Source organism: Sus scrofa, chromosome 13 (genome assembly GCF_000003025.6).
Source record: "Sus scrofa isolate TJ Tabasco breed Duroc chromosome 13, Sscrofa11.1, whole genome shotgun sequence".
Taxonomy (NCBI): domain Eukaryota; kingdom Metazoa; phylum Chordata; class Mammalia; order Artiodactyla; family Suidae; genus Sus; species Sus scrofa.
Genome location: NC_010455.5, coordinates 92,099,825 through 92,171,913, shown reverse-complemented (window position 1 = coordinate 92,171,913; position 72,089 = coordinate 92,099,825). Strand labels below are relative to the sequence as shown.

At 36.5% G+C, this 72,089-nt stretch overlaps 1 protein-coding gene across 1 annotated transcript; it reads right to left on the bottom strand.

Moving 5' to 3' along the window:
- SUCNR1 (succinate receptor 1) lies at nucleotides 41,231-55,104 on the bottom strand. Its single transcript, XM_013982123.2, has 2 exons — nucleotides 49,355-55,104; nucleotides 41,231-44,618 (listed from the first exon to the last, which is right to left on the bottom strand). Exons 1-2 carry the CDS (start codon nucleotides 49,355-49,357, stop codon nucleotides 43,665-43,667), a joined length of 957 nt encoding a protein of 318 aa, XP_013837577.2. The 5' UTR covers nucleotides 49,358-55,104; the 3' UTR covers nucleotides 41,231-43,664.

The following is a 72,089-nucleotide window of genomic DNA, read 5'->3' as shown; positions in this document are numbered from 1 at the left end:
ACTGGGTCTCCATGCTGTACAGTAGAAAAAAAATGTATTGGGGAAATAATGATTGATTACAATTTTAAAAATTAAAAAAATAAAAGTTAAATTAAAAAAAAGAATTTTCCCATTCTTTTTTATGTTTTATGGTAGGGAAATCAAAGAATTTGGGAGTTTAAAGGATGATTGTATGGTATTTATGAAGCTGAAAAAACTTCTGTGTACTCAGATCACCTGCATTTGAACACTCTGGACTACTTTAACGGACTTCATTCATTTAAACTAAAAATCACATAATAGCATGAAAATGATGACAAATGCTTCCCAAAAAGCCAAAAATGAGTATTTATGGGTACTTGTTCTTCTTATAAACCACCGATTACAAACAGAAAGAAAGCATCACGGAGCTCTGATATAACCTTTTTACGTACATTTTCCACCTATTAAAATTTTAGAATTTGATAAATTTGGAAGATAAATAGGAAAATAAAATACCATGTAAAAGGAATAGATACTAAAATGTACATTTTCCAAATGTTCAATAATAATACAGTTAAAAGACTCACGGACACCCAGTGTTATTTATCAGACTGTATACAAGCATGGTGTAAGAAAAAAGTATTTATGCTGCATGTAAGCCAGTCTTTGACTAGCTTTGGCACCTAAACAGGAGTCAGATTTTTTTGGAGCCACAAATGTCTTCTTCACAGATAGAGTTCTATTTAATACCAGGGGAATGTCTTTTTCTACTTACATTTCCTGGAAAATAAGTACATAATTTGCAACCAGTCTATGAATAATGAAAAACCTTCCCATGAATGGTGGACTTCAGAAAACTCAGGATTTCAACCTTGGTAAACAAGGATATATTTGTAGGTCTGTCTAGGTTTATGTGTACCTATGCTGCATTCCATAGACCATTTCACAAAAAGGTTTCTGAAGCCCTCTCCTGACTCCTACCTTCCTACATTTCATGAAGGGATGTGTGTGTGCAAGGGGGTGGCTCTTCACAGGATTCTACTCAAGTGTTTCTGTCTTGAAACAAACCACAGGCTACTTTAGAGAACAGAGCATGTATTCTTTCAAGACACTCCCCAAATTGGTAACATTTTATAAGAAGATAAAAGAGAATTAAGTACTCTTAATTCATCAGAGAGATTCTAGAGGCTTCTTACCAGTGGAAGAGTCAAAGAAGACTGATGATTATGAACCAGGATAAGAAAGAAGACTTCTATGTTCTAACAAAGGAGGAAGTAGAGGTGGAAACCAGGTGTGTGTGTGCGTGTGTGTGTGTGTGTGTGTGTGTGTGTGTGTGTATGATGTGTGGTGTGTTATAGTAGGGCAAGGGGTCTGACCTGTAGATATCTATGCCTCTTGTTTCATTCAGCATCTAATTATCTAATTTTTTTTATTCCTTCAGTCGTGTGCTCAGTGAAATGTTCAAACCACCCCCACTACATCCCCCCTCCTATACCTACCCCTCCCCTATACACATTCATAATTCAGGTGGATAAAGATCCTTCAGGGTGCCTTTCTTGAAGGCAGAAGGTACAGTCAGTCAGCAGATGGCCAGTGAGATGACCCTGGCATCTTTCAATTTTAGACTCAATGACTTTTTGGCTTCTCAGAGATTGAATGAGATGGAAACTACAGAGAAATAATAGAACTAAAGACTCAGTAAACATTTAAATTCCATTTTTTGTTTAAAGAAAATTACACAAAAGTAATCATAATTCTTATGTTGCTTCATATCTAGAAATTTAGATAGATTTCTGCAATATTGACTGTCTGCTTGATTTTTTTATTTTCCAAGCAGATTTTGGATTTTATTTTTCTTTCAGGTAATTCACTAATAATTTGATAGATCAGTAACTGACAGTGGTGCTTGATAAAGGCATTCTTACCTGAACAGAGTGTAAACCATGCAACTAAAAATACTGACTCAAAGATAAGAGGTTATTTTCTATTCAAATATACAACTATTCAAAAGGCAAATAGAATTTTTCCTGAGAAAATGTAGCATGGTGCCTTTTACGTGTGTTTGACTTGTGTCAATTTTCACTATTATAAAATAATGCAAATTTTTATTTATTCATAAATTTTTAAATATTAGTCTCTTTGTGTCCCCAGTAATATTTTTAAAATGGCAGTGGATGATAAATTGTGTTTGTACTAAGAGTGGAACCACTGTAGGTGTTAAATAGAAATAATTGCTTTGTTGAAATGAGTTTTGAATTTTATAAGTATTTGTTATGCAAGAGTTTCAGAGATGCAGCCACTGTGTAAAATATGACCCCCTTCTAATTACGCGATCATTGAGAAATATTCAATCAAAAAATCATCCATGAGCTTAACATTAAGAAATATAATTATGCTCTTTAAAATATGTATATAACTGCTGAAATTGTTAAGCCAAATATATTTTCCTTATGATACAAACTTAGAGTCAGGTTAGAAGAAACACTAACACCAGTTACATACCTCAATTATTTAAATACTAACGGTCTATAATTACTGCTCACTTGGCTTTATCTTCACCCCCATTATTACTATTAGATTTGAAGAGAACACAACTCTTGAATGCCTTTAGCCACATGATAGTGCTCCTTGCTCTCTTCATCCTTTTAAACACCAAGTTCCTTGACTCTACTTCCAAAATATACCTCAAATTCTCTCACATTCCTTCATCTTTGCTGTCACTGTCCTTGTCTAACTCTCCATCATCTTGTACCTGAACCAACACCAAAATCCCCTGACTAGTCTCTGTGCCCCCACTTCCGGCCCTTTAAAACTGCCTCTCCATTCAACAGCCAAAAATGTCTATTAATAAATGACTGGATTATTTAATCAGTCATGGCCTTGAACCTACTTTGTTTTTGAGCCTGGTACTTTTCTAGGCACTGGGGATAAATTAATGAATAAAACGAAGTTCCTCTTCTCACGTAACAACTTGTAGGTTCTAGAATTCCTATGCTTTCTCAGGCTCCATGTTCTTGCTCAGGCACTCATTCTGCCCAGAATACCTTTTCCCTCACATCTTCACTTGTTCTACTTGCGCTAGTTCTTCAAGGTTCAGCAAAATGGTCACCTCTTCGAAGAGGACTTCTGTGTCCCCCAGGTGGGTTAGTGCACATATTTTGTGCTTTCAAGGTTTTCTGTGCATTCCTGTCTCTCAGCATTTACCTGCACGGTATAATTATAGTTAATTACCTTTCTGTCTTCCTGCATTAGACTGTGAAATCCTCCTAAGAAGGGACTCTGTGTTTCCACTCTTGTTTATTAGATCATATCATGACCCCATGACCTTACTATCAGTTATTGGAAGACTGTTGAGACAAAAGGTTCAAAGGACTTAATTTCAGCATCATACAGAAGTGAAGCAGTAACTTAAAAAATCTAGTAAAGGCTCTCAGTTTCTGAAGTCAATTCTGGGCTTTTTCTTTTATAACTTCTGGACAAGTTTTAGGATCTGGTTGCTTGGGAATGCCCTAATTAAGGTAGAGATGGCATAAGCAAAACAAGTTTGAAGCAAACACTGCCATTATCAAACCCATTTTTAACCTTTCTGATGGGGTGATTCTCTGACATTAAGTGTGAGATTTCCTTTTCTCATTTACATCCCACTAACTGATATCTAGGTCATGAAATATCTCACTGGTTTTCCTCTAGACAAATGAAAATGTGTCTTGATGCTAACAGTGAGATACATCCATGCATTGCGAGTTTTTATTTATTTTAATCACTGGTGATTTTTCTGACTGCCCTCCTTGAAGTTTGGACCTATCTTTTAAGCCCATCTATTTCCATCTCTCTTATTTTTCCAGGCATAGGAATGCAGTAGGGTGTGTTAGACAGTGGTTTACAGTCAAACATAATTGGTCAGATCTCTCAGAGAATATGTTTTTCTGAGATTCTGTCTGCTGAAAGAACATTGAATCCACATGTGTTGTTTTCTCTTGTTGCCATTGACATCCAGCAGTCAACATCTGGTCTGTTTTTAGCTTTTAAAAAACTTTTCTTTCTTTGTGTTTTAATGTGGCTTTCCTATTTTTCTAAACTCACCACAGATGCCAAGATTGTCTAAATTCTAACCTTTTCTCTAGTGCTTTATTTTGTATGGATAATGGGTCCATGAATGATTATTATCACTTTACTCTGTAAAATAAAGGATGATAATCCTTATTTATATTCTCTTAGACTTTTCTAAAGATGGATTGGCTGTTGAAAAACAAAGTGTTTTAGAGTTGAATTTTATGCTTTCCTAATTAAAGGAGTATTTCTAAAATAATTGAAAAAAGCTGGCTTAATATAGCAGAACAAAAATATATTCTTAGGTCAGGATGAATTGGCTTGATTTTGCAAAGGCCAAAGGATTCATTTTGTTATTGCTGCATTTATTCACCTTCTTAATCTTGGTTTAGAATATATGATATTGTGTGAAGAATGAAGATTGGGAAACTAAAGACACCCTTTTGAGTTTTAATAGGAAGGAGTAAAGACTCATATTAAAACCTGCCTTATAGTCAATAATGATTATTCTCTAGAATAACATGACCCAATGTTTAGAGGAGAAAAAAATGATTAGAGGCTCTGACTAGCCCAAGTTTCAGTTCTAAAAGAACCAAATTCTTCATTTAACCTTAAACCATGCGAATTTCTTGAATAACTGCCGATTTATTTTACAACTGGAAAGTACCAGGACCACCCTGAAAAAAGATGACAATTTTGCCTTTAAAAATAAATCATTAAATAAATATTGATTCCTCAGGAGAAAAGCTCAAGCCACAGATGTCCACACCCAATAATTAGCTAATCTACTCTAAATGCCAAGGATGAATAGAAAAACAATTTTTTTTAAAGAAACTACTGCCTTTATCCGTAGTTTATCAGGTATATGAAATACTAAAACCAGTTTCCCTGGCCTAGAATTGGATTGTCAAATACATCTTTGATTCAAATGTTTAATGGACTTTTAAATTAAATGTTTTAATATAAACTGCTGTTTAAGTAATTCTCCTTGTGTTCTTATTCCTATGACTAAAGAGTGAGAAAGCAGAGTCACCTTTACTCAAAAATTGTTTGAAGCAATTTCTTTACCTCAAAAATTAGCATAAATATTGCTGACCACTCACACTTATTGCTTTCTATTAAGATCATTTAAGCACCTGCTGTGATGCAGTGGGTTAAGAATCTGACTGTAGCAGCTCAGGTTGCTGCTGAGATGTGTGTTCAGTCCCAAGACTGGGAACTTTCATATGCTGGATGTTCGGCCATAAAAAAATAAATTAATTAATTAATTTAAAAAAGAGATCCTTTACTATGAGAAGGTATAAAAGGAAATATGAGGTGGTCCATAGTGTACATACTTCAAGTTGATATGTTATCTTTTCAAATGTTTTAATGTTTAATACATCTATTAACTACTCTCTGCATACATTTTCTACTTTATCCCACCATATTTCAAGATTTTCTTCTAGGAAGCTTATTTATATAAGCAGAATTATGAAACTGATTACTAGTACATGATTTTGGGCACATCACAAGAGTGTGTATTGACTGATTGCTCCAATTGGTGAATTCCACATTTGGGGAAAATAGAGTCATAGCGAGTTATACTTTGTTGATGCTAGTTTTTCTCAGAAAATTAAAAGTAGAACACTGTGCAAAGGTTGTTTAAAAGCATAATTGTCCGGAAATCCCCTTGCTTCCTAATTATGAAAGACCTCACAGTAACTTCGAGGTTGGTTATCTTTCTACAGGATTGAGTGTCAAGAATTGTCACTACAGTTTCTCTATTCTACCCACGGTAATTTTCCTTTTAAAGAAAATTCTACTCAGGATTTCAGAATGTGGGCAGAGATGAAATTAGAGTCTAGTCTTCCAAGTCATGTTCTTTCCATAAAAATATAGTCATATAATTCTTATCCCTATGTTCTCTTGAGAGTCACAGGATTCATATTGTAAACAATGGAAGATGAATAGAGGTAAGACTGGAAAAAGATAAAAAGACTCCCTTCAACCTTATGTCCTAACCAGGTTTCTGTTATACGTTATTAATTACTCTGAAAGTAAATTCTAGATATTTAATTCTTTTCCAAGAAATTTTAACTTGCCTCATCTTCAGAGTTTAAGATTTAAAAATAGAAGAAGGGAAAAAAAAAAACCTCAGGTTATAGAAAGTAGCTAGCAAGTTGGTCAATAAGAATCAAAGCCTTGTCAGTTGATGACAATGATAAACATTAAAATTTACAACACTGAAAATGATGATACTGGTTATGCAGAAACAAATACTTGGTCTACCAAGTGCTTTTATATCCTTTTTGCTTTACCAGAACAAATTCTCACCAACAAATCCAAATCAGCTATTTCAATTGCCTTTCCATCATATGATTTTCTGCTTCCTACCTGGTAATAGAAATATTTTACCCCTTGAGGAAAATTTTTAAAATCTTTCTTTATTTGAATCAAAGCACTAGTGATGAATTAAAAAAAAATTAACCTTAGATTTCTTTCTTGTCTGTCCACACAAACCTGCTTTCAACTTCATGATTGTTCCTTCCAATGGGGTCTGCTTTACCAGGCCATTACCCTAAGCCACTCACTCTCTTTTGATACTCTCAGGTTTGAGTTAGAGACTGTCACAGCGAGAAGAGACCTTAAGATCACTTTGTCCAACTCCTTTATTCATAAGAAAATGAAACAGAACCAGAGAGGTGAAGGGACCTTTCAAAATCATGCAACTAGGTAGTGGTATACTTGGTTCAGATTTTGGAGCGGGAAGGATTCTTTGTTATACATCTGTTGGGTTTGGCAGCTCCTCTTCTTTATCATTTTTATTGTTCATTATGTAGATGTTGTTGAAAATTGGCATTTCCCCCTCGTATAAATAATATGAACATGATTTGTTCTGGCTATCTATCAAGCTGCTGTCACTAGTGGTGCTGACTTCCTGTTATGTGTGCCCTTTTCCTCTTGGGCAAGGAATAGGGTAAGGAATTACCTACTATTCTTGATGTCCACAAAAGTGAAAAAAAAAAAAAAAGGCAGGTGCTTGCTTTAACAGCTTTTGTAGCAGCCAGGATAAAGACATATAACTGTAACACTGACAGACACTCTTGCCAATAATCCTAAGGCAAGGGATGCAAATATGCAGGGACAAAGGAGGTTTTGTCCTGGTGCAGGTAGCAGAGAAAACAGCTCCAGGGTGAGCATTGGCAGGGATGTCAGTGGCAGGCAATGTCCAAGATTGGCAGGGGCAACATCTGGCATCCTGCAGGTGTGGCAATTATGTTCACCCTGATGTTTCCTGAGGAGTAATTTTAGCTGTATTCCTGGTGCTCAGGCTTTCTTGGTTTCTGTTTGTTTTTTGTGCCTAACATTCCAGCTTTTCTGGAAATTTTGTGAATATCCAATAACCTTTTTGAGAAATTCCTTTTGGATTTAGCTCATCCAGAGTTATTTCTGGTTACTTTCAAGAGGAGATCTGATAGTTACATGGCTTGAGTAGAGAAGTTAGTTTTGCCTGCTGGATCTTGCACCCAATGAATATGCTTTCTTTGTTGTCAATTTCACTAGCAGAGAGATACATCAAGGCTGGATTTAATTTCTCAACTGCCAATAAGTGAGAGCTGTCCATTCTAAGCCTCTCCAGAATATGCCTATATAATTAGCAAAAATATTTCAAGTAAAATATATTTCTCTTTTTTTTCTGGAGCTGGTCTCAGTTCTTTTTTCTTTATGTAAGCTTTCCAAAGGCTTTGCTAAAAATTGCATACATCATCACAAATCAAAAGAAATTTACTAAATTGTGTGTTATGGTCATAAAAGTCTCCTTCCCATTGCTAACCTAAGTGGCAAGAAAACTGGAGCAGCAGTCTAGAGAATATAGATCCTAATTCTTATCATTTTCTCAATTGATTTGTCACCTTTGTAAATGACTCCATCTTTCTGCGGATCAATTTCTCCTGTGTAAAATGTGGGAAAGGAAAACCTGAGGGAGGTGGCTGTATCACATCTTATATTACTTCTTGCTTCACAAAATCTGATTCTAAAAGAAAAAGTTGGAACAGGAAATTTTGTCCTGTTCTTTTCTCCCTAACCCTCCAAAATAAGCAGCAGCAGAAAAAAAAAAAAAAAAAAAAACTACCTTGTTTTCTTTTGATAGAAGCTCATGAAATACAGCAACTCAGTTTCAATTTTCTGGAGCTTTGCACAGTAATTTATCTTAATTATTGCCTAGAGTAACCAAACACAGATAATTCTGAGTTTTTAAAGAATTCCATTCATTGAAACAAAGGAACCAGGCTTAGGTAGAGTGATATTTTTACAAAGCACTAGATTTGTAATTTTCCAACATCTGTAGGGAGTTAAAAAACAATTACTACAATCATTTCAGTTACTCTGAAGCCAGTAATATATGAGTAATCCTTAGGCACTTTATGGGTCCTACAAAATCATCAAATAGATTTTCAAAAGTGTTTGCAGTAAGAACCACACCTCTTTTTTTTCTAGGCATGGAAAAACCATGTAAAAGAGACTCTCAATGAAGCCAGTATTCTAAGTAACAGACATGGAGTTTATTTTTAGACACTGGGTTGTTAACAGTACTTGGTTGGGCACTTTTTAGTCTGATTTAAACACACAAGAAGTACCTTTCTGAGAATTTATAGAGCAAGGTCTTGTTTCCACCCTACACAGAATATAAAATGTAAAGGTTCTAATAATAGGGACACAGTTTAATTCATTGATGGGTGCTTCTCTTTCAACACAATTAATTTGCCCTAAGCAGTATCTAGTTTATGAGGCCTTAAATTGTCAGGAATAAATAGGGGTGCTCTGCCCTAGCTTCAACACGAGGCAATGGCAGACACTGCTCTTGTCAGCTATTAAACTTTATTTTGGATCCTTTCCCTATCTCTTCAGTGTCCCTTTAATAAGAATGGTCATGGACTTTTAGCTGCTCCTCTTCTCCCTGAAAGACCGCCTTCTCTCCTCTTAGTGAAAGCTGACACTGTACTAATAAAGAACTGCTGGCAAAAAGTTGTCATTAGGAAATTTAAACTTGTGAGTATTAGGAAAAGGCAGCTTAGTTCTGCATTACCCTTGAGCATTTTTAGAAGGTGTGAGGTACTTTTTGCTTCTAATTAAAACCAGAGGAAGTAGTGAATGAAGGCCAGCTTTACATGTAATGAAGAAGGTGTGTATTTGGACAGGCTTTCTCCCTGCTCTTTACTTCATTGAAAAGCTGACTTCTCAAATTTCTTTAGTAGGGAAAAGCCACTTTCATTCAAACTTTTCAAACTAAGAAGGAGGATGACCATGTTCCTAGGTAGGAGAGGCAGTGCAATGATTTATTCATATTAAAATACACATGGCTGACATTACATTACTTTCTGAAAGCTGGTTAGGATACAGAGGCAAGGGATAAGAAGAAAAGAACATTGGAATACTATGAGTCTAAAAAAAAATCTTGGAAATTGAGCAAGAAGCATAATTCATGCATAGAGAAACATAGGACAAGCAGACGTTTAGGAGGAAGTTATGAGCCAGCTTGGTGTTTACTCATTAGGCTCACTGAGAGGCTGCTAGGAAACATATCTTAATGAGGGCTCCTTGGTCAGGTGTGGCTTGATGTCCAAAGAACACATCAAACAAATGTTGGCAACAGAAATCCCAGTAGGACTTTTTGTTTCTTGCCTGTCTTTCCCTCTGGTATGTGAAATTCTTGGAGTAAAAGAGTATTACTGTTTTATTCACCATTAGATCTCCAGGACCTGAAAAGTGCCTGGTACATGATAAGGACTCGATAAATATTTGATGTAGGAAGAAAGGAAGAAAGAAATGAAGGAAGGAAGAGGGGGAGGGAGGAAGGAAGGAAGAATGAAAGGAGGTCCGTTGAGACCACCTTGTGGCAGAAAATCTGGGGCATGTGGTTTTCAGTAATCCAGCTATCTCTAAGAAGTCTTATCTGTGATATGTGCAGATAAATTCCTAACACTCTCAAGCATGTGTGGTTATAAGACAGCTGACACAATATCCTCTTGACCAAGTTGGTCCTGCTGTGTTCATTCTCCCCAAAGTTCCCTCTAGCTTTTGACTTACCCCCCACTACTTAGTTCCTTTCTCTTGGAGCAAGGAACTTTGCTGCCCTTTGACTTATATTTGACTGCTGATTCTCAACTGAGGCCTTACCTTTTTCTTGGAATTCACCACAGGGTCTGAGATGGGCTTTTAGACACCAAGTCTGCAGAAAACATGTGAGGTGTTTTAAACTGAGTAGCAACTTCCTTTTTTTTTTTTTTTAACTTAGTTCCTTCCTTTTTTTCTTAATAAATTTTATTGTAGTTGACTTATAAAATTGTGTTAGTTTCAGGCATACAGCAAAGTAAATCGGTTATGCATACACATATATCCATTCCTTTTCAAATTCTTTTCCCACATAGGTTATTACACAGTATTGGGTAGATTACCCTGTACTACACAGTAGGTCCCTGTTACCTATCTATTTTATAGGGGTGGGCCTAGAAATTATCACACTAAGTGAAGTAAATCAGACAGAGAAAGATAAATATCATATGAGATCACTGATGTGGGGAATCTAGTAAAAAAAAAAAATGATACAAAAGAGCAGCAAATTTCATTCTCAAGTGTGACCCCAATCTGCCCATTGCCCAACATGTTGAGTCCCATGTTCCCAAAGTGGTCTAAATCTGAGAGTGAGTCTTAACTAAAAGGTCAACTTCAGAGGAACTAGCAGCAGCAGAAACTGAGAGAAGGGTAAGAGAGAAGAAACAAAGGAGTGCCAAGGGATTGGGGAGCACAGAAAGGGGGACGGGAGTGAAGAAAAGCTATATGCTTTAAAGTCTGGCCCTGCATTTGTCCTGTCCCAAATGCTGACTGTACCAGCCTGTAAAACATTGAGAGAGATGCACAACTGTGCAAACAAAGCAAATTGCAAACCAGTTTTAGTAATTTCTCAATGAAGGGATTACCCTGTAATTCCCTGTGAACCTTCTATTTTGCAAGCCCAGAGGGAAAATAGTTTGTTCTAGACACTGTTTTTGCTTGTCTCACCCTCAGCTAGTTGGAAGGGAAGCTTCCCTCTCCTTCAAGTGCTTGCTGAGCTCGCACAACCAAGCTCATCCATAAAATACAGTCAAAAGAGTGTCTGCCTCCCGAGTGGTTATTGGGATTAAATGAATCATGTCTAGAGTGTTTAGGAGATTGTCTAGCACACAGTAAGTATCCATTAAATGTTCAAAATGGTATTGACTGTGATGATTAAGAGATGATGGTGATGATGATTATGATGTTAACACATCACTGGCTGTGACTGATTGGACAAGACATGCTCTTAGCACAAAGCTACCAATCCAGAAGTTTCATATTGCTTTATGATTCCTGTGGTTGGTTTCAAGAGATGAGCTAGGCCAATTAGAGCCCCTTGTCAGAGAACAAACCAATGGAGACTGATACAGACCATGGGCTGCTGTGGCCACAGTGTGGTATTGTGAAGTTTAAGATTGGGAGGGGAAACTAATTGAAAGAAGGATAAGTGGGTGAAAAAGAGGCATTATAAGAAATGCGCTTTGAAGCAGGGACACTTTGCAAGAGAATGAGAGAAAGAGTCCAGAGTGCTCAGTACTCAGCTGATGCTCTCACTACCAGTTTCTTAAATGTCTCCTAGATTCCAACCCTTACTGTTGGCTTTTCATTTTAAACACATTTGGGTTTCAGTGTTTATGAGTCCAAAGAATCCTGAATGGATATTAAATATACTTTTTATAGTGTAATTAATTTTGCTACAAAAAATGAATCAGATATTATCTGGCTGCAAGACTTCCTTTCAACTGTGGTTTACAAATTTTAGAGCATACCAATGATTACAAACTCAGATGAACCAATTCAGCTGTTTATGAAAACTGGAATATCTATGTCTAGATTCTTCTATGTAATTCCATCCTCATGCCCACTGTAAAGAAATTGCTAGAGATTAGTGATCTCACCAGGGACTGACATGGCAGAGGAAAGTATCAGGGGTGAAAACTGTAATGCCTACAGGGACATTAATGCATAGACTGGGTGTAATATAGTAGAGAATGGTAGGATGCTGCCAACTGAAGAGGCATGTCCTCCCGTGCCTTCTAGGCCCCCTACCCAAGAAGGGTCTTTCTCCTCACATCAGTTTTCTGTTAATTGAGGGAAATATGATCCCAATAGAAAACTAGAAATTCAAAAATTTTAAATTTCAGTCATTTGTTTGCTAAATACAAGAAACATTTATTTTTTATTTTTGTCTTTTTAGGACTGTACCTGAGGCATATAGAAGTTCCCAGGCTAGGGGTCAAATCAGAATTACAGCTGCTGGCCTGTGCCACAGAAACCAGCAATGCATGATCCATATTTGTTACCTATACCACAGCTCACAGCAATGCTGGATCCTTAACCCACTGAGCAAGGCCAGGGATTGAACCTGTGTCCTCATGGATACTAGTTGGGTTTGTTGCTGCGCACCACCATGGGAACTCCTGGAAACATTTAATTTTTAGAGGGAAAAAAAAAAAGGTATGGCCCAAGGAAAATGTGTTTGCAGATCAAATTTTATCTGAGGCTGACAGTTTGCACCCTCTGATAGAATATAATAGGATGTGAAACAAACTCTGATAAAGAAATGGATGCCTCAGGAGTTCCCTGGTGGCCTAGCAGTTAAGGATTCGGCATTGTCACCACCGTGGTGAAGCTCCAATATCTGGCCCAGGAACGTCGCATGCTGCAGGAGTGGCCAAACTAAGCAAAACAAGAAACAGGTGCCTTACAATTTATCGTATTTTCTAGGTCTTCAGCAAACTATGTGGTTATACTTAAAAAAAAAAAAAAAAAAAAAAAGAGAAGGAAGGTTTTAAGACTTTTTGCCAGAGGGAAAAGAAAAATGTGTATCAACACTTCCCAAAAAACTCAAAGAAGAGTTAACATAATTACTATCAAATTATAGATCCTGGTGATTAATAGTGCATACATAATAATGCAATAATGCCTTTCCTATTGCAATGAAATCATGTTAAGTCCTTTAGCACACCTGCACACCTGCATATCATTTTGTAATTGTCTTCTCCAGGTATATTTCAGCAACATCCCAGTATGTGAGTAATTTCCAAACCATTATCCCTATTTCTAACAGATTAGTATTAAACCCTTGGCTTTTAAGGTTGTATTTAAACATACTCTTTGATTATGATGATAAAGTAGTTCAAGTGATATCTACACATTTTTAATTTCCCTATAATAATGTGCTCTAGGGTTTAAATTTTTCCAAATTAATCCAATTAATTGGAGTAGAATATACATTTTGGCTGAAGTGTGAAGCATGTAAAAGATAATACAAGGCATGGCTTTCATATTATGTCAATGTGTCTTCTTCATGTCTGCTTCAGTTGTCCTCTCATTTTCAAAAGGCTACCTCTGACTTCTGTGAAACATAAATCTTTTATATTCTGTCTTTTGCTCTAAATTCCTCAAATTTAAACCAAAATCTTTAAAATGGAGAGATTAACTTCTTTTCATATCCTTCCTCTTAAAACTTGTGTGTCTACGCTAGAGACAAAAGAAGTAAGAGACTGAGTTACTGCTATGTAAGATCTCTAGATCTAGTATGAAAAAGCACTCACTGTTTCTGGTGTTAGCCCTGATAATGTAAAGAGCTTAGAAGTCATCACTCCTGTCCAGCTAAAATAAGAGAAAGCTGAACAACAACAAAAAAGCAGCAACTATTTTTAAACATATTAGAGAACTGAGGTTGTAGGGCAAACTGCTGCTGAAATCTGGAAACAAGTGGTTGTAGGCAAATAACAGCTGCCTAAAGAAGTTCACTTTACACAGCAAAGGGAAATTACAGTAGCAGATGGAATTAGGGTTGCTAATCAACTAATAGTAAAACAGAGAGATCACAGATTGGGCTGAAAATAACCACAAGGGGAATTAAAAGACGAGGGAGGCAGAAGAGAATCAGGAGTGGCAGTGTAAAAAGTACTCTGCCCTGAATTAATGTTTGTAAGACGGAGGACTGGATTTACTACTATCCAGGAATGCAGTGGGTTCTAGAAGGTGGAAAAAATAAGGGAAAAGATTCTCCCATAGAGCATCCAGAAGAAATGCAGCCCTATCAACTAATTGATTTTAGCCCAGTGAGACCCATACAAATTTTCAACTTCCAGAACTATAAATTTGTGTTGTTTTTAAGACGTCAGGTTTGCGGCAACTTGTTACAGTAACAATAGGAAAATAACACATAAGTGAATGGAGAGAGTCACAGCTGGGCAGGTTACCTAAAGCAAAAGCCAGTAGAGCCATCAGCTGGTAAGAAAAACAAAACCCTAATTTTCACAAATTGCTGGCAGCTGAATGTGGACTAGCTAATGGTGAGAAAGTCCTGGGGGTGGCGGGGTGGGGGCTCAGACCTCTCAGAGACCTCAACACTTTCATGACTTTTACCACCAGGTTTTCACGATGAAGATCTACGAAAGATCTCCTGTGGCTCTAGTTAGGATTGGGGAGAGAGTGGGTGGGAAGACCAGGCAACATAAAATACACCCTGAACCTTCTCCGCAGCAAAGGCTTACCCCTTATGTTGACCCCTGTGAAGTATACACTTTATTGGTTCTTACTTGTACCTTAATGTGAACAATTGGAGAAGTACTAGTTTAAGTCAGCAGTTCATAAAGGATGGTCCTGTGATCAGCAGCATCAGCATCACCTGAGAACCTGTTAGAAATGTAAGTCTTTGGAATCCACCCCAGGACTACTGAATCAAAAGCTCTGAGACTGGGCCCAGACCTCAGTGTTTTTAACAAGTCCTCCAGGAGATCCTGGTGGAGCTAACATTTGATGAATAGGAGGTTACAGACAAAAGAGGAACCAAGACATCTCTGTTGCATTGACACAGGGTCTCCTGTGATGTGAGGGAACCTAGACATTTTTTTGTGGGAATGTGAAGAAGAAGCCTACTGAAAAACAGCAGACTTAGAATAGCCTTCCCATGGTTGAGAATAGATGCCCAGGGAGCATAAGCTGCAAGCAACCTCATTAAACTAGTGTTTTCAAGGTGTTGTCAGCATATGAAAGAGCCAAGGAAAAGCCAAGGCAGCAACACCGTGACCCAAACAGCCAGTTCTGCACAGACCCAGCACCCAGGTGGGTACAGTGAGCTTCCTATAAGGTAGAAAGGGAAGGAAACAAACAGCGCTTAGAAGACATCAAAGCATAAACTCTCTGAGAATATTTGTATTAAATGAGACTATCTGCATGTTTAATTTGGAGATAACCATTATCCCCAAACCCTTCCCTTCCCTTAACACCAACCAGTTAACTTAGCGCTCATGAAGCAATTACAGACTAATTTTAAATGAAGGCAAAACCAACAATTTTGCAAATCTGCGACGTGGACACACTTCAACACAACTACACAAAGATACTTAATCTATTTGATTATCTGGAAAATATTTGAAAATTGAAAATCTTAGTTCCAGATTTCCTGTGTCAAATAGTTTCTAAGATGTGAATTTGATGGAAACAGTCACTTGAAATAGAGACGTTGCAGTGATAAAGTAAAACCACTTGAGGGCAGTAAAAGCACATTTCTTTCTTGCATCTATATTGCCGATACTTTAATTAAAACTTTAAACACTACCAAAACGCCTTTTCTTGTACTTCTATCTTGGTCTAGAGTCATCCCCCACCTTCCTGGTACAGATTCTGAGAGAATTTCTCTCATGTAGGTGGAACAACAAAAAATATTTTAAATGCACACATTTTTGTGGTTGTTTTTCAGCTCCATTTTTGCTGTGGCTTGTAACTGATATAATTCTGAGACATTGCTCAATTCAGTCCCAAGTTCAATTTCTTTGCCTCAAATAATCTGTTAGGTTCATGTAAGTTTATCCCAAAGTCCATCTATGTATATGGTCACCCATGTTTGTGTACGTGTAGTACGTGTGTGTGTGTCTGTGTTTACTCAGAAAGGGTTGAGTAAATAAATAAAAATATTTGTAACCATTACAGTGAACAAGTAGAAGTCTTTGGAGACATGTTCATAAAGTACCTTTACTTTTTCCCATTACTGCCCTGTAAACCCACTATGTTTTATGTCTGCCTCTTTTTCATGTCACCTTGGATAAATCTTGGAGAAGTTCCATAACTTCTCAGATAAAGTTGTCAAGTTACTTTTGTTTCCCTTCAAATTATCTCATCAGTAATTTTAACATAAATTTTGTGTAATACTTAAAATTCCAAACTTCATCTAAAGTTAGGCTTCTCCTTTCATTTTGTCTGCTTCTGCAGTGGGGAGAAGTAGTGGGGTGGTGACAAACATTCAGGTTGATTTCTGTACCTGGTTTCTATTCATCTTCTTGCCTACTAGGCTGCCTCGGGTCCCTGGAGGGTTGAAAGAGGAAGAGGAAAGAGAGGTAAAGACATGTCTTTCATTGAAATTTCACTGTAATTCACATTGATTTTCCCTGGCTGTTGCAGAAGTTTATGCCCAACTCCGTGAGTCAACTTTTGGGAATTTTGTGAGTTGTGTGATCTCACTCCTGGGTCCAGGGCCGGCTTCACTGCTGTGAGCCCTATGGAAATGCTCAAGACCACATGCTTACAGGGGTCTCAGGCTTGGTTTTATGCTTTGTTATCGCCATCTTGAAATTTTTAATAAATTTTGAACAAGAGACCCCTACATTTTCATTTTTCACTGGGCCCCACAATTTACAAAGCTTATCCTGACTGAGCCCCTTCAACTTCAGCTCTGTTGCAGGGCAGTGCCTCATCTTGAGCTGACAATTTATAATCTTCCCCCTCAGCTTCTTTCTGGTCAGATTATATTTCTGGTGGAAACTCCTTTGGGCAGGATTCCGTGAAGTGAGAACACAAGCCAATATCTCCACTTAGGTTCTTTGCTCCAGAAAGCCAGGCCTTTGTGCTAGTGCCACAAGTCATCACGGCTAACCTCTCCCCAGAGATTTTTTTTTTTCTCAAAACTGAGCTAGACAATTCTAATGTGTTCCTAAATGATAAAGATCCCCCTGAGGCCCTCGATGTATTCCCCGAAATCCCTCCTCTTCCAGATAATTGTCGACAACTCAATCCTTCCTGTAGCTCCTTGACTTCTTCACCTCAATTCTTTTATACTCTCAAGATGGGGAGAAGATTAGGGTCAAAACTTCAGTTTTCAGCCCCTCCTCTTTGGGGTCTGAGGAATGGGCTCAGCTTCTCTTTGGCAGTTTCAAGACTCTGTTCCCTAATGTTTTATTCTCAGCCTTTAGGAAATTCTGCAGTTCAGGAACAGAGACAAAAAGAGTCCTAGTATAATGCTTAGCCGCATCATTCATCTCAACAAAATTTTACTTAAAAAATAGAGCTTCTGAAACAAATATTTGAGAAATATCTTAAATAGCCCAATTATATGAAGATGTTAATATTTTCATCAATGGGAAAGATAAATTCCATTTTCATCAAAAGAGAAGATAAATTCCATTCAACAAATATTTTGAACACCTCCTTTGTGTGGGAACCAGTAATAAGTTCTACTGATATGCAATTCAATGAGACAGCCCTACAGTCTTGAGGATCTCACAGTTAGAAACTGGGGGAACACAAACAGACAATTTTCTGAAGTAAGATGGGTGATGCTAAACTTCTGTCATGCATTTTGTGTGTTTCCTGAGCTTGTGGGTAGGAGTGGGGGTTGTGGAACTTCTTCCTGAAGCTTCCTGATTGATAGATTGTTGTGAGAATCTAACAGAACGACCTATCTCTGAGTTTTTGGCTCCACCATATATATGGGATGAAATCCCAACACATATACTTTCAGACATAGGGTTCTATTCTACCCACAAACTATTTTATGCATATTCAAAACTAAATTTCATAGTAAAGCTTTACACAGGGCATCTTGAATTTCTTCTATCTCCTTGCAATGTTGAATCAATACTAGAGTCAACAAATATTTTTAGCTTCTCCTCTGGTGTATGAGAAACAGTCTACAAAGCAAAGTGGATGAGTATCAGACTCTGATTGGTCCATTAATGAACAGAGAGGGAACTCTAGCAGCAGTATTAGTGACATTAGCTATCTTAATTTGGAATTTTTGCCCCCATTTTATTTTCTCCCATTGGAGAGTTCCTAGTATGATTGATAAAACCCTATTAAATCTTTTTAGTTTTCAGTTCCTTTGGGAATGATATTTTGATTTCCACCAAGTTTTTTAAAAAAAATTCTCATGTAAATTGACTCCAAAAATACCTACCTACTACCATATGATTGGGCAATCCCACACTTTGGCATATATCCAGAGAAAAACATAATTTGAAAAGCTACATGCTCCCCAGTGTTCACTACAGCACTATTTACAATAGCCAAGACATGGAAGCAACCTTTATGTCCATTGAAAGAGGAATGGATAAAGAAGATGGAGTACATATAGACAATGGAATACTACTCAGCAATAAAAAGAATGAAATAATGCCATTTGCAGAAACATGGATGGGCCTAGAGATTATCATACTAAGTAAGTTAGACAGAGAAAGACAAATATCACATGATATCACTTATATGTGGAATTTTTAAAAATGATACAAATGAACTTATTTACAAAATGGAAACAGATTCATGGACTTTGAAAACAAACCTATGGCTGCCAAAAAGGAAAGGTGGGGAGAGGGATGGATTGGGAGTTTGGGACTGGCAAATCACACTTTTCCATATGGAATGGATGATCAAAGGAGACCTGCTGTATAAGCACAGAGAAATCCACTTAATATGCTGTGATAACCTATATGGGAATGGATATGTATATCCATATATCTATATATATTGCTATGGACATGTATGTGTCTATGGAGACATATATATCCATATATATTGATATCCATATGTGTGTGTGTGTGTGTATACCCATGAGTACATATGGCTGAATTACTTCGCTGGATAGCAAAAATTAACACAACAGTGTAAATCACCTTTGTATCAACAAATTTTTTAAAAAATATACCCCCTTGGTTGGAAAGGAAACAAGGGGACAGAGGTGGATTTCAGATTGGAATTTTGGGGACACAGCAATTATAAAGTGATTCACAACTTAGAAAATTTTCCCAGATTTTATCTTTCTGGTACTAAAGAAAGAAAACTAATACATATTGATTATAGAGTTTGATGGCTTGATCATTTTGATAGGCTCACTTACTGGGTGAAGGGAGTCATATTTTGTGTAAACATCCTCTTCCATAATGGAGTCAAGCTGTGCCTTTAGATAGGCTCTGGCATGTTTCCTCCCCAGAACACTGACATCATCATGCATCACTCTCAGCACAAGGCAGTGGTATTTCTGAAATCATCCAGCTGCTTCCATAGCCCAGTCATTGGGTGTAAGTACTCCCTATATCATTCTTTAATGATAATTTCTCCCATTCTCAGAATACAGTCCTCACAGTTTTAGGAAAGATATCGGTAGTGCTCACATTTCTCACTCCACTCTCATCTGTACCTGCATATCTTCCCAAAGGATCTATTCTTCAGTTCTTCCTTTCTACCTAGAGGGATACCAGATTTAAAGTTGTATAATCTTCAGCTGCTGTTGGTACAATCTCTGGTGGAAGCCCCAGATTATTATGTCTCTGACCACCCCAGCTTTGAGAGACTCCACTAATTTGTACCCCAGTGGAAGCTGTCAATGGTCTGAGGGTAAAAACTGTGTTACAAGGAATTTGCTTTTCCTGGCTGAACCCTGGCCAGTAGGAAGTGATTAAGTCTTACTCTTATGGCTAGCTAATTTTGTAGTATTATGTCACCCATTTTAGGCAAGGAAAGATATAATTGAGAAGTGAGAGTGTTGTTGCCAATCTACTCTTGAAAAGACTCTCCAAAGATATAAACCTTAAATATAACAATGTAGCCCACTTCAGTGCTAAAAAGTCTAGATTAAAAATGAGGGATTGCCTGAAAATTTCCTCTGCCCAACATACCAGGACACTGGAGCTTTCCATACATCTGTTTATGGAAAGGTGGGTGGGAAGAACAAAGACAGGTGGCAGAACCAGGGGAACAACAGAGGCCTGGTGCTGGAAATTCTGATTTTCTGCCACAGCATCTAAGCCTACAGCCCAAGAGAACCCAGTAACAACAAGGGAAGTGGTGCATCAGACTCCAGCCTCCTGGCTATAGCAGCAACCACAGCCACAGGGAACTGGCTGCAGCAGCAGTGGGGCCTGTGACTCTGTCCTTCCAACTACAGTGAAACCAACAACTCTGGCACTCCCACCTGCAGTGGGGGCATCTGTGAATGCAGCAATCCCAGATATGACAAAGGGACCCATCACCCCAGTTCCTGCTTACCTTCCCCCTTTCCCAATGGAGGCAGCGCTCTCAACCCAGGCAATCCTGAAAATGCGGAAGTGCATGCCCTTCCAATGCCCCCAGCAGAAACACCAATGACAACAATGAAACTGGCAATATCAAGGCACCAGCAACCCTGCAGGCACAAGCAGTGACAATGAGGCACCAGGTGACATCAGAAAATGAAGTTCAGGTTCTCAAATACAGCCAGTGGCAGCACAGGTAAAAGAACCAAAACACTTGTGCTATAGTGCCACCTACTGAAAAAGAAAAGAAAGACTTCTAATTACCAATCTACTGAATTGTTAAAATCAAGTTTAAAAAAAAAAAGAAGAAGAAGAAAAGTATTCATTACTTCAAATAATAAAGTATTAGTAGCAGAAAAACTTATCAAATACCATGAAGAACCATGGTAATACTGTACTTCAGAAAGAAAAATTCTCCAGAAACCAAACTTAAAGGAATGGAATATTATGATCTGATTGAAAATTTAAAATAGTTTTCATGAAGAAGCTCAATGAGCCACAAGAAAACTCAGAAAGGTAATTCAGTGAGACCATGAATAAAATTAACAAACAAAAGGACAGAAACTCTAAAAAAAAGAATCATACAGAAATTCTAGAGAGTAGTAACTCAAAAAATAGATTTCTAAGAATGCATTAGAAAGCATTGGAAATAGAGCAAACTATATGGAGGAGATAATTATCAAGATCAAAGATAAAAATCTACAAATAATTCATGTAGAAAAGGAAAGATAACTAAGACATAAAAAGGGGGCGGGGGGGAATTCTACAAGAACTATCTGACTTCATTAGGAAAGACAACATAAGGATAATGGTCATCCCAGGAAAAGAAGAGAGGAAAGAAGGAATAGAAAGTTTAAAGAAATAATAGCTGAGTGAAATGGTCTTCTCTGAGACACATTATATTAAAACTATCAAAAGTCAATGACAAAAAAACATTTAAGGCCACTAGAGAAAACAAGGCAATAACCCATAAAAGAATCCCCATTGGTTTATCAGCAAATTCTGAGCTGAAACTCTACAGGCAGGCAGAGAATGAAATTACACAAAATATGGAAAGCTAAAAGCTATTAGCAAAGAATACATTATCCAGCAAAGTCACCATTCAGATATGAAGGAGAAACAGATTTTCCCAGATAAACAAAAGCTGAGGGAGTTCATCACCACTAAACCTGCTTTGCAAGAAATGTTGCAAGGAGTTCTACTACCTGAAACAAAAAATCAAAAGAACATAAAAATTTTGAGTAAGGTGATAAATAGACAGAATCAGAAAATTGCAACTCCATATCAAAATAGGTTGTTAAACAATTATACCATAAAAGTTAAAGATAAAAAGCAGTAAAAATAACTATAGCTACCCCAATTTGGTAACAAACCCACAACATAAAAAGGGGTTATTTGAGACAACACAAACATAAGAGGGGAAGAGGAAATGGATGAAACACATATAGGCAAATGAAGATAAGATAAAGCACTATTTTACCAACAGATAAAGGACTATTTTACCTTTGAGACATTTTATATAAATCTATGGTAACGACAAAACATAAATCTAGAGCAGAGATACACAATATCTTTTTTAAAAGATGAAACTGAGAAAAACATCAAAGAAAACTATCAGATTAAAATAGCAGACATAAACAACAGAAAAATGAAACAATGGAGATATAAAGAAACTAAAAAACAAAAGATACAATGACTGTACTAAACTATCATTTATCAGTAGCCCTCCTAAGTGTAAGTGATTAAATTTACCGATCAAAACAGGGTGGCTAAATGGATTAAAAATAAGATCTAAGTATATGCTGCCTCTAGGAAACTCATCCGGCTGTAAAGCAGGTATAACCATACTCATCTGACAAAACAGACTTTAAGCCAAAAAGGGTAATGATACAAAGATGGACATTAAAGAGGACAATTCATCAAGAAGACATAACAGTTACTAGTAAATATGCAGCTACCATAGGAGCACCAGAATATACAAAGCAGCTATTAGCAGATACAAAGCAACATAATTATAATAGAGAACTTTCACACCCACTTACATCAAGGTAGAGTCCTGAACTACCATATGATCCAGCTATTTCATTTCTGGGTATTTATCTGAACAATACAAAAACACTAATTTAAAAGATGTATGAATAATATATGGTGTTATTTACAATAGCCAAGATATGGAATCTAAGTGCCCATAAAGGGGTAAATGAATAAAGAAGATGTGCCATGTATACACAATGGAATACTGCTCAGTCATAAAAAGACGAAATCTTGCCATCTGCAACAACCTTGGATGTTGGACCTGGATGGACCTTGATGGTATTATGCTAAGCAAAATAAGCCAAATTCCATATGATTTCATGCATATGTGGAATTTTTTTTTTTCTGTTACAATAGAAAACAAAATAAAGGAACAAACCAAACTAAAGAAAAACCGGCACACAGATACAGGGAACAAACTAGTGATTACCAGAGGGAAGGGGATGGGAAAGGGTGAAATGGGTAAAAGGGATCAACCATAAGGTGACAGATGGAAATCAGACTTACAGTGGGGGACATGTTGTGGTCCAGTATATAGAGGTCGAAATATAACATTACATACATGAAAAATACAGTATTATAAACCAGTGTTACCTCAATAAAACAAAACGAGCAGTAGTTCTCACTTGCAAAGTATTTAATTCACCTGGGGAGCTTTTAAAATGAGAGATTACATGAATCAGAATATCTGAATTTTTAAAACTCTCCCCAGGAGGTTCTCATAAATCAGCCAAGGTTGAAAACTATGGGTCTCAGGTTTAGAACACCTGCTCCTGGGGGTGGTAAAGTCAGCCCTTTCTCTCCACAGCTGCCATTGGCATAGCTTACAGATAGGATGGAGGTTAGTGCTAACAAATGCTCACAAGTCAAATCAGTGAGAGATGCAGGATCCAGGTGGCATCTTTGATTGACAGCCCTAAACTGAACTTCCAAAGCATCTTCACTTCTCTCAATCTACTGGGAAAAGGCCAATAGATAAGGACAAAATTTCCCCTGATGAGAAACTATGTCTGCTATATAATTAACAGTCATGGGCAACATTTTCTATTGCACTGCCTTGAGATAACTAACACGCTAAGGACTCAGTTTTTTCCTCCTTAGGTCATTCTAAATACAATCATACCATCTAAATATTCTAATACCTTCAAATGCCATCCCACACCAGGTACTGTAGATGGTATCTAGAGAAATCTTTTTTTTTTTTTTTTTTTTTTTTTTTGCTTTTTAGGGCTGCATCTGTGGCATATAGAAGTTCCCAGGCTAGGCGTCAAATCAGATCTGTAGCCACTGGCCTACATCACAGCCACAGCCATCCAGATCCGAACTGGTCTGCAACCTACACCACAGCTCACAGCAATGCAGATCCCCAATCCCACTGAGTGAAGCCAGGGATTCAACCTGCATCCTCACGGGTACTAGTCAAATTCATTTCCACTGAGCTAAGACGGGAACTCCCAGGTATCTGGAGAAAATTTCCTCTGGACAAATAAATACCAAATTCCTCTCATCTCCTTTAGCCTCATAATAGCCATTCTTTTAATCTAACATTGAGAACCACTTGTCTCTGCCAGAAAATATACCAGAGAATCAAGTGTGAGTAGGACATAGGGGAAAGAGATAATTTCATGTCTAGCATCCTCCAAAGTCTAATTTTTTTTTTTTTTTTTTTTTTTTTTTTTTTGTCTTTTCCAGGGCTGCCCTTGCCGCATATGGAGATTCCCAGGCTAGGGGTCTAATCAGAGCTGTAGCTACCAGCCTACACAGCTCACCACAAGCCACTGAGCAAGGCCACAACCTCATGGTTCCTAGTCAAATTTGTTAACCACTGAGCACAAACTCCCAAAGTCTAATTCGCAAGGTATAAACATCAAAGATAGGACACAAGAACTCTGAAACTGGGATATATAAAACAGAGTAGATCTTTAATAATTGCACCTTGGTTTCTGTAAATCCTTTGCTGGCCTGACTTGCTCATCTGATAAAATAAGCAAAATTAGCAGAAGCACACTGATTAGAATTGTAAAAGAGATAAAAAAGAAAATGAGAAATGAAAGTTTATAGTAGCTAACATTTGCATAGCCAGTTACAAAAATTAGCCTGCTACTAAGTGAAAGATTTTATTTCAGATTTTTTTTCAGATTTTAACAATCAGTATGATACAGTGGAAGAAACAGGTAAAACATACTATCTCCACATTGTAAAGATAAACACTTGATTTCCTCATACTGAACTCAGTGAAAGCTGATGAAACCAGTCCTCTCCCAGCCTTTATGGATAAAGCACCAGACAGGTTTCTCACAGAATCTGAATGTTTTTCCTCTGGGGTCCATGAAATAATTGTACACCTTCTTCAGAAGTTTCTCAGTTTTGCCTAAGGTAATTTATGTGAATCTGTTATTTGCAACCAAATGACCTCAGACTAAAATATGAAGTACTGTGGTCTGAGGAGAACAGCAGACAACCACACTTTTTCCCTAGTCTAGTCATCACCTAATGGAAGTGGGAATCACCTGGGGAAACGAGACCAGCCTCTGGAAGGCTATAGAAGGACTTTTTTTTCCTTCTTCTTGCTTTTTTAGGGCCACATCTGCAGCATATGGAGGTTCCTAGGCTAGGGGTCAAATTGGAGCTGTACTCGCTGGCCTACACCACAGCTATAGCAGTGCCAGATCTGAGCGGAGTCTGTGACCACAGCTCTTGGCAACTCGGATCCTTAACCCACTGAGCGAGGCCAGGAATCAAACCTGTGTCTTCATGGATGCTAGTCAGAGTCGTTTCCGCTACGCCAGGACGGGTACTCCCTAGAAGGACTTCTTTAGGTCAAAGTGTGGGGGCAAAACACAAGGTTCAAGTCATAACTCAGTCATTCCGACAGCAAATAAAAATTGTCAACGCGGCTACACAGGAGAGCAGGCACAGTCTGAACACCTCCGTGATATGAGTGGCACATCTCACATCTGTCACCAGCAGAGCCCATTAACAATACCCAGGAAGTAAAAATAGAATTTGGGTAATAAAATAAAGTCTAACCTTTTCTTTCTTCTCCTTTGTGCCACGTCTAGTTTCACTTGCTCATACAGTGCTGCGTGCAGAGGCCTTGCTCAGAAACCTCAGGCCAGAGGTTACTAGTGCGAAACAGCCAGGCTGACACGTCAGGCTGCGGAAGCGCTGTGCACAACCCTCAATCTAAGATGGCGGCAGCGGCGGGGTGGAGAGCCGCGTGCAGAGATGCTGAGCCCAGCCCCGCCTGCGATCCGAATGCTGCGCAGCTGCGCCCAGGCGCACAGAACCCACCCCATCCCACTGCTGACAGATCCCTGTGAAGCCGCCCCCAGCACGGTGGCTGTCTGGGAAACTGTGGATTCCATAGGTCTAGCTCCCATCTCTTCGTCTTTGGTCAGCTTTCCTTTGCTTCCTAGCTGAACTTACTCTTACACTGTTGGCACAAGCAACGCCAGCCAGAAGGACGGTTGTTGGGGACAGAGTGGGGAGGGTTGGTAACAATGCCTCTCAAGTATTATTATTATATACCTTATAGCCCGGATCTTATCTTCCTTATGAGACTATGAAGCTCTGAGGACATAGTTCCTAATTCATTTTGCTATTTTCCTATTAACTAGCATAGTCTCTGTTATTTAGTATTTAGTATGTGATTAATAGGTATTTGTCAAAAGAGTGAAAATGATGGGGTACTAGGATTAGTCTTGTGGAAATTCTGACATTCAGTGATAACTTATTTGAAAACATAGGGAATGTACCTTAAAAGAAGAGATTCTCTGAGATATTACCTTACAAGTAAAGCAGCCGTTCTCAATCCAGACTAGTTTGTCCCCCAGGGCATGTTGGCGATGCCTGGAGACATTTTTGTTTGTCACACCTGGAGGTAAAGGATGCTACTAATATCTAGTGGTTAGAGGCCAGGGATGCTGTTAAACATCCTACAGTGCCTGGAACATACCCACTCTCCACCCCTCCACAACAAAGTATTACCTGGTCCAAAATGACAGTAGTACCAAGGATGAGAACTACTAGAGCTTCCTCTGATCGAAGACTTTTTTCTTGCTTGCTGGAGCAAGGAAGAACACTTCTGGGCTTTAGGTACTAACACCAACAGCTAGTGCCAGAGGTACTATTTACCCCACTATAGCAATTCTCCCCTAATTTTTTTTTTTTAATACTAGAACACCTTGAGTTTTAGCTAGGCCCTCTACCACCAACTAGAGACTGCAACTCTCATCCTCTCCTGTAGACAAGATAGGACCAAATTCTAACAAATGGAAAGGTGTGGACATGATGTGTTCTTTGTGTCCTTAAAAAGGAAGATCTTTGCACTCATCATTCTTTCCTTCTTGCAAATTATAACATGGAGGCAGAGGTTATGAATGATATTTGTCCATGTAGATATGGATAAATTTGCAAATTGAATGTAGAGCAATGGGATAAATAGAAACCTGGTCTCATGGAGCAAAGTCACCTACATAGATTGTCTTGCCTGTTTCCTGCTGGTCAGTCACGTAAGAAAAAAAGGAAACTTCTTTGAATCACAAAACTATTTGAACCCTTTCTTATAGCAACATAGTTCCTGTTGTACCTCATGCCAACCAGATACAGTTTTTTATTGTTCTAGATGATGGGTGGGAGTGAGTAGCACCATGGGAGATTGAGAGCCACAAGCACGTGGTTTAGAATGCTGTAGACAGGACTGGATAAAACTGATAAATATATGATGTTGTCAGACAGAAAGAAATAGAACACATCTCAAAAGAGATTATATTATTTGCATGCAGTGGCCTTTAGCAGTCTGCTAACTCATGGATCACACAAACTGGGAAACATGGTAGGAGTAGAAGCTTTGTGATTTTTAAGCTGAAGGATTTAGAATGTGTATTGATTTTCCACCCTGTATAGATATTGATTTTAATTTCTTTGTTTATAAGCTTAACAGGTGTGATTAGCATATATGGACTTCTAGTAGGAAAAAAATTCCCACTTTCCTGGGACAATGTTCTACAGGAAAGAGATGGGCATTTGACTCATTGTAAACATCAGAGATCTTAAGAGGAATGCAGATGTCCTATTTAGTAATTTGAAGAAAAGTAGGGAGTGGATAAAATGAGAATGAATACTTTTTAGCTACCAAGTACCTAATACTCTGCCATATTCCTTCTGTTGTGGTATATAATTTAGGGAATATAATCACTGGGTTGTTGTTTTTTGTTTTTTGTTTTTTTCTTCCTATGCTTTCTGGTTGCTGCCCTGATTTCCACCCATCAAATAAGTGGCTTTCATCCTCTCAGTGGACAACATATGCAGCTGAGAAAAGGGAACTCCATTGAGTTCCTGCAGAGATATGTTACAACTCCTATCAGCCAGGCATTTTGAAAGCCAAGCCATTTAGGAGCCAAGCTTTTTGAGATCACAATGGATTTTTCAGCTACAAAAGGCCAAGCCTCTGGAGACTATTGAATATGGAGTCTTGAGGATAAGTGGAAATTTTCTGCTATCAGAGTGTTTTCCCACACAAAGCAGATAGAGTTTGATAAGTGTTGGGAAGACTGTTATCTGAGGGGAGTGGCTAGATTTGGGAACTGAGGGTGACTGAGATGACTCGAGATAGGGCTGGATTGGGACTGGAAACAAATTTCTGTCTGTCAGAGGAAGTCAGGACTGCTGCAGAGCAGCAGAGCCTTTGCTCCTGATTAAGTTAGTAGATATCAAGAGTCATATGTGGACTTGCTTTGAGAAGGTCACTAAACTATCAGTAACCAAAAATATAGATAATCTGGGAGTTCGCTTCATGGCTCAGTGCTCATGAACCTGACTAGTATCTATGAGCATGTGGGGTCGATCCCTGGCTCTGCTCAGTGGGTTAAGGATCCGGCGTTGCTGTGAGCTGTGGTGTAGGTCACAGATGTGGCTTGGATCCTGTGCTGCTGTGCTGTGGTGTAGGATCCTGTGTTGCTGCAGATTTGACCCTTAGCATGGGAACTTCCATGTGCCACACATGTGGCCCTAAAAATACAAAAAAAAACAAAAAACAAAAAAAAACCCAAAAAGCTAGGTATCTGAATTCAAATAAAAATTCATCAAGAGAAAATAAAAGTGAAGATGTCTTAATTTTCAGTTATTCATATTCTGTATTTTTAATTATTTATATTTTAATCAAACATGCTACCTTTGGTTGTTATTGATATTGGATGTGGGATTAAGTGTTACTCCAACATTCTTTTCTAAAGTTTTATGGGTCTATGATTTTATAAAAATGAGTGATAGTTTATAGTTTCCATGTTGGAGGTGGGGCAGCATGCCTTGAGAGCAACTTTTTCAATTCCAGCTCTGTCTTTAACTTGACTTTAAACATATCAGTTACTTACAACCTCATCTCTTACATAACAGCATTGCTTCATGTGGTTTTATCCATCTGCTAGTAAAAGCAACAAACAGATAGATAAGCCAAACTCTGTAAATACCCATTACCTTCCTTGGGGCCACCTTCCACCACTCCTCACTATCAAAATCTTTCACCCAGGGAACACAAGCTATTTTGGGCAACCTGGTTGTTTGAGATGAACAAAAGTGGTTGTAAATACCATAGAGACTGTAAAATACTCCACACTAAGTTGCTGAATTTAAGTTTCTATCCCAATTTGTACTCAGTTTGCTTCTTCTGTTTTGATTTTGGTAAGGGAAAATAATCATTATGAGTTTCCACAGTGCATCTGGCACTTAGAACTCATTTACTCAATTTTCACAATGGCCTGCAAAGGTCTATTATTATCCCTATTTACTATGAGGAATATGAGCCTGAGAAAGATGTAATCTCTCTTCTCTGGCTATACAGGTATACCTGACTGAGCCAGGATTTGAAGTAAACACCCTGTGACCCTGCATGGGAGCTGCCCATCCAATTTCTGCTCTCTGATGGCTGGGGCGCTTTGGCAGGTGACAGTGCTCCCTAACTCAAAATCAAGTGCTTACCTTTGGTTTCTGACCTTTCCTAGGTTCCCCAACCTCTTCTGCAGTATGGTGATTTAGCTCCTCCTGTCTTAAATTTGAGCCCTATGTCTGTGTTTCACTGTTAAGATATCCTCTTGCTGGTGTGCCTAAAGGTAGAGTTTTTAATATATGTAAAAAAAAGGTTTTGATCTTACATAATGATGGGGGAATTAAAACACATGATATATAAACTAAGAAAAAGAAATATAGCAATTCTTGACTTTCACAAGAGAGTAGGTGGGTGCATGTATGTGTGGGTTATTTAAGATAAATTACAAATCCCAAGGCAATTTTCTATCCCCATCTAGAATAATACACTGCTGCCTATTCCAGTCTGTTTGTTTTTATAGAATGCAAATTAATTTTAATATCAGAGTAAGACATTTTCAAGGAAGGAAAATCTGTTGTTAAAATGTCATATAATTCAAATTTCATTTGTATTCCATTTGAATAGCATTGCCTATGGCATTGCTTCATCTTTTTTTTGCTCCATGTAGTAGCACAGATGGTGGAAATATGTTTATATATTCACATTTTTATATTCCTTATCAATTTCATTCATTATCTTTGGCACTGTCAACTGAGATGGATTTAATTATTAAGATTCTAAGATACGTGTAGAAATGATCTACTTAATTGCTCCCAGTAAACAAGTCCAGGAAATTCAGGGTCATGAGAAAGTCATTAGTCATAACCTTGAAGGGTTAATGTAGTGAAGAAAATCAAGCAGAAAGATTTTCAGACAGGAGATTATTACTCAACATCAGAGTTTAGTAAGAAAAAAAAATTAAAACAGAAAGCCTTATCAGCAATATTCCTTGTCAAAGTATTTAGCATGGAGTGGGTCGGGGAATGAGGGTTGTCTTGGCCATCAGAGTTTCTATGGAACTCTGCATGTCCTGCAAGGACTCATCGATACTTTAGCCTCTGGAATTACAGAGCCTCTAAGGAAAGAAATGAGAACTGTATTTTCTTTTACTCTTTTTCATGAATTGCAACATTAGGACAGTAGACCTTTAAATTAACTTGACTAAGCATTGACTATTAAAAACTGATTGCTAAAGAATGTTAAAAAGGAAAAATGAGTGACAAAATTTAACAAATATCATCGTCTTATTAGTCTTATTAAGGTAGCAATAAAAAATTTTCAAGTCAGAGCTAAATTTGTATATAACAAATTGTCTAAATGTTAACATGTTTGTTATAAATTCTGTGGGGTTGGGAAAATATAATAAGAAATTAACTCATGCCTAAAATCTCATACTGTCTTTGTTTTCCCTTCAGGCTAGGGTTTTGAATTCTAATAAGTGCAAATAACTCTCCCTCAAAGGTAATGCCACCCAGTAATTGGAACAAAGCTATTTAAAGGAGAACCAGGGCAGGTGGTCTTAGTGAGCCCATGAGGCAGAGTCACCACTCAGGATCACATGTGCTGCTTTGTTTGAGGGTTGCCAGTTCATTACATCAGCATGAACGTAAAGGTTTTCCTAGGAGAGAGAGAGAACAAAATAGAGTTGGACCATGTCAAAAGAAAAGAATGGCATGGGGCAGGTATAACTTAGCTGTACAAAATTATATAGAGAACATAGCTTTAAAGACTGGGATTTTAGAATTACACATGCCTGGGCTCAAATCCTTCATCCATTTGCCATTTGTGGAGACAGGGTATATTAGTGTGCCATGTCACAGTCTCTCAGCTATTGACTTCATAGTATCTGCTAAGGTTGTGGATAAGATGAAAGAACAAAATGAGTGCTATAAGCAGAGTATAGGATTTAGCTCTACACAGAAAAATTTGGCTCTTGGCAGCTAATATTTATTATTGTCATTCTCACCTCCATTGCATGGTAAGAGTATAAATTCTGGAGTCGGACTGTTAGGTTCAAATCCTTTCGCCATTTACTTTGTGGGATATTTACCATGATGTGTCTTGATGGCTGCATTTGTAAGATAAAGATAATAATACCAGCCTTGCAAATTTATTAAGAGGATTCAATGATTTAATACATGTGGACTCAGAACCACAAGATCCTGTAAATAGTAATCACTCAATATCTAGTTGATGTTCCATCTGTATAATTTTAAATAGTGTAGAGTAAATCTGAATAGGATATCAGTGGCAATTTGAACATGAGAGAGGGTGCTTTTTAACATGAAGATGGGGGTTTTTTGTTTTTTGTTTTTTGTTTTTTTTTGTTTTTTTTTGGTATGACTGTCCAAACTAATCTCAGGTGCCTGAAGATTAGGATTAGTTTTTTTTTCTAAGACTCTATTATGCTTGGAGCAGTACCTGTAGTCCTAGAATCTCCAAGTAGGAGGAAACCCATTGGTTATACAGGCCATCCTAAGACATGCACATTTCCTGTAGTACCACAACACAGGGCACAGCCAATGGAGGTGAACACGTTACTTTCAAGGCAGCCCATCCAAATTTTGGACAGTCATAGGGGAACATGTTTGTTCTTATATGGAATTGAACATGGTTTTAATTCCTTTCTAACCACTGGACAACCCTAGAAACATCACAGAGTAAATATAATTTCTCTTTCTTTTCAAAATTATTAAAATATTTGTAAATACTACCTGTATCTACTCCTCTCCCCTGTGTGATAGGCTTAGTTTCTCTTTTCTTGAAGCTAAGGTACCTTCCACTGTTACTTGTATATGAGCGGGATGGAATCCTTTGGAATCAGATAGAGTGGACATCAAATTTCCGTGTGCTTAATTTGGACAATTTATTATATCCCTCTTTCCTGACTCATGGAGATGGAAGTGGTAATATCTAATTTTAAAGATTGTGGAGTTTCTGTTGTGGTGCAACAGGTTAAGAATCTGACCAGTATCCATGAGGATGCAGGTTCAATCCCTGGCCTTGCTCAGTGGGTTAAGGATCCAGTGTTACTGTGAGCTGTGGTATAGGTCACAGATGTGGCTCAGATCTGGCGTGGCTGTGGCTGTGGCTGTAGGCTGGAAGCTGCAGCTCTGGTTCAACCCCTAGCCCAGGAACTTCCATATGCTGCAGGTGTGGCTTTGAAAAAAAAAAAAAAGATTGTATAGGATTAATTGTATTAGGGATTAAATGTATGAGTATGTGCATAACACCATATACAACATAGATGCTCAATAATAATAATAACTATCTTGAAAATTATTCTTTTACATAGAATGTTTCTACTGCTACTTTTGACCCTCTTTGATGAAAGTGTTCAATGCATAACATATGGAAAAGAGTAAAACAATTTCCGTTTTTGTGCTATTCCTAGCTGTGGTCTAACCTTAGATTTTAAGATCATAGGAGTTTCCACTGTGGCACAATGGATCCATAGCATCTCTGCAGCACCAGAACGCAGGTTCACTCCCCAGCCTGGCACAGTGAGCTAAAGGATCTGGCTTTGCACAGTACTGGTAGATTGAAACTGTGGCTTGGATCTGGTCCCTGGCCCGGGAATTCCACATGCCACAGGAAGAAAAAACGTCATGGAGACATTAGCAATCACTTCTAAGTAATAATTTTGGTGAAAGCCGCAGAATGCCTATTACACTGTTAAGTGCACTTGTCTCCATTACAATAATTCTATGAGGACAAAGTCCATTGTTATCCTCGTTTTGTATAAAAGCAAACTTGAATTTAGTGATATTAAGAAATTTGCAAATTCATATAACTGGTAAGTAGCAAGACTAAGATTATAAACCAAGTCTCTCTGATTTTCTTTTAAATCTTCTGTTACCTTTCTTCACTTGGGATATGAATTCATAACAATATCAAGAATGGTACTAACGCTTCAGCCTGCTCCCATAAAGACAGATAGAGCAACTAGGATAATAAAACGGAAATTACATGCAAAACGTCTCAACCAAAGTAGGACAAAGTATCCTCACAAACTCCAAAGTACAACAGGAAAATGTTAACAATACTGGAGTTGGAGGAAGTAGATGGAAGCAATCAGGTTTCTGATGGATCTGAAACCAGGGGAAAACTGAAGTGGCAATAATTACTCACTGAAAGTGTGATGGACTGATTGGAGAACGCAGCAACAACTGAGAAGGGGTGCTTTTTTTTTTTTTTTCCTTTTTAGGGCTGCATTTGCGGCATATGGATGTTCCCAGGCTAAGGGTGAAATCGGAGCTGAAGCTGCTGGCCTATGCCAGCACATGGCAAGATTGGAAATGTGTCTTTGTCCTATGCCACAGCTCACTGCAATGCTGGATCCTTAACCCATTGAGCGAGATGGGGATCCAACCCGCATCCTCACGCATACTAGTCCGGTTGGTAACCTGCTGGGCTGCAACGGGAACTCCCAAGGGCATTTCAAATGTTCTGTCTTGAGTAAGCCCAAGGGGTCCACAGTCAGGTTTGGGTATGCTGGAGAAATTAATTCATGGCCATGTGAATTTTTTAATAGTCCACTGAAACTGTCTTCTAGGATAAAGCCCTAATAGGATGGGAAACTTCTGAACCTAGAATCCAAATTGAGGACAGTAGCAATGGAAATAAAAGAAAGAGAATTTCCAGATACAAGGAGTGGGTGGGTGGAGGGGGGACAAAGCCAGAAGTTCTCAGGCGGGGTCTGACAATTTTTAAAGTTACTTTACCCAAACCAGAGAAGAATAGGCTGAAAAATAGATCCAGATTCAAGGTGTATGGAAATAGACTCCACCTCTCAAGAGGAAAGTGAAAGAGGAAAGAGGACTATTTGCCATATAGGTTCATTTTAAAAATGCAAACAATGAACTGAAAAGTGTATCCAATTATTAATATAGCTACACCAGAGAAACTAGTCCAAAACTGATTTTAAAAAATAGTAATTAGATTATACTATATAATACATCTTTAGTATGTATTTTTAGATGTAAAAATACATCTTTAGTATGTATTTTTAGATGTAAAAATACATCTGTAGTAGGTATTTTTCAAGGACAGAGAATAACCAAAAAGTAAAACATATATTTTAATATTATTTTAGAAATATTATTTGTGGTAGTATTGATATTGACAATCTGGGACTTGTATATAAACTGGAAAAAAAAAGAAATTATATGATATTTAAATTTATCATTCCTTATTTGAATCAGGATTCTTGGCATTGGAGAAAGAAAGTGTAAATTCATGATGCATTTTGGTTAACATTTTTTTTTTTTTTTTTTTTTTTTTTGTCTTTTTGACATTTCTTGGGCGCTCCCACGGCATATGGAGGTTCCCAGGCTAAGGGTCGAATCAGAGCTGTAGCCGCCGACCTACCAGAGCCACAGCAACGCGGGATCTGAGCCGCGTCTGCAACCTACACCACAGCTCACGGGCAATGCCGGATCGTTAACCCACTGAGCAAGGGCAGGGACCGAACCCGCAACCTCATGGTTCCTAGTCGGATTCGTTAACCACTGCGCCACGACGGGAACTCCAACATTTTTTCTTATGATATATTTGCCTGAAAAAATATTGTCCATTGAAAATTCCTGGAAAAATAAGCAATATAGAAGAAACACACAATTAGCACTCGATTGAAATATTATGTCCCACTAAAAATAATGAGAGTTCCTTGGGAAAATGGCTGATTCTAGTGGTAATAAATATGCAAGATGGGCATACCAAAAGCAATTATCAAAGATATCAAAAAAAAAATCATACCAAAAGTACTCAGCAGCCCACTTGAGGAAATTCTCAGTAACCAATGAGGGACAATTTGACCATAAACAAGGCTATAACTACAATAACTTTTACTCTATCACCTAGTTTAAATATATGTGTCAATAATAATAATAATAATAATAATAAAGCTTTTAGCTCAATATTGGAGGATTCTAGGAAACCAGCTTATTATTTTTAAAGCTGATAAAGCATTTATCCTTTAACTTCCATGTATATTTCATTATTCCTGGATAACTATATAGTAGGTGTGTAATGTGCTTCTTTTTAGAAGTGTTGTAGTTAATAAGAAAGAATATTAGATTTAATTTCTTACCACATTTCTATTCTAAAAAGAATTAGTGAATGTATTCATTCATAATTGATAGCTTCCAACATCACAGAATGGAGATAACCAAGCATTACAAACCTCTTTATGAGAGAAAAAAAGCATTTATGAAGGAATCTTGCAAAAGTGACCAAGCAAAATGTGAGCATCAAGCTGATTAAGCCTCCAGATTCAAAATCCAATTTGTAAGAAATTCAGTAATCAGAACATGTTAAATGGCAGTCATAGGGTTGACGTCAACAAGATGCAGACAAGAAAATCTACAGAATGAGCAATCTAATTTCTTCAACAAATTATAATAAAATAAAAGATGTAGAGAAGATTCCTAGAGATTTTAGAAACATTAATCAATTACAGTGTAATTGTAATCCTAATTGTAATGTAATCTTAACTTGAAAAGTGAAAAAGAATTTGGTTTACACCCATGCACTGCATTGTGTATGTATACATATATATATATAATAAATATGCCATATTTTTGACAGAATTGGAAAGTTTAAAACTAGATATTTGATATTCAATGATAGTAAAAAAAAATACTATTAGGTAAATTTTAGATGAAATAATTGCATCTAACTCTCAAATCTTAACACATTCTTGTTTCTTTTTCCTCAATATTTTTGTACTGTCTGGGCAGTTCTGCCTCAGGCCATAACTTGTGTTCAAATGTGTTCCATGAGTTTCTCAGTCTCCCTAGATCATATGCTCTTCTAATGGCAGATGGCAGGAGCACGGAGGCCAGACTTAAAACACACAGCACTGTATAGTCTTTCTGATGTCATGAGCACTAACATTCCAAGCTATTTTCACGGTTAAGTTCACATCCACAGGTGGGGACATAATCTCTGTCAACAGGGGTGGAAGAGAAATGTCATGTGATGTGGGTCATAAATGCATAATTCTAGAATAAAGTATAGGTGAAGACATAGGAACAATAACCCATCCTACTATATACTTATAATTATTTTTAAAATAAGTTTCTATCTTTTAGAGATAAATACTAACATTTATGGATTAAACAATATGATGCCTGGCATACTTCAATATAATAAAGTGAGAGTATTTATAAAACAGTCTTTCATAAGTTGATAAATACTGCAGCTACATAATGGGAACAGTGGGGGTTCATATTACTATTGTATATTTATTATAAGTTTACTTTTTTCCTAAAATAGAGTTAAAATTTTCAAAATAATTGAAAAAAAATACTCAATGTCTTTCATCATTGTTTATAGACAATAGAGTTGTGAGCAAATATTTCCTAAACATTCTTTAATATACAGATGGTTTTAAATACTACTTTTGGGAAGTAGGATTGTTAAAAATGAAGTAGTTCTGAATTGTGAAAGGCCTGATGACAAACCAAGGATGTTTGTTCTTTCTGAAAAACTTTGGGTAATACCTCTTAAGAATGTAAATGACTGATGTTTCCTAGTAAAACTATTTCAACATAAATAAAACTATAATTACCTATTTAGTAATTGAATATTCAGTGATTTAGTGAAATGACCCATCATTTGTTTTTTTAGCATATCACAACTAACTGAATGCAACAACAAAAAAATAAAATTCTAAACCTCTTTTCCTACATATATTGTACATAACCAAATTGCAGCCTAATTCACAAATTCCTTTTATTCTATTTTCAAGATTGTCCAACCACTTCAGATTTTTGCCCTTCACTTTATTTATCCAAATTTCAAGACATGTTGTTTATAACTTATACTTTGAGTTCATTTATAAGTCCTTTAGGTATCAGCTGCCTCTCCACTACTCTACAAAAGCTAACTATACCTTCCAAGAGTATGATAAAATAGAGATGAAAAAAAATTAAAGGTTTTATAATAGTGCTTTCCTTAATTACTAGACAAATATTTAAAATGGATATTTCTTCCCAACTCATTGAGTCTGTATCATAATTCCTTAAATGACATAAATCAATCATAAAAATAATGTGATATCCTAACAAATTAAAATATTTAGTCATGAGTATTTCATGCAGTAGCAATTACATAATGCTGGTTTGAAAATAAATTCTATTTTTTATTCTTACTTGATTTAATGTGTGATTTGAGTATGAAAAGTTTATAGTACTAATTGATAACCGAACACAGTTTTGGTGATATTTACAAATTGTAACTGACTAAGCAAGAGTTTACTGGAACTGAATTTGAAAATAATAGCCAGGGCTCTCCACAACTCCTTTTCAAATCACCTAGCAGGAATTGTGTAGCAAAGATTTCAAAGAGCTGCCTGTAATTCAGTCTCTCCTGTTTTCAAAAGTGAAGAGGCACCTGGGAAAGAAAAAGGCTAATGACGACCTGGCCTAATTTTATAAACATGTTAACCAGAATAGATCAATGATATTCAGTAGAGAGTTCTTATTTATGTAATATTTTTTAGCAGAATTTCCATAGTCTAGGGTTGACACTGATAAGTAAAGCTAGGATCTGGCTTTATGAAGTATGGCTTTCTATGAAATATCTCATATGCTATACCTATATAGGACGTATGACACCACTGAATGGCATCTAAATATTGAAGTTCTTTGCAAAATTTCTTAGGTACCTCGTCTATTACTTTGGGTCCAAGGGTTTGTTCACTGGGAGAAGAAAGAACCCAGGGAGGTGCTCTCAGTGGTCCAGAGCATTCCCTGCCTTGCTTGTGTTCCTTGATTTTTCATAACATTGAAAATATTAGTAAATCTTGATACTGGGTATGGTCTTTCATTTATTTATCTTATTTGGTCTATGTATTTCTGTCACACTGATTTAACAATATTTCAAAACACTTAAACACTGTCTAAATTAAATCATGGGATTTCCCAATAACTATTTTGAACTATGTGATTTAGAAATAGTGTGATGAACACCAAAGTTCTGACTAGCTACAAGACCAAAACAAGTATTTTCCTTCTCATAAGCAATTATAAACAAAAGTAAAAAGATTATAAACTACCTCTAATATATATAAATTTTGCTCATAAATGCACCTTGACTGATAAATAAAAAAATGTGTATGTTATATACTGAATATTTTATCTGTGACCTCTACAAAAGAACCCATAGTTATGAAATGGATTGCTTGCTATAACTGGTAATGGGATAGATATTTCTATACTTTGGCATTAATATTTGGAGGCTGCACATGGAAGGTCTTTTGAAAATAAATAGACATTCAAAGTGAGAGATTCCTTCACCTCAGAGGGGACCTGAAATTTTTCAGGAATTTGAAAAAAATATTTTGAGAGATTTGCCAATAATGTTGCTCTCGAGAGCATTTTTTATGTATCATAAGAAACATTGCTATAAACAGACAAAATGTGACACAATCTCATTCATATAATTATTTGATACCATAATTAATGATACCAATATTTCTAAAATGTCTCTTTATTGACAGATATCTATAAAAATTTGAAATAAGATTTAAAGATAAGAATCAACTATTCCTGTATAGGTGGTGAAGGAACCAATTTAAGCTTGGGGATAAGACATGGATGAGACCAAATTTTTCTGGGAGGAAAAAGAGTGAAAAAGAAGAGACCACTCAGAAGACCAATATTTAAGAAAGAGGTGGCTAGAATAAGAATAATAGAGCTGGAAGAGCAGGACAGAGTACATCAAATTAATGTTTTAACTGTTTAGTAAATTTTATTTTTGTCTTTATTAAAGCCTCCCTAAAAAACCCTTCTGGGAAAAGTTCTCATTGGAGAATACTTGAATGGTTCCACATATATTGTATTGCAAGCTGAAGAGCTTTACATACATATATGGTTTTTCTACAACCAGAGAAACTACAGATCATCTCATCTAAAAATGCACACTTAGGAGTTCCCGCTGTGGCTCAGTGGCTAAGGAACCCGACTAGTATCTATGAGGACGTAAGTTCGATCCTTGGCCTCGATCAGTGGGTTAAGGATCTGCGTTGCTGTGAGCTGTGGTGGAGGTCACAGACACGGCTTGGATCCTGTGTTGGCATAGGCTTGGATCCTGTGTTGGCATAGGCTTGGATCCTGACTGTGGCATAGGCCAGCAGCTACAGCTCTGATTCAACCCCTAGCCTGGGAACCTCCATATGTCACAGGTACGCCCTAAAAAGCAAAAAGAAAAGAAAAAAAAAATGCACACTTAGACCAGAATTGATCCCTCATTAGATTTGGCTGCAAATACCTTCCAGGCATATGCCTTTATGCCTCACTCTCCCTTCTGTTGACCTATATTCCCACCCCTCCACATGGCAGCCCTTAGCAGGATCAGCATCCCCTCCAAATCATCCCCAACCTATTGTGACAGAATTATCCCAAGCACTTTTAGCAATTTGGGCACACTCTACTTTTGCCCTGCACTTATGCCTGTCGGTTTACGTGTCTGTTTTCCCTATAGACTGTGAGCTAATTGAAGGCAAGAAATATTTGTCATTCACAGCTTAACCAATTTCTTAATAAATTTCTGGGAATGTTTGTTGAATATGCATATTTTTTATACAAGTGGCAATCTGCCACATGATTCTGCCTGTTTACCTAATATGATTTTAGTTATAATTTTAAATGTGCTTAAAATCCAAGGCACATCTTGGTTTATTTTAAGTCTCATGAGTCTCCTGATATAGACAAAGTTTAATAAGAAAATGTCACATAGAAACTAAGTGATTGCATGATTGATATAGTGAGCTTTATTTTGTTACATGTATTAAATATGTATATGTTTATCTCTCTACATAGCAAATTTGTATATGTATGTCAAGACTTTCTCTAGGTCTGCCAGTTTGGGAGCACAAATGGAGTCATAGAATAATAATGCTTTTTCTTGACTGTGCTATACCTACTCAGCAGGTCTAAAATCCTGCCCAGGTATTGTATTTTTGTAAGGCCACCGGAATGTGCCTCATTCATACTCATAAATATGCTCATGGTTCCTTCTCTTCCACTGTTGAAGATGCCTTTTCATGGCATTCTACTTAGATTGATGAATGCAAAATACCTCACTAACCACTTTGCTCAATGGCACTTCCATTTAGATTTGCATCTGGGAGCCACAACCATCCCCAATGGATACTATATTATTCAAGTTCCAAAATAGCATAGAATTTGAGTTCAGCCATCAAACAAAATATTGGTTGAACATAACATCAATTTTTCAGTGGAACATAACAGAATCCAGAGTCTCACAATGTATTATTCATAATACTCAGAATACAGTCCAAATTTATTAGATGTGAAGAGACAGGAAATTGTGACCCATACTTAAGAGGAAAGGCAATAAATGGAAATCAACTTAAAATGTACCTTGTTAGGTGCTACCAAGACAATAAAAGTTAGATTAAAAAATTGATATTTTTTTCCACTTGTAGACCTTAGAGTTGCCTTTAATCTGAATAACTATAAGGCCAAAAATAATGTGTTTAATTAAAAACATCATTCAAAAGTAGTCTGAAGCCCCAGAGGAAGACAGATTTATTTCCATATTTAGGGAGAAGATCTAAAAGGAAGGCTTTAAGAAAGAATGACAAATGAAATAGACCTTAATAGATGCTTAGATTTTTTTTTTTTATGTGGGCATGATAAAACAAGGGTGAGCATCCACATGTACTCAGTAAAAAAAAAAAAAAGAAAAAGAAAAAAAAGAAAAGAAAAGAAAGTTCTGAATATAATGAAATGAAGTAGCTGTCTCTGGCTGGAGATATTACTTGTGACAACAGCAGCGAGAGAGAGCATACAAAGAATAGGTGGGTCCGGATTACAAAATGCTGGACCAAGTAGTTTAGACATAATTCTGAAGGCACTAGGGAGCCAATAAAAACAAGATACAAAAGCCCAACATTATTTCCTTTGAAAACCACAAATCCAGAAGATTTCCACTATTTATTGTTTGTGAGTCTTACAAGCACCTAGTACAAAAAGCAAACAGAACAACTCTTGTAATTTCATTGCAGGTCTCTTTAGTCAGTTAAACATTAAGTTTCCGTATGACAGATTCAAGCAAAAAAAAAAAAAAAATTAAAAAGTGTGCCACAAAGTTACTTAATGTTTTTGTTAAAAAATATATGTAAGAGTTTATAGTTTCACAAAACATTTCATTGAACTATTAGAATCTACTCCTGCTACTCCTTGGATGGAGGGGCAAATTTAATTTCATTTTTACGAATTCAAAACCAATGCATAAAATAAAAATTACAATTACATATGTTGCTAAGTTTGCAGAAATAAGTGTATACCTTTTTCTTAAGACTCTTTTTGCAGCCTTTTCTGATGAGAAAATTCAGAAAACTGTTTTCAGTTTATAATCAGGCAGTTATAAAATTACATTGAAATTTTAACAATATTGATAATAAAAGCAAAGCATGAAAAAATATCTTAAAGCTTAAAGATATGTAAGAAAACAAAACTTTTTGGGGAATATGTTTTTATAATATTTCAGTGGGAATATTTTGGGCTTTTGGAATGAGAGAAAGTAATGTTACCAGAGCATCTTGAACCAGGAAGGACAATGGTCTTTTACGTCTTTGCTCTCATAATCCTTATTTCATCCTTCATGTTATAGCTAACGACCTCAAGAAAGGAGCACAGACATATGATCATGTACATATTTTGTTGCATGTAATAAGTAATGGATTATATGATACTTCTTGACTTTTTATTTATTTATTTATTTATTTATTTATTTATTTATTGCTTTTTAGGGCTGCACCTGCAGCAGACGGAGGTTCCCAAGCTAGGGGTCGAATCAGAGCTATTGCTGCCAGCTTACACCACAGCCACAGCAATGCAAGATCCAAGCCACATCTACAACCTACATCATAGTTCATGACAATGCCAGATCCTTAACCCACTGAGCAAGGCCAGGGATCAAACCTGAGACCTCATGATTCCCAGTCAGATTTGTTTCCACTACACCACAGTGGGAATGCCTATACTTCTTGACTTTAAAAAGCTAATGCAGCACTCATTTCCTCCCCCATATTTGTTTTGTGGCATGGAATGGTGTCTAAATAACCCTCCTGGGATAACCTGTATTGATGTGCACAAAAATGCTCCTTATATTCTGAAAATCATAAAGTGCATTTTGTCTAGAACATTTCTTCCAATTGTCAATGTTCCATGAAAATAAGTCTCATCCCAGATGTGAGTCACTCTTTCAAGATAAAGTTGTCCTTGTAAATTATCCCATTGCTTACAAAAGAAAATGTGGGGAGAGGGGCATGGAGGGATAGAAAAACCGTGATTTTTTTTTTTCCTTCCAAAAGGGAAAATAATTAACTCAACATATTCTGGTATTACCATTTCATTCCCTCTTACTTGCTGGTTTGATGATATTCATAGATTTTTAAGTTTATTATTTAGTCAAAAGCAGCAAGTCTAATGAACTTAATATATTTATGCACTGACAATCAAATTGTAATTATAAAATGCCAGAAGGTACATTCTTCATAAAAATAATGCACTCATTTTTTATTTGTTTTGTCTTGTTTTAGGCTTCCTGGTAGATGCTTTGTGCTCTGTAAATTTGGAATTTTTGCAGCTATCCTTGGTATTTCTTTCTGGTATTTTAATAAAATCACTTACAGCTAGATCCTTTGACAGCCAAGCTCAACCACATCTCTCCTATTATTGAACTATCTTTTTAGGTTCTATTTCATGTGATTCTTTGCACCAAAAACCATATCACCAAAAAGGACTTATAATTACAAATTGACCCCAATTCATGATGAATATGAAGAAATATCATAGAGATATCTTTGAAATCATTATGTTGCTTTCTGCTCATTGTTGTTATTGCTTACCCTAAATTTGCTCAAGGGCACAACTTCTAACAACAATGTTTAATAACATAAATATCATCTTCTATTATTCAGTTCTCACATAAAGTTACAGGATTGTATGAATAAAAATAACATACAGAACATTACTAATATAACTTTTTTTTTTTTTTTTTTTTTTACAAAATAAACACAGATGACTTGCTTCTTTATCTCTCTTCTATTTCTTTCACACTGGTTGAGAAGGTCCTATAACACCTAGGATTTGAGACTTACATGCCCAAACATTAGAGCTAGTCCAACTCCTTTCAATGCTTAGGTCAAGAAACCAATAAATACTTCCCATCCTCTTCTTCTTACACACCTGGGCCCAACATGCCTTCAAAACTGGGTCAAGTCTATGATCTCTCTGATTTACATATGTGAATTCAAACTCGAACTGGCCTGCAGCCGCCTGTGTAAAAGAATCTGTTACACAAGCACCTCACTTTTCCCTGAATGAAAATGTTAGTCCATGAGCTCATCTTCTAAAGGATGTAAGGAACTTGAAGTGGTTCCTCAGTTTATTCATCAACATCTCCCTGAAATGATCGCCCACGAGGAAATAGAAGACAGGGTTGATGACGCTGTTCAAAAAGGCCAGAGGCCGAGTCACCATGTACAAGGAGTTGATGATGGCCTCAGTGCACTTTGACTGCTTCCAGGTCCCCCCACGAGAAGCGATCCTCACGTTCCGCATGATGTGGTAGGGAGTAAACAGCACAGAGAAGATCACAACTGCCATGATGACTAAGTTGAGAGGCTTTTCAAGGGGCAGAGTGGTAGCCAACTGCCTGCTCCTCTGCTTTAGGAAAAGGGCAATCTTGAAATAAAAGAAGCACATCACAAAAAGAGGAATTAGAAACCCCAAGAAAGTGAGACACATGCTGTAAGTGAGGCTGACGTTGGGGTCCCCAGAACTCGCATAATCAGTACAGCTGGTGCTATTCACAGCTATCATAGGATTTATAAGAGGAAGTATGGGCAGGAGCTCTACAGTTACTAAACCCCAAATGGCCAAAGAAATTAAGACAGCAAGCTTTTTCTTTTGCAAGAGGTGTTCCCGGAAAGGATACTTCATGAGAATGTATCGATCAATGCTGATAAAAGTGAGGAAAAGAATGCTGGTGTAGAGGTTGGCATGAAGCACGTATCGGTTGCTTATGCAGAGCATGTGTCCATATGTCCATTTTCCATGGGCATAACTTCTCATCAGCATGGGAAGGGTACACAAAAAAGCCAAGTCAGAGATAGCAAGGTTAAAGAGATAGATGTTACTGCTGTTCCAGTTCTTCAGACAGAAGATGTAGCCGAAAACAACAGCAGTATTCCCAAAGACTCCCACAATGAACTCAATCCCATAAAAAATGGAAAGGTAATACTTTTCCAAGGCAATCTCTGTTGCCTGCCAGTTTTTGCAGGTTGCATTTGATGCCTAAAGGGAGAAGAAATACAAGGATAAATCACTAGATTATGACTAAAGACAAAACTGTACAGAACATCATCATCATCAATAACACTTAAAATTTGAACTGCAAAGAGTTGGTTACATTAGTAAGGAGTGCATATAGAAACATTCATATTTACATACATCTTATCACCAATATTTTAATGAATATTTATTGAGTTCCTTTGAACTATGTGCTAAACACAATGGATTATAGCTATGAGTAAAATCTTCTGAATAGGGGCCATGAAAATAAGCAATCTGATTCATTCAAAACTCAAATGTCTTGCTCACCTGCCACTTTCCTCTTATAAAGAGGTTAGATTCTTTGTGGCTGATAAGATACTTAAAGAATCAAATTTCATAAAATTGTACTGGAGTGCCACTTTATTAAATCCAACTCATTTCTAGTAAAGAAAAAGTAAACTTGAAAATAAAATTTCTAAAAATCTCCTGTCAAATAGTGCTCTGAATATTATTTGCAATCTGATTCTTTCTTAGTGTAGTATTTTGATAAACAGAGCAAAATAAGAACAAATGTACCTGAACTGCTTCTTCTTGGGAAACAAGAAAACATTGAGCAGTATTCGTTGTAATAAAGGGATCTTGGAAAGCTTATATCTACTTTTTTTCAAATTCAAGTGTTCTATTTCAGTTGAAGATCACTGCTAACTTTGAGTGTGTTTTATTTACAAAGATAAGTCACAGAATTGTAGCTATGGTAAATGCAATATTTTGGTAAGTTACTTTTTTTTTTTGTCTTTTTGCCATTTCTTGGGCCGCTCCCATGGCATATGGAGGTTCCCAGGCTAGGGGTCAAATCGGAGCTGTAGCCACCAGCCTATGCCAGAGCCACAGCAACGTGGGATCCGAGCCGCGTCTACGACCTACACCACAGCTCACGGCAATGCCAGATCATTAACCCACTGAGCAAGGCCAGGAATCGGACCTGCAACCTCATGGTTCCTAGTTGGATTTGTTAACCACTGCACCACGACGGGAACTCCCAGTAAGTTACTTTTGATTGCTTACTTTAAAACATCCAAAATTCCTCTGAGCCTCTCCTCAAGTCTTTTCTGTGGCAACCTGACATTAAGTCCAAGTCTAGAAGTTGGATTGGAATTTTATCAGGCAACAGACACTCTGAATGCTGCCAAAGAGCGAAGCAGACCGGTTTCACTCTGTCCTTGAGGTTATGTGATTCTACTGTTCTTTCACATGGCTGGCAATTTATTCTTTCTCAATGTTTCCTAACTTTCCAATTTTTTCAAATCTCTTCCATCTACTCTATTCTGTTTATCATTAGCAGATGGTTTTGCCTGCAAATCCCTGAGACAGAGCCTGTTCACTGGTGTCCACTCTCTGCTTCTTGCCTCTGTTTCTGTCCTCTCCTTACTTCCAGTGACAACAGAGAATATCTATTCCTCCGGGGTTACTCTGAATTCAGCTCAAGCCCAAATTCTCAAGATTTTTATGAGTCATCCATCTGGTCTCTTTCCCGTTTGCTCAGCTTCTCCATTTCAACTGTGTCCTTTCCATCAGTATTTAGACATTCTCATCTTGTCAGTCTTAAAAATAAGGCATACTTAAGCCACAAACCACTTTCCCTGGTTTCACATGTTTTTCTCCTTGTGATACCTTGATCTATAAAAAAAAGCTATCTTCGCTAATTGTTTTGACATCTTGACACCCTGTTCTCTCTTCATCCTTCTCCAGTGTGTCTTCCGACCCACCACTTCACCAAAATAGTTCCATGTTGTTTGAACCAATGCATATTTTTCAGTCATTTTCTCACTTGACTTCTCAGCTATTGTTCATACTATATCTTCTGGAAGCACTCTCTCTTTTGCCTTCTGTGACATGATAATCTCCTGGTTTTCCTTCTTTCTCCCTGGTTTTTCTTTGCAGGCTCTCTTATGGGGTAAACTTTCTTGGCTTAGGTGTTAAATATGGAGTTCCTCAAGGATTGGTACTGAATTCCTTTATCTATGTTCTGCCTGGCTGACTTCATACACTTTCTATCTTTAATGACCATCCACATATCAACCTCTCAGATTTACATCCCAGCCCAGACTTGTCTTATAAACTTGAGTTTTTTATACCTCTTGCCACTGATTGATCTCTCAGAGGCACCTCTGCCTGCAGAATTCTATATAAGCTCTTCAACCTCATTCTCAATCCTGCTGTATCTCCACCTAACACATGTACCCAGGTGTTCACCTCAGCATCTGAGCAACATCCTTGAAGTCATCTATAGTAACGATGACTAACCATGTATTATTTACTATAATGGCTGGATATTTCTCAGATCCATTACTATGGCTCCATCTCCTTTATCACCATTCTAATCCAGGCCACCATCATCTTTATCTCAGACTATACTATATCCTCCTATGGTCTCTTTACATCTTCTCTGGTCCCCTTTCAATCTATATGTGACACAATAGCTAAACAATCCTAAAAGGCTGCAATCAAAATTCTGATCATAGTGCTCTCCTCAAACAAAATGCTTAAATGATTTTACACTGTCTAAGGAATAAAGCCCAAAGTTTTTTTCTGAGACTTCAAGGCCTGCATGGTCTGGCTCCTGTACTTGACATCAGCTTCACCTAGTATTATTCTCCTCCTTCTCATTTTTTCCCTCTTCTTTGATTGCACAGAGAATTTTCCTAATGTTCAGCTCATTGAATTTTTTCACTGACCTTCCCCTACTATGAGCCTAGCCCCTCACATACTCTTTCAGATCTGCACTTCTTTCAGACCTCAGTTTAAGTGTGGTTTTTCAGATAGGACCTCTGACTCCCCAATCTAATTAGCACCACCCCCATTATATACTTAGCTTCTTCTTAGCATTTCACACAACTTTATCTTACTCATAGTTTATCTTATACACCTGGTTCAGTAACTACCAGTTAAGTAGATGGTCTGTAAATGATTGCTCAGGGGAGAGAAGAATATACATACTTGATTCTTTACAAAACATCTTTATATATATATATTTCTCCAAGGTCAGATAAGTAGGAAGTCCATCAAACTAAGTTCCTTGTTCTATTTCCCTATAATAGCTGATGCTAAATATAGTATGATTAATACTCAAATTTTGCAATTGTAGTAGTGATTCAGACATACATTTGTAGATGGTAAAATTTAATATGCATCTTCTAGGCTCAATTTTTTAAATTAACTAAAAAATTAGAAATTTACATCTGAAATTAATAAACTTCAGAACATCTAGGACATGTATGAAAGTATTAATAGTTTTACCCCTAGTGATGAATTCCAGATAATTTTTATCATGCCCTTTCTCTTTTTGGTTTACCTAGACTTTCATTTTTTTTCCTCCAAATCAGCATGTATAATATTAAAAATTAAAAATTTCCAGGAATACAGCAAAAGGTCAAAGATGTTTTTAAAAATAATAAGCTTTATTTTTTAGAAACACAGTAATTTTTCAATATTTTTTAATATCATTTTTTACTCTATTCCCGGCTACTTACCATTCTACAGCTTCTGGAAGTTCTCCCTTCCCTGGCTTGACATGGCAATGTCTTCTCATTATCCTCCTTCCTCTCTTTATAAACTCTTTTATGGTCTAATCCCTTTTTGGTCAAATATTGGAGTTCCTCAGGGCTCAGTTCTAGGCAACTTTGTTATTTGGTGCATGCACCTGCATGCACTAAAATGAATATTAAGACAAGAGGAACTTTCTCTCTCTGACAAGAACTTTGTTTCATTTTTGAATTTCCTCTTTTCCTAATCATGATCATTATCTTTCTGTCCAGTTAGTTCTCAAAAGTACTGAATTATGACAGTAGCTTATACATGGCAGAAAGGTTTGACTGCCATGGAAGGAAAATACATTCATGAAGGCTTGTATAACTAGAAGCCAGATTGCCAATAGCTACCACTCAGGCAAGTTAGGGGCCATAGAGAATTCTAGTTTGAGTCATCCACTGGGATGGAGATTAAGATAGGTAGTAGGGATAAAGAATACCAGGACTGGAATAAGGAAAGTGAATGACTTTTCAGAGTGGTTGGTTCATTGTTTTTTTAAAGAATAACTTTAAAAAACACATTATTATGTAACACTGACTCAGAAAAGGCAAATAGGCAAAAAAAAAAAGAGCGAGGGAAATAAAGAAAAAAATTCAAAATTATCTATAAGCCAGCCATACCTGATATTGGGATAACTTCCTACACTTTAATATTTATTTGAATTTATCTTTACAAAAATGAAATTGTGCTATTTATGACAATTTATAATCTTTTTTTCTTTCAGAATGCCTTAAAATTTTCTCTAACACATTGTTTTCTGAGAATATATTGTAGATGGTAGATTGTTTCATATGACTTAAAAACTTTAAAATTACATTCTATAAGTAGTTATATTTAATTCAGTAAATCCAGTTACTCTTTTTTGTTGAAATATAACTTACCAAGACATTAAAAAATATAATAAACCTCTTTTAATAAAATAAACTTAGTATTTGGCAATTAAAACAAAAAGTATAATTTAGTAAAAAATAAATGTAGAGGAAATGATTATGCCTTCTTTTTAGTTTCTTTTGCTGTTCTACACATACTTATAAATGACAGATCAGACAGTTCATTTAAACATTACTTAAAACCTTAGTTGCTCACAGGTGACTTTAAAAATAAATCCCTAACAGGATATCTGGCATTAATATATATACCTAGGCAACACGAGTTGCATTATAGCTTACCATTATGTTGGAAAGCCCTGATCCCTTGACAGATATTCTTTGCCAGCAACTTGATACAGCTTCTGACCCAGTGCTGTGCTGCTGGCCAGTTAGTACAGTCTGATTTGCATATCATGCAGCCAAGATTAATAATTCAAAAGTTCTGGAGAAGTTTAAACTGCCAAGTCAGAGGTTCAAGTAGGGGAACTTTCAGAGAAAATGAGACATAGAACAAATTACTCATTATGGAAAATACATTCAATGAATAGATTTTTTAAAGACTACTGTTGAAATTATTCCAATCACTAGCAAAACAACAGAGAAGCACTCATTATTTTCATGCTTATTTGCATATTTAAATCGTAAGACAAGGTAAGCGCTGTTTATGTTTGGTACACAATTGCTTCTGCCTTTTCTTCATTTTTCAGATTCACAAAGTTTGGTGCATTATATATTGAGCCTATAATAACTAAACAACTGTTATCAAGAAATTTGAGGGAATAAAACTGAAATTTTGGAGACAAATTTGGACACATACTCCGTCACTATGCTATCAAAAGAGATATTAGAAATCGGGTATTTTCCGTCTTATTCTCAGTGATTAAAATCAAGAGACACATAAAAAATACATCAGGTGGCTAGAGATTAGGGAGAGAGATGGCGTCTAAGTAAGATGGAAGGCAATGTACACATTCTAATCAATGTTCTGCATAGCACCTGGAAGCACATCACCACCATTTCAGAGAGGAAACACACCTGGATTTCTCAGGGGATTATATAGATTTATATTCAAGTAAACACTCCATCTGCCTGATTCGAAGCATAGGGATGATGCTGAGAAAGTCCCTAATTGTACAGACAGTAGTAATTTAATTTGAATACCATAAAACTTAAATGTTGAATTGGCAGTGACAGGCAGAAGCCCCCAAAAAACTACTGCAGCCAATCCTCCTGGCCAAGCATTTTCCCTTCTCCAATATATGAGAACCCAAAACTCAGAAACCTCATTTATACACAAATATACATACATACACATATGCATATGCCTATCCGTATTATATACTTAAAAGTATACACATACATGAATACAAATGTACCTCTAAATGAAATATATGCATATTTATATGAAATAATGTCTCTATAATTTATTGAATTCTTATGATGTGCCAGGTATTGCACTAAACACCTTTATGTACTGAAAAATTATAAAGATCATCTGAGGTTGTTTATTATTTCTAAAATTTTCTCACTTTTTAAATTTAAAAAACTGAGGCTCAGAAAAGTTACTTTCCCAAGGTCATAGAGTCAATAAGGAGAGGGATCTGAATTTAAACCTATATTTTTTTATTCTAAAAGCACCTGCTCGCATGCTTGTTTGCCTACTAGACTGAACAACAATATTTTTGATATACACCACAGATTGAATCAAAGCTCAAAAATTAATGACAACTATTTTTCAGATATGCAGCTCTTTTCTACTTTTAGGAGGAAGACTAAAAACATCATTTTTGTCTATAATGTTAAAAGTGCAAAACGCAAAGCATTTGAATGAGCAGTGCCAGGCTTACTAATTTTAAATAAATTAACGTGGACCCCTTCCAAACAAACAACGTTCATGGATATATTTCACAGGTTGCTGCCACCATTCTGATGGGGGACAAGGACAATTCCCTCTTTGTGGGGTGGAGGGAGTTCCCTAGAACTTCCTCTTTCTTCTCCCCACATCCTGACCACCATCTCACTCTGGACTGCTAAGAGGAAAAGTGGTCTATACTTCTCCTTTTTCACAGCACCAGTAATCAGATCTGATATCCTTGCTTCCCTCCCAAGTCTCCGCTAAAGGTCCTTCTGCTGAGATGCTCTCAGTGTAGAAACTAGAATGATTCTGAGACAGACTCAATAAGAGGTCTTCAGCGCTTCTGTTCCATTCATATTATCAGGCTTCACTGGGGTTGACTGAAGGATAGATGCATTGGGCCACGGCCAGTTTATGGGCCCTGTAAGCAGGTCTTAGGTTATGGGTGTACTACCTTTTAGCCACACATGTTCTCTTGCTCTAAAGGACCACACGCTCAATTTAATGCTCTACTGTCACACTGTCACTAGAATTCTTAACAACTTTTTAATACAGGGCCCTGTAATTTTATTTTGCACAAGACTCTGCAAATTGTGTAGCAGTCTTACCTGTGAGAGTACAAATATTCTAGGAAATAATTTCTATTCAGCACATAAAATTTCAATGAAGCAGCGTTTGTTTGTTTTTTATTCTGGTCTTGTTTTGTTTTCTTTGAAAAACAGTGTGACATGTTGAAATTTACTGGTTGAGGAGCAATGAAACTTTGAAAGCAATAAAGCCAAATAATTGACTAAGAGGTAATACAGTGTACTGGTTAAGAGCACAAGCCCTGGAGGCAAACTAACTCCTTTCAGACCTTGGCTTGACCACTTCCTAGCTCTCAGTTTTCTTACCTGTAAATCAGGGACAATAGGAGTGCCAATCTCATGGAATTGTTACATAGATAGTAGAAGCATAGTTTATACATGTAGTATGAGGTAAATAGTAGTTGCTAAATAAATGCTAGCTGTTATAGAAGTAAACTCCATCATGCTCATAGTATCAAATGAGATAGTATGTGAAAATATAATGGGCTAGGAATGCAAGAGCATATAAACCAGGAGCACCAATGAGGAAATTCAAGAGGAAAAAGAAAAGAGTGGGAAATACAATCAAAATATTAATTAAATCCAATGTTAATAATCACTTTCACTAATGTTTTTTGAGCACTCCATAACAACACTGTGTGCATTAATTCCTTTAATACACACAAAAATTCAATGCAGTGAATACTATTATTAGCCCTAATTTTCAGATGAAGAAACTGAGGCCAAAGACTAAATAATTATCTACAATCACACAGCTAGTAAATGACTGCGCTGTAATTTGAAGGCTCGTCTGTTTGACTCCCAAACCTATGCCTTTGATTGTTGTTCTGTTTCTCTCATGGTAAAGAAGAAAATATTAGGTCAAATACATAGCATGGCTGACATTGGATAATTTTTACTCTATATATGGCAATATAATACAGCACAAAATTCTGTATGTTTTAACCTAATGAAAATAAGTTTAAAATTAACACTAAGTTTAATTACTGGTTATCTGATTAATTAGTATTAAATTTAAGTATTTAAATCCACCAACTAAATAGAATAGAACATTTTAGATAGGAAACCAGACAACCAGACACATTTAAAATAAATAAGGAAAGTGTTTATGGGAAGGTTCTACCAGCAAGAGCCCTAGGCATGTTTACATGACACATTTCTTTCAACAGTACAAATAAGACTATATGGAAAACAACCTGGTCTAAGGGTCACACTGATCATCAAGGGAATAATTATAAGTAGGGGAAGAGGAGGACAATTAATTCAATTCAAGGAACTTCTCCCAAACCCTAATGGGTAATAATAATAACAATATGACCCCAAAGAGGTTGAAATAAATCAAGAATATAATTGAAGAAGATATTTTGGTGTTGCTGTGCTGGTGGACCTTCCCAAGGTTACCCGGTTGTTTCTCTATTCAAAGAATGTGTTGAGATAAGAAAAAAAAGAAATTAAGAGAACAGCAAAAGAGAAGACATATAGAGGGTATGTGTAGACTATCTCTAAACAATTCCAGATTCTAAAATTCAAACAAATCATCTATTGACCAAATTTACTTTACCATGTAATCCATCCAAGGTGGACCTTCCAGTTGAGGAAGGGATTTCCAATGTTTCCTCTTCATATAAAAATCCTTGCCATGTAAGAGTCACATTAATAATGCAAATTTGTACAACATTGCTGCTTCTCTGTTTCTTAGCCCATTGAATAAAATATGTCATGTTTATTATTTCTCAGCATAGCTCAAAAGAATTGTTTTCTGCTGAATTAAAATATGTTACTTTTTAAAAATATCTGGCTATACCTGAAAAGATTCTAAGTTCTTTGAACTAATGATGGTCTAGAAATACAGAACACTCCCTTTTTTATTTTTCAATTAATGCTCAAATTTCAACAGTTAACTGATTATTTAATAATATACGGTAAGCGTTAATCATCAGTGTTTCTCCACAAAATAATATTGTCTTGTTTTCCTGATATGAAATTTAAACATTCATGTGAAATTATGGAGTCAGTTTTCATTCTTAACTATCACTGACTAAGGTATAGCCTTTTTAACTAAAAAGAGTTTGCGTTGCTGTGGCTGTGGTGTAGGCCGACAGCTGTACCTCTGATTAGACCCCTAGCCTGGGATCCTCCATATACCGTGCATGTGGACATAAAAAAAAACAACAAAAAAAAGGGTTTTCCTGAAATATTGAAATAATTTATTGATTTGTGAATTGGCTATCCAACTATTCAGTTTTTCCAGTCACATCTATTGTACAGTATAATATTGCACATATTTTCTTAATTCTTGGAATATTTTGCATTATTTATGAAAATGAAACAAAATAAAAAAACAGCTTACTCATTGTTTTATGTGCATATAAGCACAACTGGATCTAATTAACCTTTTTCCATCTTGCACCCCTTGCTTGTTCTAATATATTATTTACCCTTGGAATAAAGAACAAGAAATCAATCTGATTGACTCTCACTGAGCATTTGTAATTGAATTGAGAGATTTTCAAAATTCCCTGGAGAATGAGAAATACATTCATTAAGAGAGCTAAGTACTCTGTGATTGTGTTATGAATTAAATTTTAAAAATTACCTGTTCCCACTAATAAAACATTTGGTGATGTGATTCTCTTGTATTAGTATGTTTACCTCTATAACACACTCATCGATGCAACTACTATTTTAAAGTATGGTTTTGTGGACTTATTACAGCACAAGACTAATAAAATTTGATTTCATTATTAAGTCAATTTTGTAATGTAGTAAATGAAGAACTTTCAGACTGTAGCAGTTTTGACAATTACATTTAAACAATGCAGAAGGTTAAGAAAATATTTCAAATATTGCCTTTTAAAATATCCCCTACTTTGTATGTATCATTTATGTGTCTATGAGTAGTATTTTTTTCATGTTAACCTAACTTTAAAACCCCAAATCACTTGTATTATTTACATGAATTGCTGCTGGTCAAAGCTCCTAGCATGGGCTGTCAGATCTGGAGAAATGCTTAGAAGTCATTGCATAGAGCTCCCTCATCCCAAGTACAAGGACATTAGGCTCAGAGAGGTCAGGATGGATACACATATAGGAAAGGCTGACTTTGGGTACCAGGAGAGATGTTCTGTGCACAGTGGATACCAGGCTTCACAGGGAAGGGAAGAGAGCTAAAGAGCCCTTCCTGAGAGTCATATCATTGTTTCCTGCTGCAGGAAGAAAAAACCACACTTTGACCCATCCCTAGACTTGAATCTAATGTTGTTTATCTTAACAAAAAAAGAAGGAAAAAAAAATAACAGCAAGTTTGAGAAAGAGGATCCAGCCATTTGACCTTCTTTGATGCCTCTAAGTTCAAGGGAGGGACATGACAAATCTGAGCTGGCCAGAAACTTCTCACTGCCAAAGAACTGCAAAACACCCATGCCAAAAGACCATTCTCTCAAAATAAAATTCTGTGCATTTGTACACTGTGGCCACAATGATATGCACTAGCTGCATCAATTTGTTTTGCTTCTGATGGACCTTAACGCCAAGACTCCAAGAAAACTTTAAATAAAAATGGCCATTTTCCTGTATTCTATCATTTTTTCCTTATTCACCTAACATCTTTTATTTTATTTTTTGTTTTGCTAGTTAGGGCCCACATGTGGCACATGGAAGTCCCCAGGCTAGGGGTCGAATTGGAACTACAGCTGCTGGCTGTAGAGCAATTGTACAGCAATGCCAGATCCTTAACCCACTGAGAGAGGCCAGGGAGAGAACCCACATTCTCATGAATCCTAGCCAGGTTCATTACCACTGAGCCATGACGGAACTCCAGCCAACATATTTTAAAGGCCTCCATATATATCTTTCTATCAGGAAATGGAAATGGTGAAATGCTAATTTGTCATACAGATTAGAATACAGGAAAAATAAAAAGAAATAAATTTTTCCAATGACATTAGATTCTTGAATATTAAATTCAAAGCATTGTGAGAGGAGATAACATAACAGAAATTAGAAAATCTCTTCACAAAACAGTGTCTGATATTTCTCTTCTCTCCTAACTTCTATTCCATCTTAGACACTAATATTTCATTACTATAAAAAAATGAATTCACCAAATATGCATTGATCACCTACTATGTTCAGAGCAATATGGGAAATAAAGGGATAAATAAGATATAAAACCTGACCTCAAGGAACTTATAAATTTTTTACTCTCAAATTTGGCTAAAAGTTTCAACAAAGTCTCATCACATATGAGGCTTTCCTTTTTTGTCCTCAGCTAGTCTGCAATATGATACTTGTTATTGTTTGAATTCTTACAAGATAGAATTTCTATAATACTCTATTAAATATATAGATTTCCATAATCTTTTGTTGATTTGCAAAGTCACACACTTAATATATGACCTTGAAAATTTTACATCATTACCTGAGCCTTGATTTTCTCAAAAAAAAAAAAAAAGAAGCAAATTGGTGAACTGAGTAATAAATGGTAAATCATAAGGCAGACATCAATCATGCTTTTGCTTCTGCTGTGACCAAACTCAACCTCAAAATATTTCAAAACAGAGTGCTCCAGGAAGTCTCTACCAATTAAAGATATCACTCTTGGTATATCTTGTCCTGAATATAGTAACTCTTATTTAAGTATAAATTATCTGGTTCTACCATATGATAATGTCCTCTTAAAAATGTAATAACCAACTGAAAATTTTTTTCTAATCTTTTCTGCCATTTTATGTTTCCTTGTTGTCCTGGGCTCCTAGAAGATTTCTGGTTTGTGAGAGTGACCACAGTTAATGAATTAGATTTGTTTACTCTAGTTTTAATCATCTTATTATATCTGAAAATTATTATAAGCTGCTTCAAATACTTTTTGCAAAATGTCAGCTTATAAATAATTAAGTGGGAGTTACTGTCGTGGCTCAGCAGTTAACAAATCTACCAACTGGCATCCATGAGGATGAAGGTTCAATTCCTGGTCTTGTTCACTGGGTTAAGGATCTGGCATTGCTGCGAGCTGTGGTGTAGGTCACAGACACAACTTGGATCCTGCTTTGCTGTGGCTGTGGTATAGCCAGGCAGCTACAGCTCTGATTTGACCACTAGCCTGGGAACTTCCATATGCTGCAGGTATGGCCCTAAAAAAACAAGACTAAATAAATAAATAAAGTGAATTAATGTTTCAGTGTTTATTCTTTGAATAAACTTATTCAAGATTCATAGAGTATCAATTTTGACATAAAGTAATTCAGAGTATTAGTGTGCTGATTTAGAATTGAACATGTAGTGTTTGAAATGTAATACATGGATTTATGACTAATGCAATGGCTTTGTCCACTTTTGGTTATTACTCAAGTCTTCTTTTAAATAGCAGGAAGGATAAGGGGCAAGAATAAGTTTCTAAGTATTATTTGTTCCTTAGAGAAATGAAAACCCAGCCTCTTAGTTAAATGTGGGAAGAAGGAATGCAGGAGAAAAAAATGCTATCACAAAGTCCCATGCTCTGTGAACTTAAGAAGAAAATCAATCATATAAATGGGGAGAAAATCCTCTTAGAATCCAGGACATCAAAGAGTGGAAAATGTTTGGAAGTACAAACACATGCCTGTCAAGGTCAAAGAACAAGAATTAATGGGGGAGTTCCCATCCCCATCATGGTACAGTGGAAACAAATATGACCAGGAACCATGAGGTTGCGAGTTCAATCCCTGGCCTTGCTCAGTGGTTAAGGATCTGGTGTTGCTGTGAGTGGTGGTGTAGGTCGCAGACCCAGCTTGGATCCTAGAGGTGCAGCCTTAAAAGAGGAAAAAAAAAAAAGAATTAAGGGAAGAACAAATACTTTACCAATAGGAAGCAGAAAATTCACTGCTGATGGTAAAAGTTCTCAAAATTAAAAAAATCTGGCTTACCTTTTCTTTACTAGGTCTGTTGCACATTTATTTTAATGATGACAATATGCTACATTCATTAACTTTATAACTGTTTAGTTTTATTTACACAGATGGGAAGATTTTGCCAGAATTAATCTGTTTTGTTCATTTTAGTTTGAATACTCCGCCTTTACAAAATTGAAAATTTTTGTAGGTCATAACTTTTAGAGTTTAGTTACAGGTATTTTGCCAGACAAAGTTCTAAATTCACAGATAAAATTTTATTATTTTTAATTGTAGGGAAATTAAAAAAGAATAAAATTCTATTTTTAGGCAGCAAGTCAGTAATATAAAACCTACTATTAAACTGAGAGTTAAAGGGAAAAGAAAAAGATCTGATTATGCGTCATAAATGAGACAATAGGAAAATATTACATATGCAAGGAAAAGGTTAATGTGAAACTATAAGGGAGTTTCCAGCTAAGTCAGAACACCGAAGCAAGTATTGTGAATATTGCCCACTGGGCTCCTCTGACCCCAGGCCAGAGTAGGGGCAAGGGTAGTGCCTTGTTAACTGTCAGGAAGGGATGAAGGTCCTGGCTCCCTACAGGAGCATGTGCGGTTCCTTTACAGACTGACAAGGGTGGGAATCTAGGTTCCTCATTCAGTCTTTGTTGGTGTCGGTGGGAGTGGGTCAGACTGTTCCCCCCCACCCCCACCCCTCTGGTATTAGAACAGTTTTAAAAGGTTTATATATTACTAGACTCTCCCTTTCCTATCCCTTGGCCTATGGGGAACAGGGATTTATTGGGGATTTTTTTTTTTTTTTTCCTGTCTATGCCTGTTGCCCTTTATGGGTTGTACTTCTTTAGCTCCAATTCTGGTATACATGAGAAAGACAATAACAACAGCAAAGAAATAAACAAATAGAGAAACAAAAAACAACCAAAAGATGTCACTCCTGTGTTATTCTTTGGGTACCAAACTCCAGCTAATCTGCCTTCTTCTCTCCCTCTTTTAGAATCTTCTTAGGTTTTTATTTACACTTAATGGCAAGACTAGGAAAAATTGGAGTTCCCATTGTGGCTCAGGGGGTTAAAAACCCGACTAAAAACCATGAGGATGAGGGTTCAATCCCTGGCCTTGCTCAGAAAGTGGGTTAAGGATCTCGCGTTGCTGTGAGCTGTGGTGTAGGTCGCAGACACGGCTTGGATCGTTTGTTGCTGTGGCTGTGGCAGAGGCCAGCGGCTCTAGCTCAGATTCAACCCCTAGCCTGGGAATCCCATATGCCATGGGTGCAGACCTAAAAAGCAAAAAATACTAAAGGAAAGAAAGAAAAGAAAAGAAAAGAAAAAAGAATAAGAAAAACTATGTCTCTTTTGCCTCCCCCAAAGCAGGGGTCTCCTAACACAGGATTTAAGTCAAACATTGTAAAGTAATAATTGTTTCTTTAACAGGAATAAATCACACTGTTAATATGTATGGTCTTGTATTTCCATACTGCAGTTATGGGTAGTGGCTCCTTTAATATTAGAAGTAAAAGAGTATTGCCTTGTTCTTGTACAAAAATTAGCAGGAATATAATGATACCAGAAATGAATGAAATTACTTGGAGGAGTCTCAAAGCTTCAATTAATTTTAGCTTGACATTGTCATTGTCCTTACATTATGCTTTAAACCTGTCTAAGAAATTCCCTGGTAGCAAGGCAGGATCTAGTGTTATCACTGCTGTGGTACAGGTTCAATCCCTGGCCTGGGAACTTCCACATGCCATGGGGATGTGGCCAAAAAGAAAAAAAAAAAAAACTATCTAAAAAGCACTTTTAAAAATTTCAAAGATATACCAAGCATAGCTGGAGAATTATTCTGGACATGAGAAAAATTTAAATACATTAAACTGGTTTTTTTTTTCACCTTTAATTACAAAGTTTGTTCTTGCCGAAGGTCATTTGAAGGAAAACTAAAAATAAGAATTATAAACTGCTTTTCTTAAGATAATGTTAAGAAAAGATGAAAACAGTAGTTATAAAGAATGAACCTTCTTGTGTCACTAAAATAATAATTCCTTTCATATAATGAATTGGCATTAAATTTCTTTCACAGGATTTTGAGAACCAAATATCTGCATATGATGGCTAAAATTCTAATAAATAATTTATGCATTACTGTCTGTATATTAACTGTGTACAACAAGTTGTATCCAACTAAGAAAGAACACTGATAAACTGTCCATCTTTGATGTCATCATAATTATGATTTGTTATATTGTGATACAGGTCACAGAAAGCCACTGGCTATTCAGAATAATCATGTCTACAGTAATGTTAAACAAAAGGAATTTCCTCTAATATTCAGATAGCATTTTCACATGAGCAAATACCTTACATTCTACCTGCTTACATGTATAAGCAGATACATACATACAGAGCCAATGGTGTCCTAGATCTCAATCATATCAGCTCATAAGAGCCTATTGTTCAATTTTCAGGAATATTTCAAGCTAGCTGAGGTCAAGTTAATAGTTTTAATCTGGCCATAGTAAGGATATTTACACCATGGAAATTGGCAAAGCCTTTGAATCAGCACCATCTTTCCCTCAACTCCTATTTTTCACAGAGAGATGGTTGTTAAGCATTCACTAACACACCACTCCATAAATCCTTGTATTCGTCATTGTTACTAACTGGCACTTACATGCTTATACTGAATACGCATATGTGTGTGTGTATAAAATATATATTTAGTAAATGTATATGGCAAATATATATAGCTAATATGTATATAAGTATATATACATTTGCTACAGAAGGAATTTTAAATTATATATCAATATATATATTTTATGCACACACACACACATCTACAGTCCAAGATTACACTTCCCAGTAGTGTGTGTGTGTGTATTTTCTTTTTTTAGGGCTGCACGCATGGCATATGGAGGTTCCCAGGCTAGGGGTCGAATCCGAGCTACAGATGCCTGCCTACGCCACAGCCACACCAACACAGGACCCAAGCCGGTCTGCAACCTACAGCACAGCTCAGAGCAACACCACATCATTAACCCATGGAGCAAGGGCAGGGATCGAACCTGCATCCTCATGGATCCTAGCTGGGTTAGTAACTGCTGAGCCATGAAAGGAACTCCCAGCAGTGTGTGTTTTAACAGTGCTCTTTGACAGAATCTATGCTAGGTGCATTAGGAAGCATAAGAGTGACTTAAAAGAGTCCCCTGCCTTATTTTCATGAGTACCTAATTTGAAACAAAAACAAAAACTATACCATGACATTTTGTCCCTCGTTTTTGCCTCCTTTTCCCCTGGAGTCATAGAGTACATATTTCTTGGAAACTATTGATAATTAAACGAATATTTACAGAAATGACTGTGCATGAAAATCCCCTAGTTCTTTTGGTGAGCACATGCAGGTTCTCTCCCAGCAAGAAGTTACAAGCAAACAGTAGTGATGTAAAGCACTAAATGGTGTCTTCCAAAAAATGTCTAGGAATCCTTTTCTTGCAGGGACCCACTCTCAAGCAAGGGATATGACTCTCTCCTGTCTGGATGCACAAGATGGGAAGGTGGGCCTGTGTGATTATGACTGTGGACATCAAGAGGAGTCACTGTTAAGAATTCAGGAGTCTGAACTCTGCTTTCTTCTCTTCCTTATAGCATCCCAGCTCAGCACCCCCAATCTTTCTTCATGGTTTCACATTTGAGACAGAAGGAAATCATAATCTTTAACCACATTCAGCTCAATAAATAAGAAGACAGCCTACTTCTCACTCCTGGCTACAATCAATTCATTTTTAAATTCCCTAATATCAAAAGACTTAAAACCGCTGGTCTAGGCCTTAAGGGAAAGAAAGCTATAGGAAATAAATGTTGGATTTTGATTTATTTTATTCCTGGTTTTCTTCAGGCATTTATCAGTTAAATATAGAATAACAAAATGTCTTTACAATGAGAAAACATGATTCATGATTAGGATCATTAAGTTTGAACTGACAATGATTCTGTTTCAATGTCTTATTGTCTTTAAGGAGCTAAATAATAAATGACTTGAAATTATGTATCTTGTTTGAATCATGATATTTAAGCCTATTATTTATATCATCACATAAATAATTGCTATATAATCCTCAGAGGGAAAATTATGTACATCTAGGTTTGCACCTGTCTTAATTTAGTTTAAAGTTACATATTGCTTTAGATGCAATCATAACAGCAAGTATAATAGTCTCTTGATAGTGTTCACTATATTGACATATCAAATTTCTGCTAGTTTAGTGTATCTCATTTCAAACTGTACAAGTATCATAAAGGGAAAAAACAAAATATAAAATGAGTTGTTTTAACTTTGGCAATAAATGGTTATAGAGTGTTCACAAAAGTTATAAATGCCATGGGGTATTCACTAAAATAAATTAGAAAAAGGATGTTACATTGCTTTTCTTACAAAAGTGAACATCTAAGAGAGAAAGAAATGGTCTTTAAATATCTCTCTTTGTCTCTATATATCCAGGAACCTAAACCAGCACAATCTCAGGGAGTCAGAATGATTGGGGCTTCATCTGGGCCAAAAGATATGAGCGTTCTATTTTGAGGAATTGGCACTCTTTATCTTAAAGGGAGAAATTAACTCCATGTTAAATTCTGAAAATGTTCTTAGATGAGAGCAATTCTACAGTCCTATGCCCTCTGTGCAAAAGGAGGTATACACTTGAAATTTTCTAATCCCATTGAATGACGCCTCCTACCCCCAAGATGGCTTAGGCCAGTCTTGTGACAGGTGGTAAAAACATGAATCACATGCTCACTCCACTTCTCAATGGCCTTTTTCCTCTCCAAATATGACCAAAAATGAGGTCATATTTAGTTGTAACACAGAGGAACTTGCATAAATTAAAAAGGTATTTCAAAATAGCTAGTTAACATTTCTCTAAAGCAATGTCTACACATCTGTGCACAGAGGCAGTTGCATAGTTCCCATGTACCAGAGGTCAAGCCTTCAGAGAGGAGCCCCATGGGCATAGAGTTTTTCAAATTCTGGATTATACTAAATAGAACAGACTTAATTACAGTGTTTCTTTTTTGGACCTGTATTTTCCTCTGAGATTTAAAAATCCCTGAGATACAACGTTTATCAGCTAAAAATTGCAACTCTTGCTAAGGCAAGATAAAGGACTATTTTGAAAGGGCAACATTTTATTGGTAATAGCAGAACATGTATTTTCTTAATATTAGCATTCACATAGTAATATCATCCATCAATAGTTGAAATTTTGCATAATTGTTTCAAAGATCTTTTAGTCACTTGCCTTTTTATGTCCTCTACATTTTTTCTTTCACAAAGTTTACTCTCTTGTGTTTCATAGTTGCTATGTCCTCATGTCCTATGAGATCCAGCTTCCTGACATTGTATATCTTAGGTCTTTAAATCCCCACAGCTTCTTTTTTTCTTTCTTTTCTTTTTCTTTTTTTTTTTTTTTTTTTTTTTTTTTTTTTTTTTTGTCTCTTTAGGGTTCTGCAGCATATGGAGGTCCCCAGACAAGCAGTGGAATCAGAGCTGCAGCCACTGGCCTATACCACAGCCACAGCAATGTTAGATCTGAGCCACATCTGCACCCTAGGACCCTGCAACACCAGATCCTTAACCCATTGAGCAAGGCCAGGGCTTGAACCTGTGTCCTCATGGATGCTAGTCAGATTCATTTGTGCTGAGCCACGACAGGAACTCCACCCACAGCTTCTTTCCATGGCCACGAATTCTGGGGCTCCCATTATCCTCCTAAATCTGAGTTCTATGTAAGGCTTGCTTGAATCAGTGACTCAATGGTGTATATTATATTTGGATTGTAAACTGTGATTTAAAAAACAAATTAATTTTTCTATAATAAATTACAGCATATTATATACAACCTTCCAGAAATAGAAAGATGCTACCTTCTGTATATATTTGGAAATAAATTAGTGATGTGTTTAAATTTTCCCTGTTATGATTAAGTGTTATGCAGGTTGTCCTAAGGTAAAGATAGTTAGTAAAACAAAGTCCTTGCCTAAATATATTGAAACCATCAGTAACCACAGAGATTTGGAACCTAGGATATAACTAGACTCAATGGGAAGCTTCATGTCTTCTAGCTTTCCTCAAAGACCAATTGACATGTGGAATACTAAATATGGGATTTAGAAAAATGTAAAATTGTTATGTGATTCTTGATTTTTGAGTATACTGCATTTTATATCCTTTGCTATGTTTCATTTACTAAATTTTATATGACTATGTTAGAAGTGCTTACAGCAGAGAAGCAAAAACGGTTGCTTAGTGATGCATTTTCTTGGTTTCTGAGAGGGGGATTAGATTAAGTGACATATCATTTCATAATACATGAAATAAACATGGCCCTTCATGACAGATCAACTGTGAAATGAGGAGCATACGTAGTTGAGTTCAGAGTACATAATCGTAATATAAACTTTTCTGTAATATCATCACTCTAAGCTTGCTAAAATACAGTATGATTTTTTTATTGACCATGCATAGTAGTTACTATTTTAGAGTCCTTTGGTGATTACAGGAAAAAAACAAAAACAAAAACAAAAACACCAAATAGGTAGATGGTTTCACCCACGGTATTCTAGTCAAGGCATATCCTATTGCAAAGTAGGCTTATTTTAAGGATGCATTCACAAATAAGAATACAAATAATAATAACATGAATAAGTATTTTTAGGCCTCACCAAGAACCTAGAAATTTAGAAGTCAGCAATTAATAAGTGGAAGCTAGTCTATTTGTCTTTCTATTTATCTATATCTATTTGTCCATATATCTACCTATCATCATCATCACTGTTACCTATTAACTCTCATTATTTATTCAATCATCTTGTCTTTCTCTACTGTTTCAAATGGTCACCTTAGCCACTAAACCTGCATTTTCCTTCAGCATGACTTCCTAATAACCTTAATGACCTCATTCCCAATTTTTGAATCAGATGTCTAACTTTCTAAGCTCACCTTTTTCAGCTGGGTCTATGGGTCTTGGGTAAGGAATAGGCAAGGCATGGGGTCAAGTGGTATAAGTTGAATATAGTTTTCCATAGAAAGGGATATGGATGGAGTAAGCAGCGAAGGGCACCTCTTATAATCAGGCATCTTAATTACAACATACCTAAAACTAGAATAATCTTTCTCTTCACCACATCTTTCCTAATCCATATCCACACCATATCTATCTTCTTTGTAATCCCATCTTCATGAATGACATCATCATTCTTCTAGTCAATCATTCAAAAAGCATAGAAGACCTATTGATTTTTCTTCCTTATCTCCACTTATCCAATCAGCTCTTGAAGGCTGATGATTCATTGATTTTTATGACATATATGTGTCATTAATTTGCCAGAACTTTAGATACACTATTTTAATTTCAAAAAAGTATAAATTTAATATAGTATCCATATTTTATAAATGATGAAACAGACTTAGAGCAGTTAATTAATTTACTCAAAGTGACCTACATAGTAAAAGACAGAACTGAGATTTTATTCTAGAACTCTGACTCTAGAAATATCCCTGTGGTAAGTAGTCTCTTGCCTGGCCTGACATGTTAGAGTATTTGTAAACAGGAAAGCTAGGGAAATTTGAACTTGCTGAAGTTGTTTTACTTCTAATGTTAACCATTTAATGAGAAAGTTAAGGATTAATTCCTACCTTAATTAATTTCAGGGAGGCTAGCTGGATGATGATAAAATAATGATTGCCCAATGCTTATGTCTGTATTACTTCTTGCCTCCATTTTCTTTTCCAGCCAGAATTCCACAGCATCCTGGTACTGAGAATGCCTGGTTAAGTTTGATTCTTGGAACTCTGTTTTATGAAGTCTTGAAAGGACAACTTTAAAGCAAAGTTATAATACTTCTACCTAAAAATAAAATACAAAGAGAGGGGTACAATTTATTAATCTTTCCTATATTTTAAAGAAATTTCAGATTGGGGCAGGGAACTGAGTCAACTCTTTCCTTTTATAATTTTATTTTTATTATTTCCATTTTCTTCCTTTATCTAACTTGGGCTTTATTTCAGATTTGACTAAACATGCAACCTTTCCCTAAATGTTAGAACAGAACAATCTTAATTCTTTACAAATATTTGTTCATAATAATTGTGTACCCCAAGTCTTCATCATATGTTTGTGTATTTGAGAGTGTGGGTGGGGAAGAGTGTAAATTGTGTAACTAGAGTAGGGCTGGTGCTAACTCAGCTTGAATAATAGGCATCTAATTGCTGCATATTTGTTCTTATGACATTGATGGCTAAAGCTATGATTTATTTTATAATGATTCTTGGTCAGAGTCACATATAAATCTATAAACCATTATATATGTTCCACTTTTTAATTCATTTTACAGCAATATATTTACAGAGACAATTGGGATTATATATATACACAAAATTTTCCATTCAACATTATAGGACCTTGATTTGCGATCTGTTATTTATTTTCTAGAGAAAATGTACTTTGCCTTATTGGCCATATTTTGTACTGTGCTCTTAACTTTCCCTTTAGTCTATTCAAAACTTAGTCTTTCCCTGGCATTTTTTTAATAACTTTATTAGAGCACATAAAACATTCTGCTGTATAAGTATAGTTACTTTATTATTTACAGTGTTAAAGTTTTAGAGACCTCTCATAGAGAGAACATACAATTAGAGGTCAATAAATATTACCTGAAATAAAAGGAAGCACCGTTAGATTGATCAAACCTTATGTTTATTTTCCTGTTTCATATTTTCTTTTTTTCTACAAGTTTGAGAATTAAACTCTTGGATATATTCTTTAGGAGTTATAAGGGGCATATGACACATGCCAGATAACCTTACTGACTTTAGAGCATTCCACAATTTTGTCTAGTGATTCTTAAAACAAATAGAAACTTCTACCCAAACTTGTTATATATCAATTGTTCTGATTGGGTGATTTCTATTATTCTATCTTCCAGACTTCTTATGCATTTTTCTGTATTACCTAATCTACTATTAATTCTTTATAGTGTTTTTCATTTCAGTTCTTATATTTTTTAGTTCTGAATGGTTACTTTGTGAATTTTCTAGATCCTTATTAAAATTCTCAGTGTTCATCTGTTCTTTTCCCAAGGTCAGCTAACTTTCTTCTTAACTTTGAACTCTCAAATTTTTTTTCTCTATTTCATTAGTTGCCTTTTCAGGGTTTTTCCTTTTTCTTTAATTTGAAACACAATCCTCTGACTTCTCATTTTGTTTAAATTTCTCTGTCTCTAAGAAATTATGCTAAATAGTTACTCATCCCAGTCTTGAAGGGATGTCCTTGTGTGGGAGCATCTCAGTGCAATTTGTGTATGCTCAATGGCTTTGGTAGGGAGCTAGATCTGAAATGAGCATAAGTCATGTCTTCCCTCAAGATGTACTGGCAACTATCATCTTGATGGGAAGTGAGGCTAGAAGTGGAGGGGCTCGAGCCAGAGCCAAGTGTGAACCAGAGCTTCTCCAATGCTCAGTGGCCATCATTTCCCTATTGAGAAGTGTTCCTAAGAATCTAGAACAGAAGCCCTGAGGGTCAAGGTCAAGCTGATTCTATTCCCCCTAAGTGTGCACTCTTCTTTCTCAGCAATGGAACCTTCACCTCAGAGGGAAGCAATGGAGGAGTAAGAAGAGTTGGAGTGTGTGCCTGGTGCAGGCTCGAGTACACTTTGGCATGGCCTTGGCATGCCAGTCAGACCTTCAGACAGCTTTCAAGATACTGCCTCTCTGAGCACCATTAGTGGCAGTCCTCACCCTGTCCAGATGAAGTTATGGGTTTGACCCAGCTCCATCTTCCCCAATTGCACACTCTCCTCAGCAACAGCAACATTCACTCCTAGTGGGGAGTTGCTCTGGAGGTAGAGAGGATGGAGCCAGCATTTGATACAAGCCAGGGCACACACTGGGGCAGTAGTGGTTAATTAGCCAGAGCCCCAGGCGGTTTCATTCTATTTCTTCTTCCTTGCTACCAGGACTAAGCAAGCATATATACACTCTTTATGAGTAGTGGATAAGTTTCTTACAACTCTTCTTTAAGTCCCACTGGTTTTCAAACCAGCTAAAGGAATTCATCCTCCCAGCGTCAGACCCCAGGGCTGGGGTACCCAGTATGTGGTTAGAACCACTTACTCCCCAGGGAAGCTCTCCAAGCCTATAATATTTCCCTCCTCTTCTCTGTCCCCTCCTAGGGACACAGGTGCCTACTTGATCCTTTCTCTTTCCTTCCTACCAGACTCTGTGTGGATCTTCCTATACAGCCTTGGTTGCAGAAGAGTATCTCTCCCAGTCTCGTTTGTTTTCAGTAAGAACTACTCTACCTGTAGATGCATTTTTGATGTGATTTTTGGGGAAGGTGAGCTCAGTGTTCTCCTCTTCCAACTTATCTCCTCCCCTCTAGAGTCCTTTGATTTAGAAAAACATGTGCTTCCATTAGTTAACTGATCATTTTTTCCTCCTGTTAGGGCTGACTGTGCGCTCAAAATTCATATGTCCAAGGCTTAACATTTAGGAACTAAGAATGCAATTGAAATTTGAGGAGGTAATTAGGTTAACATGAGATTTTCAGGGTGGGCTCTAATTCAATATGACTTGTATCTTTATAAAAAGAGGATAATTACGACATAGACATATACAAATGGAAGAACTTGTGAAGACATGGAAAGAAGACAACCATCAATAAGCCAAGAAGAGAGCCCTCAGAAGAAACCAACACGGATAACACCTTGATCTCAGACTTTTTGATTCCGGAATTGTGAAAAAAATTAATTTCTATTGTTTAAGCCATTCAGTCTGTAGTAGTCTGTGCAGCCTTAGGGGAAATAAAAATACATCTCCCTCCATCTCTTTTTATGATTTTTTTAATTTCTTTTGTCCAGGTCTTGGAAACTTTGGAATTAACCCTCTAGTCATCTCTTATTTCATCTCCTAGTCTCCACCTAGTTATCTTTTTAACTGAATCTATTTTTGTGAGATTTAGGTGCGTTCATATTCCAATGTTTCTATTGAAATTTTTACTTACGCAGCAATTTATTTTCCTAGATATTTTTTCTTGTTCTCTATTCATTGTATCCTGTTCTTCTTTTTTTTCTCTTTCTTTTTAGGGCCATAATCATGGCATATGGAGGTTCCCAGGCTAGGGGTTGAATCAGAGCTACAGCTGCTAGCTTACACCATAGCCACAGCAACACCAGATCTGAGCTGAATCTGCGACCTGCACCACAGCTTACAGCAACGCTGGATCCTTAACCCACTGAGCAAGGCCAGGGACTGAACCCACAACATCATAGTTCCTAGTCAGATTCATTTTGGCTGAGCCATGATGGGATCTCCAATTCTGTTCTTTTTTTATCCATGCTAGTTTTTCTTTCATAGTGATGAATGTATTGATGGTAGAAAGCAAAAGTTTTTTATGGCTCCTTATCAAAATCAATTTTGATTTCCTTTTTTTGTTTATTGGTCTCTGTTTTTCTTATTGGAAAGTGTCTTCGAATGTTAAGTGACATTTTAAAAATGTGTTTACTAAATAGAATGCACTATTTAAAAAAGGAATTGATTGATGGGTTTCATTGTTCAGTGTGAGCAGGCAGCAGGTAAGCCATGTATGAAAGATCAAAAAATGCTACTGTTGGCCTTTTCTCTAGAGTTATTTAAATATTTTAGACAAGAATTGTCTAATATTTTCCTGAAATGGGCATACCTTATGCTAATGTACTTAGTATCAAGCAGTGTGAATATCCTAGAGGTCTCAGGATTCAGTATGTAAGTTCATTTAATTTTTCTGTTCCTCGTAAGCATGGGCCTGCTGTCACCAAGACTGGAGACTATTTTAAAAATTAATATCCAGTCTTCTATAAATTTAATATCTTCTTATGGAGTAATTCCCACTGAAGGAGAGTGGGTTAGGAATCCAATTGCAGGGGCTCAGGTCACTGCGGAGGCACAGGTTCAATCCCTGGCCTAGCTCAGTGGGTTAAAGGATCTGGTGTTCCCACACCTGTGGCATAGGCCACAGCTGCGGCTTGGATTCAGTGCTTGGCCTGGAATTTCCATATGCCGTGGATGTGGCTATTTAAAAAAAAATCTCCTTATAAAGATTTTCATCAAATCTCTGTTTTAATCCCCCAACTAACCACTGACTTTCAAAACACCTGTGTCTCAAATTCAAAGCTTACCTGGTTTTCTATGGCCAGAATCAGCTTGATCCTCATAGGGTTATCTATTTCGGCTTTTTCAAAACTTTTTATCTTCCAAAATTTTGTAGAGCTCTGTTTCTCCATTTCTGTTTTTTTCTTATGAATTTACATGATCCAATCCCCTCATTCTCATTTTAGTGGTGTTTTCTGAGGAAGTAAGGAAATATATCAATGCTCTGTTTAAGTAGAAACTGGCACAGGTCCTCAGGGAAAGTTTATCACCTCATCCAAATCCTAAATTGAATGAAAAGCAGTTTTTGAAATTTGCTTTTTGGATAAATTTATCATTTATTTTTACCTTGTTTTTATTTTCTAGGCCTGAATAAATAAAGAACCTTAAATTGAAATTATATTCTCAGTCATTGTATTTAGAAGTTTTCTTTAACACTGTATTTGGTCTGTAGGCTAAAGAAGAAATCATTCCATTTCAGAAAAGCAAAGTTAAATATTATAAAGCCTACCTCAAAGCAAAAATTTCTATAAGTAAAAAATAATACAATTATTATGGATTGATTAATCTTATAAAATAGTTAAATAAAATTCATTTAAAAACTCTTAAAGACACACACCAGAAATCAAAAGATATACACATGTAATTCAATAGGTAAGCTTAAATGTCTTAAACATTTATTCAATATAATAATTTAATATATGAGAACTAAACAGATTGAATGATGCAATGGAGTTTATGAGTACAGGAACAGAATTTGTCACTCTAAGATATGTCTTTCTGGCATATTGTTTTAAGTTTGTTTTTGTTTCTTCTCTTTTTTTCTGAAAAACAGCAGACCAGGGAAAGACTTCATTTCTAAGGGTATTTCCCTTTTGGTACGTGGAAGAGGAAGATGACAAAATCTCTAGAAACACTTATCAGTGGAGAAGGCAAAGCCTTAGGTCTGTATCACAATCATCCTTTGTTACTGTGGTTCTCTTAGTAACCCCCATATCTGATTCTCCACATCCTCAACATCCTCTTTTGTCTTTAGCTGAGGATGGTATTTAATGTGAAGGCTTTGGCCATTTTAGCTAGTTACTCATTTTGGGGGGGTCTCTCTCATGATTATGTGTTACTAAACTTTTGTTTGATTTTCTCCTGTTAACCTGTCTCATGTCAATTTAATTCTTAAATTAGTCAGAAGAACCAAGAAGGTTAGGGGAAAATTTCTTCCTCCCTGTGATAAACAGTTCATTCAAGATGGCTGTTCTCTTGCTCTCTGTACATCCCCCTGCTTGACCAGTCTCTGTCTCACCATCTCCTGACTGACCTACCCTCTTTATCATTGAACCTAAGCAGTAAATGCCTACCTACTTGACCCCCAGCCCCAGAGAGTGATTGCTCTAATCTTTAGATCAAAACATCTCTACCATGATAGCTTATCAAAGGATCACTGAGGTTGGGCTCCTCTGCTGGTTTCCCTGGTTCCCTGAGGACTTGACTTCAATTCCCCTCATAATTATAACCTCCCCCGCATCTTTCTGGTAGCAAAGACTGCTACAATGCCCCACCTGCTGTCTGTCACACACAGTGGGGTGTTACTCCAAGGCCTTGCTTCAGATGTATAAGCTCCCTTATCCATTACACCATTGATATCTCTGCTGCTGACTCTGGGCTCTTTCTTTGGTCTTGAAGCTGGGCAAGTATAGGGCCTGAAGGCTTTTGAGGTGCAGCCCAACACTCTCCAACTCAAAAATGGTGAAAATGGTAAAATTAAAACTTAATCACTTGATACTATAGTTTTGTTTTAAACATCATTAGAAAACAAGTATACAATGAGATTACTAAGAGACAAAAGTAGAAATATAATAGTTTTGTTTAGCACCCTGCTTCCAAGCTACTGAAGGTCATGTAAACAACAAAGTATTACTCTGATCAGTTAATAAATTGAATTAATTGACAGAGGAAAACATCTTGTTGTAATAAAGAAAAATTTTCTTTTCATTCACAAAAATTGTTAGTAAACATTCATATTCTAGGAAGAAAATTTTCCTTAGTATAAAATCAATAATCAGAATCCTAAATGCTACAGTTTCTATGAAATTCAGAAACAAATACAAATTACATTTAAAAAATTATTGAAATCACACTGCAAAGCGTGGTGTGTTCAGTGACATCACATGATATGTTCAGTATGTTGTTCTTACCAGCAATACAACAAAATACATTTTCTTCCAGATGTTGTGCAAAATTATAGTGAACACAGCGTGCTCACAGAGCATTCCCTAAAACATGCATGTGCATCTGTGATGTATTGCCTCATATGACGTGTCTCCCATTTTCACCAAATAAAACATCATTTTTAGCATATTCCAGCATCAAAATATGTATCTCATTCTGTTTAAAACAATTAAATACTATCTTGTTTCCAGACTTTATGGAAAGTTTGTGCATTCCCATTCCATAATATTATGAAATCAGAACAACCATACATTGTGAAATAATGGGAAAAAGTATTGGCTCTGGAGTCTGTAAATCTGAGA